General features: G+C 45.1%; 1 protein-coding gene, 1 long non-coding RNA gene and 1 pseudogene across 2 annotated transcripts; 2 read left to right on the plus strand and 1 right to left on the minus strand.

Annotated features, from left to right (window-relative positions):
- Positions 1-22,828: 22,828 nt before the first annotated feature.
- LOC129678593 (uncharacterized) lies at positions 22,829-32,996 on the plus strand. Its single transcript, XR_008720409.1, has 2 exons — positions 22,829-23,124; positions 32,712-32,996. It is a non-coding gene; the product is annotated as an uncharacterized LOC129678593 (long non-coding RNA).
- Positions 32,997-33,062: 66 nt separating this feature from the next.
- Positions 33,063-40,425, minus strand: Degs1 (delta 4-desaturase, sphingolipid 1). The gene is made up of 3 exons (XM_055609460.1): positions 40,246-40,425; positions 35,884-36,626; positions 33,063-33,541 (listed from the first exon to the last, which is right to left on the minus strand). Exons 1-3 carry the CDS (start codon positions 40,325-40,327, stop codon positions 33,395-33,397), a joined length of 972 nt encoding a protein of 323 aa, XP_055465435.1. The 5' UTR covers positions 40,328-40,425; the 3' UTR covers positions 33,063-33,394.
- Positions 40,426-43,923: 3,498 nt separating this feature from the next.
- Positions 43,924-44,971, plus strand: LOC129678775 (RISC-loading complex subunit TARBP2-like; annotated as a pseudogene).
- The last annotated feature ends 26,604 nt before the right edge of the window (positions 44,972-71,575 follow it).

Genomic DNA, 71,575 nt, shown 5'->3' on the forward strand with positions numbered 1-71,575 from the left:
CATAATACATGTACGGAAAAGACACACAGAATGTCCTGCTTTACGAATTTCAAATAGTGCCTGGAGATTAAGACAGAGAATATTGCTTGTCAAGCTTAAGGAAGCTGGCAGTGGCATGAGTGGGGGCTGCCAGGGCCAGGGTATAGCTTGGAGTACTGGATGGCCCTGACTGGGACTTTGAAAACATTAGGATGGTAAGTTTTATGTTTTACTGTGGTGAAAGCAGAACCTTACCAGGTCCACAGATGCTGCCCTCTGCTCCATTATGCCCACTCACTCTTTACTCACTTCCATCTGGGTGACCGCTGTCCTCGTACAACAGGCACTTAGAAATTACTTTTGTGGCTGGGTGTGGTGGTTTATGTCTGTGGTCTCAATACTTCAGAGGCTGAGGCAGGTGGATGTCTATGAGTTCAAGGTCAACCTGGGGAAATGCTGTCCCTCCCCCCATCCAAAAAATAAAAACAAAAAAACCTTCAAAGAAATAAAGAGAAGAAAAAGGAAAAAGGGAGGAAAATAGATAAATGTTTTTTGCTAAAGTGGATCACTACCTTACTTGGCTCACAAGGAAAGCTGACCAGGACGAGCGTCTCCATCTCCTCCTCTGTTTTGCATCTGTCTCTTTTACTCTGGGTCATGAACTTTTTGTTCCCTCTGCATAGATGTGTTAGTCACTCGAAGGGCTACAGTCTAGAAATTGCTAATACCAAACCTATCTTATCCGCCTTCAAAGTTTGAAACCACAAAGGTGACTAAATGATGAAATTTCCTGTCAGCTTATTATAATTTATAACCCCCAAATGGTATCTTCAGGTTTTTATGGTGTCCTAACCTGAATTCACCTGGGATCCAGAAATAACAGTGTATCTTGAAAGACCAGACCCTACATACCCATGAAACTGAGCGTGGACCATGAAGCAAGAACAATCATCTCCTGAGAACAGCTTGTCCCCTTGGGAAATAAGGATGACTTCCAAACACTTAACAGAACCCCAGTTAAGACAGTGATTAACGACACCACACCTTGACTAGAGTGATTTGCACAAGGTGGCATCTTTTTATTTTTTTTTTTTGAAGTGGTTTTGTTTGTTTGTTTCAAGACAGGGTTTCTCTGTGTAGCCTTGGCTGTCCTGGAATTTACTCTGTAGACAAGGTTGGCCTCAAACTCAGAGATCCTCCTGTCTTTGCCTCTGTAGTGCTGCGGTGAGAGGCATGCACTGCCACCCCCCACCCCGGCCTACAAGTTAGCATCTTTAACCTGACATACCTAGCAGGCTACAGAATCCCATGTTGGCATCTTCCTTTGGTACTGACACTTCATACTAAGATAAACTTAATGATGTGTCTATTCATGTTGTGATGAGGCAAGACAGTGCAGAGGTTCCTCCATCTTGTCTCTTACCCTAAAGACTCAGTGCTGTACTTGGGTTGAAAATAAACTGCTGAGTGGTCATGTCTGGTTGGCTTCCCATGATAACATATGTGCATGATTCTTCTTAAATTAATTAATTAATAATAATTAAAACACAATATAGAATTAATTCATAATAATTAAGTTATACATGATACAAATGTAGTATATATGTAAATCATGAGTCAGGACAATAAGCCAACACTCTTGTAACTACCATTTTGTCCCTGTCATGCAGGCTTTAAGAATGTGCTTTGTGGAGGTGATACATATACTCAGTGTTTAAACTCTGATCTTGCCATTTTTAGCATCTGGTGTGATGAGCTGAGGGCGACTGGCTCCAAAGTCAAGGCTGAGTTTTAGCTGAAACATAAAGAAAATGACATTGGGCCTGGGGCTGGGGGCTTTCAGAGTGAGGCTTTCCTCTGGTTCTCAGCTCTGCTTTCTAGACAATTTTGCACCCATGCTGAGTGCTCCTTATGAATGTCTGGGTTCCAGCTGGTGTGGGAGTCAGTTTCACTTGAATTCAGCAGCCATTCCTCTTCATTAGGAATCTGTGATGTGGTTGGATATGGTGGTGCATGCTTTTAATCTCAGCCCTCAAGAGACAGAGGCAGATGGATTTTTGAATTCAAAGCCAATTGCTATATCTACATAGTGAGTTTCAGGAGAGTATTATGTAGGGAGAATGTTAGGGAGGAAGAGAAGAAGAAGAAGAAGAAGAAGAAGAAGAAGAGGAGGAGGAGGAGGAGGAGGAAGAAGAAACAGAAAAAGAAGAAGAGGAAGAAGAAGAGGAGGAGAAGGAGGAGGAAGAAGAAGAAGAAGAAAAAGAAGAGGAAGAAGAAGAGGAGGAGGAGGAAGAAGAAGAGGAGGAGGAGGAGGAGCCAGGCTTCGTGGCACACACCTGTAATCCCAGCACTTGGGGAGGCAGAGGCAGGCAGATCTCTGTGAGTTCAACGCCAGCCTGGTCTACAAAGCGAGTCCAAGACAGCCAAGGCTATACAGAGAAACCCTGTCTCAAAAGCACCAGGGGAAAGAAAAAAGAATCTGTGATATGGAGGTCGGGAGGTGCTCCAGAAGGTAAAGCACTTGCTTTGCAAGCTGGAGTACCTGGGTTTGAAATGCCAGAACCTCCAGAGAAGCCAGGCAGGATGAGTCTGTAACCCCAGCACTGGGGAGAAGAGACAGGTAGTTCTCAGGGCTTGTCAGCCAGTCAGCCTAGCTGAACCAGTACACACCAGGTTCACTGAAAGAGCTTGTCCCAAAAAATAAGGAGGAGGATTGGTGAGATGGCTCAGAGGGGAAAAGTTCTTACTGAGCAAACCTAAAAATGTAAGTTTAATTCCCTGAGCCCACATCAGGAAGCCAGATGTGATGGCATACATCTGCAATCTCATTACATCTATGGTAACTTGGGGGAGAAAGAGGCAGAACTGCCCGAAGTTCAAGTGCCAACTAGTTTGGAGGGCAGAGATCAAGAAACTCTGCCTTAGCAAGATGGGAGGAGAGAACCTACTCCTGAAAATTGCTCTCTGATCGACACATATATGTAGTGGCTCAGATGCAACCCATCAAGTATATGCTAACATTCACACACACACACACACACACACACACACACACACACACACACACACTGACAACAACACTAACAATAATTTCTAAAGTAATAAAAACAAGGTAGAGAAGCAATTGAAGAAAAATGCCCCGAGGTCAACTTCTAATCTCCACATGGCAAGTTCACTTGCACTAATAGGATAATGGGATAAAGAGTCAGGCCAAATGGTGTAGAGCTCTCCACAGCCAAGAAGCAAGTAGATCAGCATTTTCATCAACGGCTTCCAGGGCCTGCTGCCAACAATTCGGACTTAAATCTAGAACTAGGTCTTTGAGCAGTAGCACACACACCTGTTGTGGATATAAACATGTTTTTGTTTTAATCCCAGGTGTGGGATATGGGGCTGATTCAGATGGTCCCCAGCAGCAGACTATTTGCCTTGAGCGGGCTCTGAGAGAAGCTCTTTGCCAGCTGAAGACAGTTTAAATCTGAGGACTCTGGAGAGAGGAAAAAAAAAAGCCAGAGCCCAGAGAGTGTGAGGAGCTCTGAGAACAACAGGGCTGCTCCTGCTTCCCCCCTGTGGTGCCTGTTGCTGTTGATTCAGTGATATAAGAAGTTGGAGATCTCCTGAAATGAGGACTGGACTGGCTCCAAGGAACCCGATGACCCTAACCAGCAGGAAGCAGCGAAGAGAACTGTGTCCCTTCTCTCACTCACCCTTTCTCTCTCCTACCTGGTGTTGGGGTGTTGGAAGGAATTGGGGTGGAGTAGGGAGAAAGACATATAAGAAATGTAAATAAAAGAGGTTTTTTTTGTTTTTTGTTTTTTTTTAAAGCACACCAACACATACCCAGTTTGGGAACTGTCATAAGACTATATCTTATTATGGGATTTTTCACTTGCGACTATGATAAATAGCTTTTAAGAACTTGTGATCAGGATATAAAGTTAGATCTTTTTGTTTGAAGTGAATAGTGTTCTCTTCTACAAGTGTTCCTGAGGGACAGGCCACATATTGGCGGGAAATCCTGTCTCTGAGGGAAAGCTGGTGCTTCTCAGTGGGGGGAAATGGTTTACTGCCTCAGACTTAGCTACCCAGAGTCCCTGGGAAGACAGTGTGTAAACAACCCTGCTCCCTTTGAAAGACAGTGCATCTCACACCCTAGTTGAGAGTCACCCCATGCTAGTCCTTGATTAAATGATCTTCTTTAAGGGAAAACATTGTTTCTTAATTTTTATTTTATATGTATTGATGTTTTACCTACATATGTGTCGTGTAAGGGTTTGGGGACCCATGGACCTGGAGTTACGGACAGCTGTGAGCATCCATGTGGGTTCTGGGACATTGTCAGGGACCACCTGAGAGAACTCGCCAACTTCAGAGACCACCTGTGGAAGCTCACCAACTTGCCTCAACTTGCCCGTTCCCTTACCTGCAGTAAACATACTGCTTGGAGATGCCCGTTCCCTTACCTGCGGTAAACATACTGCTTGGCAACAGCAGAGATGTGCTCACAGAACCATGGCTTACCACAAGATGTTTCAGGCCCCTGGCCGAGAAGAATTTGTAATTTTTCACCCACCCTACTTCCTTATCCTGAACCCTTTATAAAAGCTGATTCTGCTCAGTAAAGTTAGTCCTTGACAAGCACCTGTTTGCTTGGGCTCATTCTTTTCTCTCAGCTCATCTTTTCACAGGTTTGGATTCTCTTCTATCCCCGAGAATAACAAGCTTCGCTGGCCTGGGGCAGGTGACACCCAGACGTGGGACTAGAAGAACGAATCCCTTCCGGACGGAGACTCCCGAGAACAGTGACCGGTCATTCTCCCTGAAGGCCGCCGCTTCTAGACCTGAGAGACGGTAAGGCCTGGTAAGTGTTGTTCTCCCTCATCATTCCGTCCCATCAAGATGGGCCATTCATTGTCAAAGGAAGCATGTTTCATTCGGGATCTCAAGGCTTCCCTCAGAGAGAGAGGAGTAAGAGTTAAGAAAAAGGACCTCATAACTTTCTTTTGTTTTATTGATGAAGCCTGTCCTTGGTTTATGATAGACGGGCCAACTATTCATCCTAAAAAATGGCAAAAGGTTGAAAGAGAATTAAATCAAAGAATGGAAACTGAAGGAGAATCTTCTGTTTCCCCGACTGTTTTCTCCTACTGGGGATTAATTAGAGATATCGTCGAAAATGCAGACGATGACCCTGGAAAGCGCAGACTCTTACCTGTTGCTGAATTCTGCCTCCACTCTGCCTCTCGTTCCGCCTCTCGAGCCGCTTCTCGACCTCCGTCTCAAGCCTCTGCTTCACTTTCCCTTTTAGAAGCCTCCTCTAATTCTAAGGATTGTTCTCCTCAGATCCTCCCTCAACTCTACCCTCCCCTGCCTTCCGAACACGCCCTCTCTTCCCGTTCTTCTCCTCAGTTTATAAATCCTGTTCTCCAAAAACCTACTCCACGCAAGCCTAAACCCCCTTCTGCCACCCCTGATGAGCTGCTTGACCCTGGTGACGCCGCTACTCTGGAGGACAAGGCTGCCCACTATCATAATCTAGATTGGCCCCCCCTGGCTACGTCCCCTCCTCTGTATGTTTCTCGGGTGCCTCTGTCCTCGGCTCCTCCTCCTCTGCCTGCACCTTCTCAAATTCTGTTCTCTCTCTCTGAGACTAAACTCTGCCTCTCCTCTCAAGTCCGAGACCTCACAGACATTATTCGCCTCCAGGAACAGATGTCTCGTCTGTCCACCCGCTGGACTGACCTCCAGACTGCCTGTGCCCCTTCTTGTGTCCCCCCCTGCCACTCCCCCCTCTAAAACTTCCTCCGCCTCTACGCCGCCTGTCCAAATGGCCTTTCTGGTGACCACCCGACCCCTCCTCTCCAAGAGGAGGCTAAGCTTTCTTTACAAATTGTTGAAAGGGCAATTCAAGATCAAAATATTAAATATTACTCTCCTGCTTCCCCCTTGTGGCTACTTATTTTCCCTACAACCTTTTTCCCTACTGGTCTCTTGTGGCAGAAAGGACCATTATTTTGGGTTCATTTACCTGCCTCCCCTTCTAAAGTTTTGCCTACATACCCGTCTTTAGTGGCACAAATTTTAAGATTGGGTTGAGAATATTCCTTTAAATTATTTGGAAAAGATCCTGACACTATTTGTGGCCCTTATACTGCCTCTGAAGTTCAGTGGCTTTTACAGCTTTCTGGTGAGTGGACCGTTAATTGTATTTCCTTTCAAGGAAAAATAGATAATCACTATCCTGCTGATAAGCTGGTCCAATTTTTGTATAAACAGCCCATTGTTTTCCCCAAGCGGACCAAGACATCCCCCATCCCTGGGGCTGTATTGGCCTTTACTGATGGCTCCTCTTCTGGGATTGCAGCCTTTAATATTAATAACAAAATCTTTCAGGCTCAGACTAAATTTACCTCAGCACAACTTGTTGAATTAGCCGCCGTTTTCCAGGTTTTTAAAGTTCTTGCTGATCAACCATTTAATCTTTACACCGATAGTGCCTATGTTGCCACGGCGGTTCCCCTTCTTGAGACCGTTCCTTATATTTGCCCTTCTACAAATGCTTCACCTCTTTTTGCCAAACTTCAACAATTAATACTAGCAAGACATGACCCCTTTTTTATAGGAGATATTCGGGCACATTCGGGACTCCCCGGACCATTAAGTAAAGGAAATGAACTTGTTGATCGGGCCACACAGAATATTGTTGTAACTGGCACAGTTGCCACCGTGGCCTTGCCCGATCCAGTAACTCAGGCACAAGAGGCTCATCGGTTACATCATTTAAATGCCCAGACCCTTCGACACATGTTCTCCATCACCCGAGAACAGGCTCGACAGATCGTTCGACAATGTCAAGGTTGTCTGACACTTCTGCCTGAGCCGCATTTGGGGGTCAATCCCCGCGGTCTCACCCCTGGAGAGCTATGGCAAATGGATGTGACCCACTATCTACCCTTTGGCAAGCTAAGATATATCCATGTTTCCATAGACACCTTTAGTGGATTCCTATGTGCCTCATTACAGACCGGGGAGGCCACAAAAAATGTTATTAGTCATGTCCTTGCCTGTTCTGCCTTTATGCCCTTACCTAAGATTATTAAAACAGATAATGGGCCTGGTTATACTAGCTCCAGCTTTAAGCAGTTTTGTGCTCAGCTTAATATTAAACACCTTACAGGCATCCCATACAACCCTCAAGGACAGGGCATCGGAGAAAGAGCACATCAAACCTTAAAAAACATGCTTAATAAATTACAACATTCTGGAGGAGTATTATACCCACTTAAAGGTAATTTTAAGACCTTGTTAAACCATGCTTTATTTGTTTTAAATTTTTTAACCTATGATAATTAATGGAAAATCTGCAGCTGATCGGTTTTGGCACCCTACCACGGCCGATTCCTATGCTCAGGTCTTATGGAAAGACCCTCTAACCTTTAAATGGTCTGGACCCAACCCAGTACTCATTTGGGGAAAAGGCCATGCTTGCATCTGTGACTCCAAAGCTCAGAGTGCTAGATGGCTTCCTGAAAGTCTAGTTAAATTGGTTAACCCTCCCAGGGAAATCCCTGAGAAAGATTCTCATTGTGCTTAATTACAGAACCATGAACATTCTACAGACCTCCCTTGTTATATGGTTGGCAACCCAGCTGGTGGTACATAATACCAGCCTACCCGAATACCAAGAGTGCTGGATTTGCTTTTCCCCCACACCTCCCTTTTAGGAGGGTATTGCCTCCTTTGCAAACCCCATCCCCACTAATGACGCCAATTCCCTTTCATGGGCCGCTGATACATCTGGAGGCCTCACACTTAGCATGGTATTAGGCTTAGGACATTGCTTACTAGGACCAAATATGCTTTCCCCCACTTCTTTATTACAAGTTTGCAATCAAACCTCTGTTGTAAATAATTCCTTTACCTATACTAAAGCTGCTGATAATACTTATCTGGCTTGCTCTCTTGGATTAACTACCTATATAGTTAATTCGGTCTTTCTTACAAAAAGGGATTTTTCTGTAGTTGTTTCCATTCTCCCTCGGCTTTTTATACATAATTCGGATAACTTTCTATACTTTTGGGAGAGAAAAACCTATTCATCTAGAACCAAGAGAGAGCCTCTCACAGCAGTTACACTTACTGTTATCCTTGGCCTGAGTGCCGCTGGGGCCGGAACAGACATTGTTTCTCTTGTTACTTCTCAACAGCATTATGCACAATTAACTGCTGCTGTTGATAAAGATATCTAAGAACTCCGCCAAGGAATGCAAAATCTTAAGGATTCTCTAGCCTCCTTATCAGAAGTGGTTCTCCAGAACCGGCGAGGCTTAGATTTGGTCTTCCTCAAAGAAGGGGGAGCTCTTTGTGTGTAGCTCTTTGTGTGTAGCTCTCAAGGAGGAATGTGGCTTTTATGCTGATAAGACCGGATTAGTACAAGACAGTCTTGATAGAGTCAAACGTAGTTTGGAAGAAAGGAAAAGAAAGAGAGAACAACAAGAATCCTGGTATCAAAATTGGTTCTCTACTTCTCCCTGGATTACTACCCTGCTCCTAAGCCTGTTGGGACCTTTTGTTGGCATTCTCTTACTCCTCTCCTTCGGCCCTTGGGCCTTTAATAGATTAACCAGCTTTATTAAGTCACAGGTAGACTCGGCAATGAAACCCGTTGCGGTCCATTATCATCGCCGGAACACCACGGAGGACCCCCCTGTGGACTCCACCATGGACAAGAGCGGCACAACACCTCAACGCCTTGACTTCTCTTCCCTCAAAACAACCGGGGGGAGGTCTTGGCTTCGCCTGTTAGTTAGGGACAAATAAGTGTGGAGTTTCCCTAATGGTTCCTGCAGCTTCCTAATTGGCTGTTATAATTGGCTAATATTCACTGTGGTAAAATGTGATAAAAAAATTGACCAAGATTGGCTTTTCAAATTCTCCATGGCCACTTTTGGGCGAGCTATCTTATATCTTGTGGGCAGGTGATCTAAAAAGCGTTACTTTCCACAAAGTGAGTGGTCTGGTAAGTCAGAGACGGAATGAACATATAAGCTGTAGTCCACCTAAGACAGTACGACCTCACCTGGAGGAGGCCGCTCCCATGACGGGCAAGGCCCGAGCTTTGTCATTCTAGCAGGCTCAGACCCCGTTTGTGCCCCATGTTTGGACTGATGACTGGTGGTTGCGGACTTGGGCCCTCAAAGCAGGACCTGGGTGCTAAAACCTCAAACCGTCACTCCTGGGGGACGCAATCTGCCTTGCCCACCGTTGCTGATGCTCAGCCCTTTGGCCTCACTACCACAGTTTCTATCCCCTATCATAAAATTAAAATTTTCATTTGGCAAATTAAAAACAATTAACCTCGATTTACAAAGTTCCCCATCTTACGAGCTGCAGCAAATCATCCCTTTCCTCCATTTTATTTAGACTAGAGAGGGGGAGATGTCAGGGACCACCTGAGAGAACTCACCAACTTCAGAGACCACCTGTGGAAGCTCACCAACTTGCCTCAACTTGCCCGTTCCCTTACCTGCAGTAAACATACTGCTTGGAGATGTCCGTTCCCTTACCTGCAGTAAACAACCTGCTTGGCAACAGCAGAGATGTGCTCACAGAACCATGGCTTATCACAAGATGTTTTAGGCCCCTGGCCGAGAAGAATTTGTAATTTTTCACCCACCCTACTTCCTTATCCTGAACCCTTTATAAAAGCTGATTCTGCTCAGTAAAGTTAGTCCTTGACAAGCACCTGTTTGCTTGGGCTCATTCTTTTCTCTCAGCTCATCTTTTCACAGGTTTGGATTCTCTTCTATCCCCGCTAATAACAAACTCCACTGACCGGGGCAGCTGACTGATTCAAACTGGCTTCTCTTAGCTTCTGACTGAATCGCTCTGCTTAGCCTCAAACTAACTCTAGCAATCTGTTTTAAAGTTCTGATTCTTTCTCATTCTCTGCCTCCTTGGTCTTTGCTGGTGTCTAGTTTATTCTCTCTTCAACCAGTCTCTGTAAAACTCTCCTGTTAAGACTGCCTGTGAATTCTACCATCTGAACTGCCACAAACTCTACTGCAATGCCTCTCAACTCACCGACTCAATGAAACTGCCTCAACAGAAGCCAGAGATCCAAATGCCTCTGTCCTGGGTGTTGGGATTAAAGACGTGTACCACCATACCTTTACCTAAGCTTTTCTTTACCAGAAAGTTGCTCTATACTAGGCTAGCCTTGAACTAATATTTCCTTGCCTCTGTCTCCTGGGATTAAAGGTGTGTCTGTATTCCAGCTGGATCACACAGACCTAGACGGTCTTTGGATGTGATCTCTTGCCAGAGGAGCCATGTTCTGAATTAAAATTCTTCTACATGAAAGTTATAAAAGTTCTATCTTTTATATCCTTTCCAAGCTGCAGTTGTCTTTCACATAGCTCTGGGCATGGGATCTCACAATTGCCAAAATCCAAGGATGCTCTCAGAAAGAAAAACTACTTATGTCCATTAGTCTTATGCGTTTTGTCAGTCTTATTGGAGTATTATTTGACCAGCTCCTCTGTTTTTGAAAAATGATGTATTATCTTCTTGGAGCTAGGCCATCTCCAGCCTGAGCTTAGAGACTTATCCCTACATGTCAGGGGAATAAAAATATCTCCACTAAGGTAGGAGAGACATTAAAACTCACCTTGACTTCTTAAGTTTAAATGCCAGGTTTTACACATTTCTTTCTTACATGTCCAGGTGTCTTTTAATACTCATCTAAAATAATTCTTGTCGAGCAAAACCAGGTTATTGTGGCACTTACAAATGTATCGCTAGGGAAATCCAAAGCCCCAGGATACATGTGACCTGGGCATTGTTCTGGTTGTTGTTCACTGAGGTATCCTACCGTTTCCAGAAGATCCTGCTTATTGATTACACTAAAATTTCCTTTAGGTCATTGGTTACCCATGTTCAGCAAGTCCTACTAAGATTACTGATCTGAAACAGTGGTGTGAACGGGGCGCTATCATTGCTCCACAGTCTGCGTGTTCTGTCACTTGTTTCTAACCTTTACTATATTGTACGTGTATGGGTGTTTTGCAACACATACATACAGTATCCTTGGGGGCCAGAAGAAGATGTTGAGACAGCAGTTACAGTGGCTGTGGACTACCATATGGATGGTGGGAATCGGACCCAGGTCTTCCACAAAAGCAGCCAACACCCTTAACCACAGAGTTTTCTTTCCAGGTCTGCTTTTTTTTTTTTTTAAATCTTTGTTATTGTTGGTGTTTTGTTTTCTTTTTCTAAGATAGGGTTTCTCTGTATCTCCCTGGCTGGCCTGGAACTCGCTCTGTAGAAAAGGCTGGTCAAGAACTCAAAGATCTGCCTGCTTCTGCCTTCCAAGTGCTGGGATTAAAGGAGTGTGCCACTGCCACCCTGCCTTTTTTTTTTTTTTAATCTTTTTAAATTAAAACAAATAGCCAGTCAAGCTGCATGCCTGTAATCCCAGCACTTGGGGAGGTAGAGGCAGGCGGATTTCTGTGAGTTCAAGGCTAGCCTTGCCTACAGAGCAAGTCCAGAACAGCCAAGTCTACATTGAGAAACCCTGTCTTGAAAAAAAACAAAAAAGAAAAAAAAAAGAGAAAGAAATAGCCAGTCAAGAGTGTGGGCTGTTGTGTTCTCTTGTGTGCATACAACTTTTCCAGCTACTGTAAAGGAGTCAGCCTCACCTGGGTGAGAGAAATAACAATCAACTTTAAATGCTCAGGTATTTTGCATCTTCTGGGAGATCAACTCTTTCTCACCAGTGCATGAACAGCGTCTTTAATTTTAATTAAAAACACTTTTAAATTTCATGTGTATGGGTATTTTGTCTACATGTGTATGTTGGGCACCACATGTATAAGGTTCCCAGGAAGGCCAGAAGAAGGTCTTGGGTTTTCTGGATGTGTAATGTGAGAGCTAAGAACCAAACCTAGGTCCCCTGCCAGAGCAATCAGTGCTCGTGCCTGCTGAGCCAACCCCTCCATCCCCCGCTGTCTTTAATTTTAGCCGCCCTACTGGATGTGACATAAGTCTAGGATCTTATGGCAATTTAACTTTGCATATCTCTATATAGGGTGACTACTGCCATGATGAAACACTATGACCAAAAGCAGCTTGGAGAGGAAAGGGTTTATTTCGCTCACAGTTCTGTATAGCAGTTGATCATCCAAAGCAGAAAGGACAGGAACTCAGACAGAGCAGGAACCTGGAGGCAGGAGCTGACGCAGAGGCCGTGCAGGGGTGCTGCTTATTGGCTTGCTCTCCATGGCTTGCTCAGCCTGTTTTCTTATAGAACCAGGACCTCCAGCTCAGGGGTGGACCTATCCACAATGAGCTGGGCCCTCTCCCATCAATCACTAATTAAGGCTTGCCTATAGCGTGACCTTATGGAAGCATTTTCTCAACTGAGGTTCCTGGATCCTCAGTTGACCCTAGACTGTGTCAAGTTGGCATAAAACTGGCCAGCACAATGTAGTGTGTGGTTTTATTTGCTTATGGTCATCTGAATGTTTTGGTTTTCATGCTTTGCTCTTAAAAATTCAGACCTGTTTTCTTTCCTTACTGAGTTGAAGTACAAGTTTTTAGTCTGCCCTGGACTGATGTCTTTCATCAGCTCTTCATAGTGAGGCTATTTCTCCTAATCTGGAGTTCATAATTTTGTATACTTTAAAGGCTCCTTTCAAAGAACAAGAGCTTCTTTTTTAGATAAAGATCCATTTACTCTTTATTTCTTGTGCTTTCATCATAAGAAACCTTGCCTGTTCCCAGGACAGTGAGACAGCTTACTAGGCAAAAGAGCTTACCACACAGGCCTGAGTTCCATCCCTAGAAACTGTGCAAAAGTGCAAGGAAAGAACCCACAAAGCTGTCTTGTGATATCATCACAGGTACATTGTGCGACACCCCATTTCCACACTAGTAATAAATAAATTAATATATTCTTTAAAATATGTTTTAAAAGAAACGTGTGTGTGTGTGTGTGTTTCTGTAGACATGTGATAGTTTGAACTTTTAGATTTAAATCTATGATTTATTTCAAACTATAGTCACCCCTCATAGTTTGGGGAATTTGTTCCAGAGCATCACAGATAATATCCATGGATGCTGAAGTCCCATAACACCACATTTGCAACAACTCATGAAACACTCCGACCTGTGTTCAAACAGCTCTAGTTTTTCTATAGTATCTAAGATACTATGCACATCCATATAACAGAACATTTTTGTTGTTGTTTATTGAGACGGGTATTTGGAAAACACACCTTTTCTGTTCTGAGTGGCACATTTGTTCTTTCTCTGTCTCTTCCTCGGTCTCATTGACGATAGAAAAGAGCGTCCTGCAGTAGCTGGCTTCTTACAGCAAGCATACATTCCTCATGGCTCTAGAGACAGAGAAGGTGAGGGTTTGGTTTCTGGGGTCCATCTTGCTGCTTCATGTGGTAGGAAGGGCTGAGATTCTTTCTCAGGCTTCTGCTCTAAGGGTTGTAATCCTATCACTCAGGGCTCCAACTTCTATTGCTATGAACAGACTCTAGGTGCAGGAGCAAGGTGGGATCTGGGTCCAGCAGTCAGGGCTGGACCTTAAACAACAGATTGTGTTTTCTCATGTTCGGGGCCAGACAGCTAAGGTCAAGATGTTTTCTTGTCAGAGTTCTTAGGTCTCCATCACTGAAGGTTTCCTCTCTATCCTGTCTCCACACGTCCTTCCGTTTGTGCATTCTGTGTCCAAACTTCGTCTTGCACAATAACCCTACTCCTTTGGACTGAGGCCCACCCTCCCCTCTCACCTCTGCAGAAGCCCTGCCTCCAAGGACGAGCGCACTCTGAGGTCCCAGGGCTTGGGCTTCAGTGCAGGAGCTTGCAGGTTACGCCTCCCATGCCAGAACTGATGGTCAGCGCAATGTGGTGTTTTCTATCCTCACAGGATCAAATGATGTATGAAGCTCTGCAGAGGTCCCTCCGCCAGTGACATTTGCAGTACTTGGCATGGAGGTGTCTACTGCATGGAACTCGCCAAGAACCACACTCTGGAGGGTCTACTTTCAGCTTGACGCAGATGACCTCGCTGTAAGCATTTCCGAATTAATGAGGCCAAACTGGAGCCAAAGACTCTTCCTCTCTAGCCAGCCCTGTGGGAAAACTCCCCACTTCTTCTTTAAGAAAAATAAAATATTTAAACTATTTTTAAAATGTTTTAAAATTAAAAATATTTAAAAGAACACTTTGCTCAAGTACAGTTTTGTCTTGAAAAACTTATCATATACAAAAGTTACAAAGAAGGTTTATTCCTAGAACCCTTTGAGAACTACCTGAAGTAATGCCGTCAACCAAAACACCTTCATATGGACTCCAAGTGCAACAGGATATTTTCCTGTCTAGCCAACCACCAAAACCACTGACACACGCTGCTATGTAACTGCCAGGACCCAGTCAAGCTGCTCCAGTTGTCCCCATAATATCCTTTGCAGCCAAACGATACACTTTAGATTTAGCCATTCAGATAAGTTCCTGAGTCGCTTTAGTTTCTGTACAGCGATCAGAGTTTTGTTGACTTGATTCTGGGACCTTTTGAAGTTTACACGTCTGTACTTGTAGAGTGTGTCTATATCATGGGTTTTAGGAAGGGCTCAATAGAGAAACAGAACAGGTTTGTGTCATATTTAACCTCAATTTTTTTTTTTATTTATGGCATTGTTTGCAATATATTTTGGTTGTATACAAAAGGGTCTGGTTGCCTTTTTTTGTTATTGTTGTTGGTTTTTGTTTTCTAAATTGTTGCTCCACTCCATTCTACAAAACTTTTAGGGTTCTTTTTTGCAATTAATCCAATAGGGGAAATATAAATATAAGAGAACCAGGCCTGCAAAGGTCAACAAAAATTTAGTTCCTCTTCCCGAGAACTTCACAGAATCTTAGAGACAATTAAATGAACAGTAGTCAACAAAGGGCACAAAGAGGGGGTGCATTAGGACCCCAGACGGTGAGGTAGGTCAGCCTAGGACATCCCACCCCCGGAAACCAGCACCAGTAGGCACAAATGTTCAAGTAACTGCCAGGGGGCTTGCTTTCTTTCTCTTCTTTCTTTCTTTCCCTTTTAAAAATAATTTTGAATCTTTAGTACTAAGCTGCATTTGAATTCTGCTGATAGCAAGCACAAAAAGAAAGAAAGAAAGAAAGAAAGAAAGAAAGAAAGAAAGAAAGAAGGAAGGAAGGAAGGAAGGAAGGAAGGAAGGAAGGAAGAGAAAGAGAGAAAGAAAGACCAAGGTCTTTCTTACAACAGAATGTTGGGCCTAATCCAAGCTCTCTGGCAGTTCAGCTTATCATACATTGTGTAAGCAGTGCTCAGCTCTCTCTGCCCACTCTGATTGTGGCAGAAGTTGAACAGCTACTGAGCAGAACACTGGTCAGCTAATGTCACAGGGGATGCTGCCAGCACTTCTGCAGGTAAAAAGGAAGATGGATATTTTAAAGTATTCCCTGTGTATTACGAGATACCCATCTGTTCTCTTGTGTAATGTTCCCAACTCATAGTATGACCGATGGCATTATTTATATTTTATCAACAAGAACAAGATTGAGCTTGCTCGAGGTGATTTCTCCTACTCTGACTTCTGATCCATGGCTGTGGCTGGTGAAAAAGATCCACTCCTGTGTTCAGAAATCTCTGGAATTGCACTCACGGTACTAGCATGGTGATCAAAGTCTCCGGTTTTCAGTTGTACTTTTTGTGCTAAACATTGCTCATGTGCTGGTGAGTGAATGCTGTGCCTTCTGCCCAGTTTGGTGTAGGGGGCAGACATCACTGACTTAACCATGACATCTGTGTCCCTTTTGCCGAAGAAAGGCTCTTGCCGCTAGGGCAATGAGTGTCGCCTCGCTGGTGTGACGTGCGCAGGACAGATGGCAGCAGCTTTGGCCGATTCGCTACCTTGAGCTATTTGTCTTACATTCAAACATCGTAGTCTGTGGAGGAGGGCTCCTCCCCCAATTTATTTTCTTTCCTTTTTTTTTTTTTTTTTTAATGAACAACTTATAATTCTTTGTCTGATTTTGAAAATGATACTTTAAACATTAGAGACAAAAAAAAGCTGGGATGGATTTCAGTGGTAAGGTGCTTGTTCAATCTGTATAAGGCTCTGGGCTAAATTCTGAGTATTGGGGTGTGGGAGAGATTAAAAAACAGCTCTACACATGTTGAAATTTTAGGCTACTTGAAAGTAAAGCGTACTGCTTACGTTGCCAGCCTCTCTTCTGTTTTTTTACCCCCCTTCAGAGCACCAGGCACAACATTCATTCTGTCCTGGGGAGACTTGGGCAAAGGAGGTGGTGGCTGGACATGGCCAATTAGATCTGCCACTGAAGACACCTGTCTCTCTCTCTCTTGGGAGCTCTTCATTCTTCAATATAATCCTCAGAGATAAAGACAGTAAGAATATCCGGGTCCATATCTTTTTCTGGATGCTTCCTGGACAGTGTGGGGCAGTGCTCGCGAGCCCCTCCTCTCAGGTTGCCCTTAAGTGGTGGAGTCCAGGACAAGGTCGAAGGCTGTCAGGGAGTAGATGCTGAAAGAAGATTCAGCATGCGTCACAGCCATTCAGCCTTTGAAGACCGCAGTGATTATCAAAACGGACAGCCATCCGGCCTTCGAGAACCTCCCTTCTACTCTGCCTACCCAGAGGTGCCTCTTCCCTCTCATCACCAGGGTAGAAGTCTTCCGTGCTTCCGGCTGGCTGCCCACTCATTACCCAGAAATCCTCCAGATATCAGTCCCCTCCGTTCCCACAAGCTCTGCTCTGATTTAGCGACTGGCCGTCACACTGCTATGGGAGCCTCCCTGTGAAGCTGCTCCGATGTCCCATGTGCTGAACCCAGGGGTTGCTTCTCTCAACACGGACTGGCCTCCTCAGCCTCCGGAACACGTCTCAGTGGCCTGACTTCCTGAGCCAGATAGTGTGCGGACTTTGCAGCCTGACACCAACCCAGCTTTAGCGCCCATCCCATCTCTTGTCTCAGCCAGATTTATTGCCATTCCATTAAAACACTGTGTTCTTCACAGCTAAGCGTTTTCCTAGACTACGCCCTCCCTTCCGCCTACGGTGCCAGCTTTTGTTTAAGTCTTTCTGGTTAAGTCTTTCATAAGAAGCTTTGCTCAATCCTGCTCAAACTGAATCTCGCGCTGGCCTCAGCTGACACCAGTTCAAGACCAAGATGGACGAGGTCTTGGGAACAGGGCCCCTGCTCATTCTCTACACAAATAGGACTCTCCATATAATGTGATAGAAGTGCTTTTGTATGTATGATGTGTGTTGCATGTTACATGTGTTTGCAGGAGTGCTTACCTGTGATCACACATACCAAGGCCACCTTGTTTTCTGAGGCAAGATCTCTCACTGAACCCGGAGCTTGCCATTTTGGAACCAGTGGTAGACCAGAAGGCCCTCGGAATCTGTTGGCCTTTGACACCGCCCCTGCAGCCCTGGGATTACAGGTGTATGCCTCCGTGCCTGGCTTTTATGTGGGTGCTGGAGAGCCTACTTTCCAGGTTCACATCCTCTTGCTTGCTCAGCAAGTTCTTTCCCAGCTGGGCTGTCTCCCGAGCCCAGAAGGGACCTTTTAATTGGACAACACAGTCCATGCATGCTATGCCGCAAAGCATGGTTAGTTTTGCAGTAGCTTGGCCAGCTTTGGAGGTAGATCTTCCTCTGATGTTCTGTCTGGCTATGAGCGGCCTTCCCTTAGGCTGAGCCCCTGTGCCCTAGGATGCTCAAGGCATTTGAAAGCAACTGTTTCCGTAGGTCTGTCTCCCACGGGCATTCTGTAAAACAGAATTCTTGACATTGGAGAGTAAAGCTCTTTATCACATCTACAATTCTAATTAACTTTTTCTGTTGTGCAGACAGCTCTCCCGCTCCTGCTGAAGGAGCCTGGTGGTGCACCACTGAATCTTCCCTCAGGCTCCACGAGTTTGCTAGCTGAACTCTCAAAAGTAATACTGCAGAAAACAAAATGAGTTTCATGGTTACTAGGGGCTTTAGCAGCGGAGATGCTGAATGATCAACAGAGTTCAGGGAGTCATCAAAAAAGCAGTCCCTCAAACTAAAAGGGTTGCTTTGTGAAAGGGATCAAATGCAAATTAATTTGATGCTTTTTTGAGTAGATACCTCAATACATCTTAGTATGTTTTCACTGCCCCCATTATTCCCAGCTCAGATTCTTAAATCTCTTATTTCTCTCTGCCTCTGTCTAGCTTAGATTTGTGTGTGTAAGTGAAGGCAGTTGTGTCTACTTTGATCTGGAGAGTCTATGGTTTCAGGCTGCCAAGATCTTGCTATTGTCTGGTAGCAAGGGGAAAGCAGAGATGGATTTGTGCATTCTAGCTTACTGATACACCAAAATCAAGCAGTTGATTTAGCTATTTCTTATTTAAAAAAAAAAAAAAAACATAAAAACAAAAACTGAAGCCAGTCAGTGGTGGTGCACACTTTTAATCTCAGCATTCAGGAGGCAGAGGCAGGTGGACCTCTAAGTTCGAGGCCAGCCTGCTCTACAGAGCGAGTTCCACGACAGCCAGGGCTACACAGAAAAACCCTGCCATCGAAAAACCAAAAACCAACCAACCAACCAACCAACCAAACAAACAAACAAGCAAATAAAGCCCCCGCCATTCCATGGAAGTTTACAGGGTTGGGGATCAGAAAAGCCACACAGTGAGGCTGCTGCCTGAAAGCAGACCCAGAGTTGCATATTTGTCTGTCTGGGTTGTCATCTGCCTCCCACTCTCACCCCCAACAGCTCACCCCCGGTCTTGTTCCCTCTCTTCCTTCCCTCACTCGTCCCCACCTTGAACTGTTTTCAAGCAAACACAGAAGCTGTGTCACTTAGTCTATGTGGCCCTCTCTTTCATTTAAAAAAAAATATTCTTAATTTTATTTTACCTGTGTGGGTGTTTTGCTTGCACATATTTCTGTGTGCCACATGCCAGAAGGGTCCCAGCACTGAGGAGGAGATGTGGGTATGCGTTTCCACCCCCAACCAAGAAGCTAGCTGTTGCCCACCGGCAAAGGAAAACTCGCTTTTCTCAAATGGAGTCTCACGGGGATTATCAACCGCCCCTCAAGGGAGGCCCAGCGTCGGAGAGTACTTGTCTGACACAAAACAAACTCACTGGTATTTTTGTAGAAGTTTTGTCTCATTTTGCTTTATATGTTTTTTTTGTTTTGTTTGTTTTTTTTTTTTGTTTTTGTCTTATTGGTCTTTTGCTTGTTTATTTTAATTTCCATTTTTCCTGTTTGTGTGTGTTTCATGTTTTTGTCTTTTTTTTAAGAGAGAAAGTTTAAGAGAGAGAGCATAAAGTGTGATGGATAGTGAGGTGGAGAGGATCTGGGAGGAATTGGGGGAGGGGAAATATGATTAAAATATACAGTAAAAACTGTTTTTTTTTCAATTAAAGAAGAAGAAGAAGAAGAAGAAGAAGAAGAAGAAGAAGAAGAAAGACTGTGTTCACTGGCACCGCTGCAGCCTGCACTGTGTTGCCTGCAGTTGGCTTGTCTTCCTGTGGGAGCTGTTGGATGAAAATGCTACAAAAGTCCTAAAATCATCCATGTGTCAGAGTTTCTTTGCTGTGTGACCCAGGAGTCAGCTGAGGGTTCACTTGGACCTCATAGCTGACCCTTTACGTAAGAGTCCCCAGGTTAGGGGCCAATCAGATGGCTCGTTGGGTAAAGGTGCTTACTGCAGAGTCTTATCACCTGAGCTTTGATCCTCAGGCCCTCCCGTGAGAGAACCATTCTTGCAAGTTGTTCTGTGACCTTTACAAGTACACACTCTTGCGAGTGCACGAGCACGCACATACACACAAATAAATACATGTCAGGATGAAAAGCCTCCCGGGCTCCTCAGACATCTTAGTTGATGTCTCACGACAGTACAGAATTCCTAAGACCCCACTCTCACAGTTTAAAGATAGACCCCAGGACCCAGACAGGACCCCGTTTCCCGTTGCTTCTGTTCTGCTGTCTCCCTGCTCTACGGGATATTTTCCCGGTCTGCACTGTGCAGAGCCAAAGGAAGGTAGGACCAGACACAGAGGGTGTGGCTCCTGATGCCTGTCTCCTACAGAGCAGCTCAGAGTGCTGTATTAGACAGTGAGCAGACGGGCGGGGACTGATGGCTGCGGGCAGGAGCATAGAGGGGGGCTGCTGGGATCCCCAGCCTCCTCGGTGTTCAAGGATCCTGCATGTTGTTGTCAGGGAGTGCGGAGGCCTAGGAATAGAACCTGATTCTTGGCTGGGTCACTTTTGTGATCAGCACTGCACAGGAACTTTTCATCTTGGCCTGTACTGCTTGAAACACACAGGCTTTCCGTTACACCCACTGGCCAGCCAGGGCTGACATCAATTACTCCAGCCTCCGTTCCTGACCGTCCTCACTTTCTGAGACTCTGTCCACTCTGATGGTTTCCTCTAGTCCCGAGAGAGGAAAGGCCAGTCTGGAGCAGCAGGATCCCAGCCGATGCCTCCTGGCTGCTGTGCTTATCTTTATCCCTCCATCTCTTCTCAAGAAAACGCTGGAGGGTATGTGCCATCTAAATGAGGACGTGAACTGAGGGCACAGGCAGAGAGCCTTGCAGAGGGCTGGAGGAGCTCACGGAGGGGGGCGGGGCGCACAGCTGTGCTCCCTACAAATAAAAATGGGAGCCAGTGCATCAGGCCCTGAGTCACAGCCCGGGTTGTTTAAGGTTATAGCCACCAGGCAACTGTCTGTCTTGATGTATGGATGCAAAGTATTTGGGTGTGTCTGGGATACATGCACTCCCTGCTTCTAGGAGCGTCTGAGGACACCGATGCTCCTTTCTAGCAGCTGTTCCAATGTCTCGGTGTTGAGTAAGAAAACCCAAGGTAGTTTCTGTCTTTGACTAAGTCTTTCCTGGAAAAGCAGCACTTCCTGCTGCCTGAGCCATTGGAGAGCCTCAAAGGCTAGAGGACTCGGAAATCTGGCAGCCTTCTGCTCAGCCATTCTCCTGGTTCCTTGATCTCAGTGGGGGTTCGTCACCTTTTCCTCACCGAGTCAGGCCTGTGCCTCTTGCTCAGCTTTTCAAAGCTCAATGGCATTTTCTAGAGATTCCCACAAAGGCCCAGAATTCAAGAAGAAATTGTAGGGAGTCGTGAGCAGCCAAGTCAAGAGAAGGTGGTCCTCTGGGTGTCTACTCGGAGGATGTGACAGGGTGCCTGCTCTGTTTTCTGCACTCCGTGGGCATTAGGCTTCACTTTAATGTCACGCTCCTGTGCACACGTGCGCACGCACACACACACACACGTACACACACACACCTGGGATGTTCTCTCTGTGCTTACAGTTTACAATAAAAGCATCTTAGGGTTGAGGATCACTTCTGGAAAATAATATGACAACTTCCTCCTGAAGAAAGTGCTTAGCACAGAAGCGAGCGTGCCCTATATTATCAGGGTCACTTTGTGCCGCTGGCTGAAGTCTCAGCCTACAGAAGGAGAACATCCGGCTTCTGAATGTTGGGCTGCCTGCCAACCTCAAGTCACTGAACAAACACATTCGCCTTCAAGAACAAGTGCGATGCAGATGCCCGCTGCACCTACCTTGGCACAAAATACAGTCGGTGGATTGTTTGAGGTACAGAACAAAACACAGAACATGTGGGGGTGTGCCCACATTGTCCATCTTTCTGTCTTGGCTTTCCTTCCCTTGCAGCCACTGTGGGGGGGGGGCAGTCTGCACAGCTGGCTGGTTGGTGAGTCGACACATTACACTGAAATGTTTTCTGTGTGATCCTCACAGGTGTTTTTGCTGTTGTTTTCCTGCAGAGGGGATACACAGACCTTTAAACACTGGGAGTTAGCCAGGTGTGGTGGCCCATTCCTTTAACATCTGCACCTGGGAGGCAGAGGCAGGAGGTTCTCCAGAGTCCAAAGCCACCCTGCATACGGTCTGCATAGCAAGTTCCAGGAGAGCCAGGGTTACATTCTTTTCTGAGATGGACACTCAACCAAAGACCATAAGAGGATAAAACCTAGAACCTATGCTCGGATGTGACCCGTGATAGCTCAGTAATCAATTGGTTTCCCATAGTAAGGGGAACAAGGACTATTTCTAACAGGAACTCAATGACTGGCTCTTTGACCTCCCCACCTCCCAAGGAAGGAGCAGTACTGTTAGGCCACAGAGGAGGACTTTGCAGCCAGCCCTGAAGATACCTGATAAAACGGAGCCATATGAAAGGGGAGGAGCTCCTCCCCTATCAGTGGACTTGGAAAGGGGCAGGGAGGAGTTGAGGGAGGGAGGGTGGGACTGGGGAGGGAATGAGGGATACAGCTGGGATACAGAATTAACAAAATGTAACTAATGAGAAAAATAAAACTTAAAAAAAAAAAAGCTGATTGAAGAGAACTGATAGACTAAGATCAGAAAGAAGAGGAGAACCTCCCCTATCAGTGGACTTGGGGAGTGGCATGCATGCAGAAAGGGGAGGGAGGGTGGGATAGGGAGGGGAGGAGGGAGGGGCTTATGGGGGGATACAAAATGAATAAAGTGTAATTAATAAAAAAAAAAAAGTGTTCAGAGTAGTCCTGGCAGAAAGCATGTGCCAGTGAGAGGCAGGAATACAAGGGGCAAATCCAGGAACCCTCTGTGCTTCTGCTTAGCACATGACACAACTGCAGAAACTGGAGTGACTTTTGCTCCCTTGAAGAATTGTATCCCCTCCCCCAACACATGCGCACAAGAATCCAGAGCATTCAGGCAGGCGGCAGGTTCAAAAGAAGCCACCTCCATTTCAGGTGATTCTAATTTTTTTTCTTTTAATTATCACCAGGGTCTAATGTGATTTTGAGTTCAGAATCCACCTATAAATTGAAAGTGGAAGCTGAACAGTCTTGTAAGAAGGAGGAGAGAATCCATTAGTTTGTTCAACAAATATTTATCAACTGGCAGCTGAGCTACTTCTCGGCAATAGAGGGAGGCACGAAGCCAAGTGCCTCTCTTATGGGCCGTTCTCACCCAGGGAGTGGGGAGAGATAGATTAGAGTGAGTGTGTGTATAGCTATGGACAGATATGGGGTGTGCTGTGAAGAAGGCATGGAGAAGCCGAGAGTGCTGGAGGTAAGGGTGAAGACGCCGAGAGTGCTGGAGGTGAGGGTGGTCATTACACAGAGATGGGTCAGGACGGAAAAAAGTGGTGCAGAAAGCGAGCAATGACGCTACTTCCCGGGGGAAGAGCGTTGGGAGTTAGCCTGGGCTATGTAGTGAGATCTTTTCTTGGCAAAATAGAAAGGCGTGGTGGGAAATGCTTGTGTGTTGGCGGTCTGCATATTTGCAATTAAACTTCACAGCTCATTCCTGTAATGTACATATAGAAAAGGGCAGTGTTATTGTATTCCAGGGGTGTAGATTTTTGTTGTGATGTCAGAAGCTGACCTTCCACGCACTTGTGTAGCCTAAAGTTAAGGGTAGGTGGTTTTTACCAGTTTGAACTACCGCCAAGTTCTTGGGGGAAACAAAACAAAACTTAAGTAACTATGACCTTGAGGCCCACATCAGAGGTGTTCGTCACAGCTTAACAATGTAGCTTTGAAAGCTAGCAGCTAAAAATGAATTAAAAGCCAGTAAAGGGGCTGGAGAGATGGCTCTGTGGTTAAGAGCACTGGCTGCTCTTCCTGAAGGTCCTGAGTTCAATTCCCAGCAACCACATGGTGGCTCACAACCATCTGTAATGGGATCTTCTAGTGTGGATGAAGACAGATCACACATATACATAAAATAAATAAATGTATTTTTTTTTTAAATCCAGTGAAATCAGAGGGTACGATCATGATTTGAGGCAACTGCTTCTTATCACTCTTTCTTATGATCACAGGCACCAGAACATGAATGCCCATCACTGAAAGGCACTGTGCTGCCTGGAGTCACCTCCTGGAGAGGGAGAGGGCAGAGCTCCATCCCTCTGTCTTCATTAGGTCCCACGGCGCAGCTCTAGGAAGGGGGAAGCAACTCCCAGCACTCAGGATCCAGCCAGAGGTTTCCACCTGAGTCCCTTCTCATGTCCTGAGGGTTGGGACATGAGATGGGTGACTGAGAAGAACGGGACAGGGGCACAGGTGGACTTGTTTCATCCTCCTATTAATAACAGACAAAAATCACCCCATCTCACTAGAGAAATCCTCGGGGCCAGACGCCACAAGGTGGATTTTGAGTAACTTGTTGTTACCTGCTGCCTTTGTGTGACTTTCCTGTGAGTCAGCCACAGAGAATTGACCTGCTCTCCACGAGCGCTCTGAGTGGCTCTCTAGAGGGCACACCGGCCATCCGTCCTACCCCCGGCACCCCACACTAAGCCAAGCCCTGGAGCTAGCACCAGCAAGAACACGCCAGGTCCTTTCACAGATGCTCCTCTTTCGTCAGTCTGCCAGGGTGATAGTTATACCTTAAGCCTTTTTCATGACTGTGGGTTTTTTTTTTAAGGTGGACTTTGGGGTTGGGTATGGACATCTGCTTTAGCGTGGGAAAATCCATGCTACTGCCTGCATGGCACTTTTTTTTTTTTTTTTTTTTTTTTTAATCTGCAACCTGAGGGGATGTTAGGACCACCTCCACCCCGGGGCCTCTGAGACTTGGTTAGAGGATGAGGTGGGAGAGGTCATGTGACACCACTGGAACAGCACAGCAGTTCTGGTCAGACCCACCCAGTGACCCTTGGTGCAGACTATTTCCTGGATTTTTTTGCCTCAGGGCTTTCTCTGTTCTTGTCCATAGCACACCAGAAGTATCCCCAGGGAGAACCCTCCACAGGGAGGGGCAGGGCTTGGTGAGCGTGTCTCCTTCCACGTTCCTCGGATGATCTTTTTAAAGATCTTGTCACGCAGGCGGGGGTGTGGCTTGGTTGGTAGTGAGCACAGCTAGCATGTACGAAGCCCTGAGCTGGCTCCCCAGCACTGCATAAAACAGGCATGTGTGGTGGTACATGCTGTAATCCTAGCTCTCTGGAGGTAGAGGCGGGCGGGAACTGAAGTTGAAGGTTATCTTTGACAACATCGCTAGTTTAAAGCCAGCTTGGCCTATACAAGCTCTGTCTTCAGTCAGTCTGAGGAAAACACTCAGTGAAAATGTGTAACTCAGTGGAAAACACAAAGCCTGCATAATCATCAGTGATGCTGTTCTCACGGGGACCTGAGAATTTCGTTGGCTTGAGCCCCCATTGCCCACAGCTTTGGTTGAACATTCCTGGTTAATCCACAGCCTGGCTGCTGTGGGTGAAAGCGAAAGTCAGACAGTTGCCCAGGGAAAGCTTCCTCCAAAAGTTGGCCTCTGAGCTGGGAGCTGGGTGTAGGGACTGACTCAGTCCAGGGTCCATGCATGAGCTGAGGAGGCCCTGCCCTGAGGCAGTCTTGGGTGTGTGGAACGATAGAAACTTCTGGGGCCATACAGGGTGAGGGAGGCAGTGGCAAGAGAGGATGTGGGAAAGGGAGGAGCCAGGGGCCGCAGGGCTTCCTCTCCCTGAATAAGAGGCTGTTCTAGCCCTCAGAACATCACTGCTTCTTGAGATCTCACTCTCTCTCACTGCAGGCTAGGCGCTGAAACCCAATTTGCTCAGTGTCTGAGTCCTAGGATAAGTATCTATGCAAATAATGCAATTAAACGAGCAAATCAAACAAAGCCAGGCATGGTAGTACATGCCTAGAATCACAGCCCTCCAGAGGTGGAGGCAGGAAGACCAGTTTAAGGTTAGTCTGGGGTACGTGAAACTCTTAGAATAGAAACAAAAACAGCCCTAAGCAACTAACTACATAAACAAACAAATCATGGGACCATGAGCTACAGCAAAGGCATAAACTTAAGTCAGGATCTAGCTTTAATGTCTTTTAATATTGACCTTAAGTATGGAAGCCTGGCGTCTAACTCCACAGCTCAGCCCTGAGCTCAGAAGAGGGTACAGGATCCCAAGGCCACTGAGCATTTCCCCATGTCCCTTTCTACAGTCAGAGCTGCCAGCCCACACACAGGCTTCAGCACCCATGGAGCAAAATGCTCTGGGGTGTGGACAGAGACCGCGGCCTATGGCTGAAGGAGCGAGGGGCGGGACTCTACCCTGACTGCCACTTCTCTTTCTTACTGTGTATGTGAAACAGGCTCTGTCTCTTATAGACACAGAGACAAAGTTAAGAGTTGGCCATCAAAAACAAACAAACAAACACCAAAAACCTTAAGTCAAAGTCATAGAAACAAGCGATACAAGTCAGACAGTTGCCGGGGGCCGCAGAAAGGGAATGGAAAGCTGTTTAATGGCTATCAAATTAGATATTTGCTATGAACATGCAAGGTGTGTGTGTGTGTGCGTGTGTGTGTGTGTGTGTGTGTGTGTGTGTGTGTGTGTGTGTGTGTACATGTACCACCTGTGCAGATGCCCAGAATGCCCTGCCCCTGGAGTTACAGGTGGCTGTGAGCCACTCAAAGTGGGTCCTGGGAACTGAACACGGGTCCTTTGGAATGGCAGCAATCACTCTTGACCACTGAGACATCTCTCCAGCCCCCGAACTTTGCATTGTAAAATAACAGCAACTGTGCATTTATCACCACTTTTAAAGCCAAGGTGTCCAGCAACAGTGTGGCAGCGGTGCTACCTGCTTTGCCTGGTACAGCTGTGGCTGACCTTGCTGCCGGTCCAGTTTGTAGACCTAAAACTCTGATGTTCCCATAGGAGCCTGCACCTCAGAGGCGCCCAGAAGTGACAAAGACCCATGACTTTCTCTGATCTCCAAGCAGTAGCTTGGAGCTGACAGATGAGCTCAGAGAAAGTATCTGCCACAGGCATCCGCGCCACCTGAACTTGTTTTTCTTTCCTACGGCTCTGCTGACAAGCCAAGGACTGCACTCAAGCACTCTTGCTGGGCTGGGCTGGGCAGTTGAGGCTTCTTTTCCCGGCCTGAAGAGAATGCCCTGAACTGAGTCGTTAATTCAATGACTACCTCTCTCTCTCCTTGGCAAACTGGGCTCTCTGTTACACCAGTTTGGCCTCTTTTCCCAACATGGTAATTAGACCAGCTAAACTGAGCTGTGTGGAGTTATGCTTATAAAAGCGTGTGTCTGACCCAGCTCTGAAAAAAAAAAAAAAGTTTCTTTAAACCTGAACTCTAAGGCTGGAGAGAATGCTCAGGGGTTGGCAGCACCGAATGCTCTTCCAGAGGACCCGGGTTCAAGTCCCAGCACCCACATGGCAGCTCACAACTGTCTGTACCTGCAATTTCAGGGGATCTGAAACCCTCACATGCACATACATGCAAGCAAAAATCATACCAATGCATATTTGAAAACAAAGCAAAACACCTGAACTCTAGACCACAAGCTTGTTTTCTGACTTTTAAGTCAGCAGTATTTCCTGACCAAAAGAGTGCAGAAAAATATTATGTAGCTCAAAAGCTACAAACCCAACCCATTGCTAGTCTATGCTTGTTTTACCAGTGAGTGGCTGAACTGATATAAAAAAAAAAAATCATACATCAGGCTAATTTGGAGGATGTGACTGAATTTGAGGATGATATTTTATTTTTTCTAAATTTTTTTCTACAAAGTTGTAGACTTTGAATTTAGGCACTGGATTTGAACTCAGGCCCTCTGATTTTATACAAGTTATTTGTTCTTTCCCACTAGATTTCCACAGTGGCTACTGGGCTCAGGACAGAAACACCGACCACACTGTCTGTCAGTCATTCTCTTAACTACTGGGCTATCTCTCCAGCCCGTCAGTCATTCTCTAGAGATAAGCTTTGTGTGGTCCTGTCCTTTGGTTTTCATCAAGTTTGCTTCCTAACATATTATTCTGTGCACCAGGTTAAAGTTCTCCCTACGCTCTGCGAGAGCCAAAGTTGATGTTTTTAGTCTTAATTACTGTGCCTAAGAGATCCATGAAACAAAAATGCCTCTAGCCTGTAAGCCCCTTGCCCAAGGACAGAAACTTCCTGAAATGTTAGAGGCTGTTGTTTATGGGAGACAATAAGCCACAGGTTTTCACTTCCCTAAACATGTTTGCTTGACTCAGCTGTACCGGATGTGCTTGGTCACAGGGAGGTGGGAGGTGCACATGGGCAGGAACTAGATCAGGTGTATGCATGCTTGTCCCTGGTTGGACAATGGGAAATGATGGGAAATATGGAGGCCTTATGGTTTAGCCTTTTTAAGCTTCTGCAAAACATGACTCATGCCCGTTTCCTGGGGACTGTGGGATGGTTCTGGCCACAGCCCATCATCCTGGCTAGCATTTAATTAAAGCTTGCTTTAAATTTGGCGCAAAAATTGTGGAACTGGTCTTTCTCTCACAATTTTTCAGGTTTAACTTATGCTATTAATTTATAAGACAAACCTTTCCAGGGCTGAGGTAAGTTGAGAACAGCCAGGCCCTGACAGGTCTGCCGTAATGCCACCATTTCATTGGCAGTGCAGTTATAAGACTGACCTGATGGCAGAGATCACCGTAGCAATCCCCTCCCTCCACTCTGGAATGGGGCGGGGAAGACAGAAGGCGGAGACAGCTAGCTCCCACCATGGATGTGTATCTCTGCAATGACCATGTCTCTGCTTGGTGTTGAGTCCTGACAGGACTTACCATTGCTCAATTCCTTATTCACCAATCAACAAGCAGGTTACAGGTAACTGAAGGGTTGTGTCACAGGGTGGAGGCAAGGGCTTTGACTTAGAATAATGGTTCAAATTACCAGAGGTAGCTGGTTGTACCACCACTCTGAGGACAAGCTAACCGACTTAAGAGAAGTTACCTCATATACTAGGGCCCCATTTAAAGGAGGACCAGACAATCTACTTTCTAATGTGTGTGTTCAATGGAGATGATCTTGCTAACTGGAAAGATGCCGTTTTCTTAAGACATGATTGCACTAGTCTTGGATTTTTAAAAAGGAGAAACTAAAAGAACAAAGAGAAGGCAGATGTGGTGTCCATACAAGAAAACTCAGGAACTCTTCTGTGCTCTCAGGCACGGTGGCCCATGTATGACTACCACACAGAATCAGAACTTCAGGTTACTTTTCAAAAGACCAGGGCTGTGTGTGTAGGGGGAGGGTTTTTTTTTTTTATAAACTTCCTTTATCTCCCTTTCCACTCCAATGGAAACAAATGTCTAGAAAACTTTAATGCAGCCAAAGACTTGTGTGATGGACTGTAACTGGGCCAGGGCTGTGTGAGAATGAGGGGCTTTGAGGGAAGATGGACAGATGCTATGCAAGAGGGACACAAAACTTGATGCCTTTGGGACTGGCTGCAAATGCCTTTTGACCTTGGTGTTTGGTGAGTTCTATTGTTTTTATCTGTTTTTGAGAAGGTGACACATGATGAAGAATTGTATTTGTGCAACTGGAGGATGGTAACATTGAACTAGAACCTGCGGTGATTTTCAATTTGAGTCTTTAAAGTTGGGTGAGGACGTAGCAGAATGATCTCTTGTACTGGTTCCTGATCAAATCTCCATGAAGAAATCCCAAAGATGATGAATGGCTTTCTCAGCAGTCCACGATCCCTGTGGGCTGAGGAGACTGGACAGCAGTCCAGAAGTCTATTCTGGGCATTGAAACTGGGACCCACCCTAGAAGGCAGTGATGGGTGTAGGGTAAAGGGGTGTGTGTGTGTGTGTGTGTGTGTGTGTGTGTGTGTGTGTCTCCATTCGTCCATGTTCATTCTCAGCAGGTCTGTGAACCGTGGTTGCATGGAAGGAGGGAGCCAGAACAGAACCTTCTGGAAAGACAGGTGGGATTCAGAAATGTAAGTTGCTTTTGTGGTCAAAGATTAATGGTGACCGGGCACGCGTCACTGTATACACCATCCTCTGCCTTTTGTGAAGGAATAAATGGATGCTTTGTGCCCAAGGCCTGCAAAAATGGGCATTTTGGGAAGGTAGCCATTTACAGTTCTTCAGCTGGCTACAGAAACACACTATTTCCTAATCGCAGACTTTGAAAGGCCCCATGGGCTTTAGCATCCTCATGGTGTTGAAGCAGGTATGTGTTCAAAAGCCAGAAAGCTGACAAGAAGTACTTTCTCTGAAGACAACAGGAAATGAACTGGCTTCCTGGCTTAGTGGTCACTCAGTCTGTAAAGGAAATGCAGATTCTGCCTATGTGCTTATGGCCACCAACCAGCAAGATTGCTGTTCAGTGTTGAAGATACACCCGCTGTTGCCAGAAGAAATCCAGCTGCTCATTTTTATGGGAATGAGAGGCTCAAGCCACAAACTGGACAAAGGAAGTATCTCACTTGAGGTCTCATTGAACCCTCCCTGGTGGCCAGCAAGAGCAGCCTTTGAGAATTACCTAACGAGGAGAGGTGTTAAGGGAACTTTCCTTGGATTAGAAAGCGCTGAGCAGATCTGAAGCCTCACAAAGAAAGCATGCTGACCTTTGCAGGCCTTGGGCACAAAGCATCCATTTATTTCTTCTCAGAGGTTTGTGTGTACAGTGATGCGTGCCCGGTCACCATTAATCTTTGACTACAAAAACAACTTACATTTCTGAGTCCCACCTGTCTATCCAGAAGGTTCTGTTCCGGCTCCCTCCTTCCATGCAAGCATGGTTTACAGCCCTGCTAGGACACGGACGGACGAGCAGGACAGGGACACGCACACACTGTGATTGGTATCGCCACCTTTTGACCCACAGCGGTGCTCAGACTTGTCAGCACCTGAAACCTTCCCTCGAGGTGTTACTGGCTTCCTGAGCCAGCTGCCAGATCACACTGATTTTGGCAAAAGCTAAGACAAAGCTAAGCCTCTGGATGAGGCTCCCCATTGTTTCCTCTACTGTGTCACTGACTTTCCAAAGAACTTGCTGATCTGACCAGTAGAGCTACTTACCAGTTCCTGTCCCTTCCAACCATGGCAAGACCTCCCCAGCTTGGCTGTGCCCCTGGCAGCTGATTAGCCCCAGCCCTCTCACGTCAGGTGCTGTGTCCTCTGTGGGCTTAGGCACCTTTGCCAGATGCCTCAGCTGTGTCCCTCTAAGCATGCTGGGGACGTTTCATGGGTTTGTCACACTCTTGGGTTCTCCCTGGGCTGTCCTTAGCCCTAGGTTCTAAGGCTGTTCTTTCATGCCAAATGACAATGGCTCAATGGGTGTTCCCTGACAAGAAACAAAACTAACCCAACAATACCTTTCTAATCAGCAGCAGGTGGAATAGCAAGAACACAGGCTCCGACAGCTGGTACAAGCACTCACTGTTACCATGTGGCCTCAGGCTGCACCTCTGGACAGTTGAACAGAGATAAGGTACCCACCAGGCTGACCTGTGCTAGCATGTCTGCACTAAGGTCTATGGAAGGAGCAAGTGAGCGGATACAGTCTGCTGTGGATTTGAACAATGTTTCGTCTTTAAATCTTACACTACTGAACATCATCCTAGTCTTATTTCTGTTACTGTCCTGACCAAAAACAACACTGAAGAGCAAAGAGGTTTAGTAAGACAACTGTGACCATGCATGGACTGGACCTAGAACCCCCTACAAAATATAGCCAATAGCAGCTTAGGCTTCATGTGGGTCCTCAAGTAAGGAAATCGGGGACTGCATCTGACATGGACTCTTGCCAGCTGTTTGATCACTTCCCCCCAGTGGGACTGCCTTGCCAGGCCACATGGAGAGGACAAGCTCAGTCCTGGTGCAGATTGATGAGCTGTGGTGGATATGAAAACGGGTTCCCCTTTTCTGAGAAAGAGGGGAGTGGATGGAGGGAGGGTGGACCTGGGAGGGGAGGAGGAATGGGGCTACAATTAGGATATAAAGTGAATAAAAAACAATTAATTTAAAAAAAGACTACAGGTTACAGTCCTTTATTGTATGGGAAGACATCATGGACCCATAATTCATCTCTTTAAGCTTCAGTGTTTATCTACAAAATGAATTGGTACTCTGTATATATACAGAGAGACAAAGATGCTGAGATGTTAACGAGACAGCACTGGAGTTGGAGGAGTATCTCAGTGGTTCTTGGTTAGTATGCATGGAGCCTTGGGTTCCAACCCCAGAGCTGCAAACAAAAATAGTAATAGCTGGACAGCACACAATGAAAAAGGGTTCTCAATAAACGTTCCTTGTTTTAAAGGACACACAAACACACCTTCTTTGGCTTTAAGCTAAAGCTCAGTAAGACTCCAGGACTCTAGTTTCATCCCATTAACCAAGACTCCATCCAGTCTAGCCCTGGGCTCGTTCAGTGTGGAGAACACAGACGCCGGTCACCGTTCTCCTAAGGCGTTACCACCTCAGAGGAAGCTGTTCACACTGTCAGCACCATGAGGACAGTGAGCACTAGGCAAGTGGCTCCTGGCCTGCCGTGGGGTAGGGCTGGAGCAGGGAAGGTGGGCATTGAGACCTCGGAGAGGAACAGGGTTGAGATGGGAGCACTGTGGTGCAGCCGCTAAACCATCTCTCAGCCTTTGAATGTTCCGGGGCCCACCCAGCCTTCCTCCTGCCCCGGTTAGTGATCTCTTGAACAGAGTTAACAAGAGCTTTAGTTACCCCTGGGGAAGAGCAGAAAAGGAGAAACAAAACAAAACACTTTTCCACTTATACAACTTTTCCGGGGAAGACATAACCAAATGTCTGTTGATAATCAGTTGGGGTACCAGAGACAAACCAAAGAGATGATTCCACCTAAGGCTGGCTTAGTAACCAATGCGTTTACCTGGTTACTTTACAGGACCATCAGCAACTCAAAGGCAGCTGCATCTGCCCAGCCCAGCCCAGCCCAGCGTGAGCGGCAATCACAAACTGGCATCTGCATTCTTGGGGCTCCTGCTGGACTCACTAAAGTGCTCACTGCCTCACTATGTTTGGAGCCCAGGGAGCCTTGAGGAGGGACTCTGTGATGCAGAACTAGCTCTATCAGCTTTCTGAACCTTCTATCTCCCCCAGAAGTAAATGCTTGAATCCAGAAGGATTTACACAATACAAGCCTTTAACAAAATAAAATTTCTGAATAAAATTTTAAAGTTCCCCCTAGTACCCTGGTAACTATAGCATATAGTTAGTGAAATAAAATACAATAATATTCTGTGATTAACACTTCAGTTTATTAGGTGTTTTAATAAAGTAAAACTTTATAATGACAAATAACATAAGCTGTTTATGATATGCTTACAGTATGACAGGCATGAGTGAAGACACCCTCAGTAACAGTAATACAACGTGTGAGTACAGGTGAGCGGGCGCAAGAGTCGGGCTGTCTGAAGGCTGGGCAGCCCGTCACCACGGAGACCCTAGCTGGAAATTATGCCAGCTCAGCTTCTTAGCATCACTGACCTTAAGCTTAACAAGATAAAAAGTCCACTGTATCAGCTATTATGAAGCTTTGGAGAGGATTTCCTCTGGCTCTGATGGTATTTACTCCAGAACCTCATTCCCTTTTGGAGGCCTCTTTATCCTTGAGTAGGGACTAATTGTGTCATCCATCACAAAATCATACAGCACTTTGAACCACGAGTTGTAGTGGGGGAGGTTATCATAGTATTCAGCTGCTATTTTCCTCACCTGGAAGTGAAAAAACACAGCGAGTGTTACAGAGTCCTCAAGATGACAGACAGAGGGACAACATACGAAAGCAGCCAAAGGACAATGCCTTTGCTCAGGGTCCTTCAGACCCCTGCAGTTCTTCATGAATAAGGACGGCCTTCAGACCACATGCACATACACAGCTCTGTCGTACTCTACTCTGAACTTACAGCAAAGCCAGCAGCTTAACAGCTGGAACAGAAAGATGCTAGCATTCCAAATTTTACAATGATAGAGTCAGTTCAAAGCCTGGGACTGGAAATGCACTAATAAATATCATTAACACAAGGAGCTGATGAACTGTAGACATTATAAAGACATAAAGTTTTAAAAAATCAAATCTTTAATACTAAGAATTCGAGAACCTAGGGAATTTGTCATGTGTACACATCCCATACTGACATATGATGTCTGTGACTATTACAAAGTTGCGAACGAACTGAAAAATGCTTAAAAAACTTTCTGTGCTGGGGCTGGAGAGACGGCTCAGTGGCTAAGAGCACCCGCTGCTCTTCCAGAGGACCAGGGTTTGGTTCCCAGCACCCACATGGCACCTCACAACCACCTATAATTCCAGTTCTAGAGGCTCCAACACTCCCTTGGCCTTTAAGGGCACCAGGCATGCACATGGTATACATGTATATTTGCAACACACTCCTAAAACAAAAATGAAAATAAAAAAGGCCTGTGAGCAGCAAAATTACCCAAAGTATATAATAACCTTTTAAAAGTTAAAGAGAGTAAAACTACATAGGGACTGTGTAATAAACATCAATCAGGTAGTTAATAAACAAAATTCCTCACAGGCATACATCTTAGAAAGAACAGGAAAGGCAGGGCTTTCCAACTCTAGGACTGTTTACAGTTTATTAACAAAGGGGTAAAAAGATACCATGGAAGAGTGGGAAATGGGTAGACACTGACGTGTTGACTCTTCTCCTTAAATCATGATCCTTCCTGAAAAATAACAAAAACTTGGTTTCCTAGTCACAGAAGAGGGAAACATGGGCTGCCAGCCTGCTTGCTGGCGCAGCAGCAGGAAGACACCGAGGGGCCGGGACCAACATCACCTTGCACCACAGTTCAAAGCTGTCTCCAGATGCTTGGGTGCTGCTTTCTCCCTAACTGAAAAGCCAAGAGGGTAACAGAGTAGCCCTCAAGCTTCCCAATTAGCCCTCTGACACACTTATTTGACATGTGTTCTGTAAGTGCAGCACACCCACGCTGGCTTTCTTCCGGACGATGTGCCAACTTAAGCCTGCATTTCAACTCCAAATACTGCAACACATATTTCCAGAGGACACTTTTCCCACAAAACTCTATCCGCATTACTCCAGGGAAATCTAGCCTTGACATATTCTTGTAATATGGATTACCCGTTCATTCAGTACAGTTTAGTCTTTCCCTAACCAGACCCAAAGCAATGACCACATGCTGCAATTCGTTATCACGTTGTACCTGACTTTTCAACAGTGTTTAAAAATTTGAGTATGTCAGCATAAAATATCTGTTAGGGTTCCCTTATATACACTTAAAAAAAGTAAAGAAAAACTATTATTTTTTTTATCTGTTTTAACATTTTTTTTTTAAGAATTCCTTTTTCTTTTTTTCTAACAGAACAGGCTACTCACTTTGTTTTTCCTTGTTTCTTTTTGTTTTTTTGAGACAGGGTTTTTCTGGGTAATGCTGGCTGTCCTAGAACTCACTCTGCAGACCAGACTGGCCTTTAACTGCAGAAATCTGCCTGTCTCTGCCTCCAGAGTGCTGGGATTAAAGGCCTACTCCACAGGCCACGCTACTCACTCTGAAGAGGAAAAGGCTAGTGAGACGCTTCAGCAGAAAAACTGAAGTTAATAGAGTGGAAAAGAAGAAAAGAACGAAGGTCAAACTGTCTACTGTCCCGACAGAGTTCCTGCCAGGGAGGGTACAACGTTAGACACTGGCGCTGTCATGCTGCAGGCCACCTCACCTGTGTCACAGAGCAGCTTAACCAGCTGCCACAGTTCAACAGTGACAGAATGCTCTATCAACTGATGCTCCCTGCATGGAGGAACTGTCTTCTACTTCTGAGGTGGGTTACCAGTTAAGAGATTTTGTACATCCTCCAATACTTCTGAACTCTAAGCATAACCACTAAGCCTAAGGACCCAGAATGGAAGATGAGGAATCCTTAGTAAAGGAAAGCTGGAGACAAAGGATATATATTCTCCTGTTTTGAATCTCACAAAACATATTAGACTCCGTTTACAAAAAGCAAGCCAAACCATGACTAGTTTTGATTACAACATTGTCAGAAACAAAACATCAAGTCCTTTACTTACCAGGGGCAGGTTTTTTCCAGGAACGTTGGGGAAGTCATGGTGCTCGTTATGATAGCCCACATTGAAGGTGAGTAAGTTCAGAGGCCCATAATATGAGTATGTTTCATGTCCCTTTAAGAACATGTAATGTTCTGCTATAAAATGTCCAGAAATTGGGTGTAAACCCAGGCCAAGCAGGGTGGCGGCCAGCATGTAGACTAAAGATTTAATTCCAAAAACATAGTAAACTATAATGTTAAAAACGATCTGAACTGCAGTATTGATGATTTCTAGATAAGTAACTGGTTTGGGATTGATGAACAGGGGTCTAAAAGCATAAAAGAGAGGCTGAAGAATAACCCAGACAAGCTTCCTGAAGGTGGTGCAGAAGAACCAGCCCTCAAAATCAGTAGGAATATCTACGTCGATGCCGTCAGCTCCGAGGAATCGATGGTGATCCATGTGGTATCTCTTAAAGGAAATCGAATATGGAACCCCGAGAGGGAGGTTAGCAAATATTCCAAACCAGCGGTTCCACAGAGCCTTGTGGTGGCCGAAGGGGAAATTGTGAGAAACCTCGTGGATGGCCAGAGTCATTGAGTGGTTAAGGCAGCTGCCAAAGGCATAGCACCAAAACAGGAGCCATTTCCAGTCCAAGTCTTTTACTAAGTAAAAGGAAGCCAACTGGATGAGAATCATCCCAGTTATGATCCAGATTAGGTTGGGGTCAGGTTTCATCAAGGCTTTTATCTCTGGATATTTTGCTGCAAGAAAAACAAATACTGAAAATCAGAAAGAAAGAGGGAACGAAAGAAAGAAAAGCACAAGAGTTCGGCAACTATAATTAATGCAATTGGGTTTTTCTCTTTTCTAAATCATAATACTCTCCCCTTACAGACTTTACAAAATATTCCATTTCCTAAAGGGAAGGAATATATTCTGGTTATAAAGTCACAAAATAGCATGACATAACAATTTATGCAAGAAAAATTAAACAATCTAGACATTCTATATTCTTTTATATTAAAAGAACTACATCTGTGTTTGGACAAAGCCTGCATATAGTTTCTTTTAAGATTTATGTACTTTTTACTTTATTTATTGTTTGAGTGTTTTGCCTGCATATATGTTTGTAAGCTATGTGGGTGCCTGGTGCCTGAAGAGGTCAGAAGAGGGTATCAAACCTCCCTAGGAAGGTATATGTAGCTACTGGCAACCATGTACCTTTGGAAACCAAGCATGTGTCTTTGCCACTGAGCTATCTCTCTAACCCTAGCTGAGGCATATTTCTCTTATATAAACCATTACATTACAGCTGACATAAGAAAGAACATTTGTTTTTAAAGGATCTCCAAATCATAAAACTCATTTTCATGGTTCTCTCAGACCAATCAACTTCCTTCAAGTAGTTCTATGTTGAACTTTCACAAAACTTTAAAACCAAATGGGCATAGTGGCACCAATATCCTCACCATGCAGGAGGCTGAGGTGGTTAATAAATTCTAGGCCAGTCTGGATGACAAAGTAAGATCCTGTCTCAACAAAGGAAACAAAGCAAAACTAACTCCCCAAACCCAATAGTATAAGGGCCTCCTAACCAGCAGGAAAGGATCGTGCTAAAACAAGTGCTTCCCAACACGACAATGATCAAGTTGGACCTCTTCCCTACACCAAAAAAACTAACCCAAAATGATCATAGGTCTAACAAAAGTATAGAACTCAAGAAAAAGGAAAAGATAAATTGAAGTGCATTAAAAATAACAATAGCATCAAAAAGAATATGTGACAGGACTGGAGGGTTGGCTCAGAGGTCCTCAGTTCAATTCCCAGCAACCACATAAACAGCCATCTACAACGAGATCCAGTGCCCTCTTCTAGCCTGTGGGCACACATGCAGACAGAACACTGTATACAAAAAAAAAAAAAAAAAAAAAGCAGGTGACAATCTAACCAGCAGGCAGACACATTTACAAATCACCTATTTCATAACAAAATCATATCTAGACTATGTAATGCATGTTTAAAACTTTTACAAGTAACAGCCCAATTTTTCTAAAGGCAAAAAAAATCTAACAACCATATATATGTAGAAATATACATATATACACACATAAATAAACAGAGCCCTCCTCAAAACACATGAAAGACACTTGATATCATTAGTCACACCCACACCCACAACCCCACTAAAACCTTTGCAATTTAAAGACAGCTATAGCTCAACGGTAGAGAACTTGACTAGCATGTGGGAGATGCTAGATTCAAACTCCAGAAGAGAGGTGGGGTCAGGAGGAGAGTTTTGAGGGCCAAAGCACCTACTGCACGAGTCTGACCACCTGAGATGAATCCCACAAACCCACATCAAAAGCATGATGTAATCCTATGAGCCCAGTAAAAAGCAAGGCGGGATGGTGCATACCGAAGGTGCTAACGGTATTGTGGCAAGGGAAGGTGTTGAGACAGCAGACCACTCCAGAAGCTAGGAGGCTTCCGGGCCCACTAGCTCGGACTGCCCAGCAAAGGCTGAAACGGTAGACATCCTGCTTCAAAACCAGGTGGAAGGAGACAGTCTACTCCTGAAAGCTGTCACAGCCACAGTGCACACTGTGGTGTGTGTGTGTGTGTGTGTGTGTACATACACAAATGTCAGCACACCCACATGTGCACACCAGAGACGGGCAGCAAGCAGGTTGTCGAGAAAGCATAATCTTCACACACTGTCCATGGAAATGTAAAATGGTTTAGACAGTCTGACAGTTAAAAAAATGCTAAACAAAGAACCGCCAAAGATCCTGAAGGCTCTAAACTTATCAACAGATTAATCTCTTAAAGGCTTCACAAAGTACTGGGAGGTGAGCAGGTAACTGGAGGCATGCCACAGAGTCACGTTTGTGCCTGCTCTTTCTGCTTCTTGAATGACCTGAGGGGGATCTCTTTTTCTTTCCCCTTCAGATTCCTTCCACCATGATTTTACACCCCTGCCCTAATTGCATACCATCAGTCAAATTCAGACTCTTATCACGGCAATGAGGCAATAACTAACCAAACCCAGGAGCCCAAAGCAACTGACGGCACAGCTGGTGATGACTGTGAAAGTGTCCCTTTCCAACCTCCTCACTCAATTCAAGTTCTGGGTCAGAAGGCAGGGGTGCAGCTCAGGATTTTAGAGGGCTTACTAGCTCCAGGAATCCTTAAGTGGGAATTCCACGACTACGAAAAAAAAAAAATCACTTGAACGGCATCTATTCGGCTCTTATTTGTGAAACAAGAAAGGCCTAAGTCTAGCTACCACTGAAGAAATCAGGACCCCCCCCCCAACCCAACGAGGCAAAAAATTTCAAGAGTGTGAAAACGGTGGGTATGAGACAACTCCTCATATTCAATGGCTTTTCATTGATTCATTTAATTTTTTTTTTGTTTTGTTTTTCCGAGACAGGGTTTCTCTATGTAGCCTTGGCTGTCCTGGTCTCGCTTTGTAGACCAGGCTGGCCCCAAACTCACTGAGATCTGCCTGCCTCTGCCACCCCACGTGCTGGGATTACAGGAGTGTGCCACCTTACTTTATTTATGTATTTTTTTACAAAACCGAAAGTTTAAAAAACCCAAACAAACCAAAACCTTTCTATATCTACCACGAGGAAGGAAAAAAGGCATATTCTTTGGCTGCAATCTAATATTACCTCATCTTTTAAAATGCTGGCCCAGGCAAATTACTGGAAACGGAAAATTGAATTGAGAAATATATGCAAAGTCCTCGACCTAACAATTTGTCATCCCTCGTAAGAGCAGCCTGCGAGGGATAAGAGACTTCTCTATTGCACGGGGAAACCCGTAATATTCTCCAGACTAAGTCAGGCCTAGCCTGTCCTAAGTCCTGGAGGCTGGGCTGAGCCTTTTCCATCCGGCCAGCCCCGCAGATGCCTGGGATAAGGACTCACCGGAGCCGTCCAGTCTGGGAAAACTCGGGTCAATGGGAGCTGGTCTCCGCTAGGCCAGCGGCTGCCTGGACCACGTGATCGAGGCTCCCGGGGGCCGGGGGGGGGGGGGAAGCCCGGGATGCCCCTGGACCACGCCCTGAGCCAAGCGGGCTGCCGGGCCGGAGCCCGCCCCTCCCCACGGAGAGGGGTAGGGCTAACACGACCGACCGTCGGGGCGAGTCCCGGTCGCCCTACCGGGGGACCCTCGGCTCACAGGCCCGCGGGGGCGGCCGGCACCTGACCGTCGAAGGGCCTGCGGCGCGAGGGGTGGGGGAGGAGAGGCGCAGGCCCCCATCGCCGCCCCGCGGCCCGCTGCCGCCGCCCCTCCCGCCCCGGCGGCCGAGCAGCCGAGCGGACGGAAGGGGCCGCGGAGGCCGCGCGCACATAACGGGGCGCTGGTCCTCACCCAGAATCTCCTGGCGCCGGTTGGCGTGCGGCTGGTCCGTGTAGACCCACTCGAACTCCTCCCGGGACACGCGGCTCCCCATGGCTGCGGCGCGCAGGCCCGCTCTGCCTCTCGCCGGCGACTGGGCTCCTCTTAAGAGCCGGCCGCAGCTGGCTCCCCCGCTCGTGTCGGTCAGCGGCGGGGACGCGGCGGGGGCGGGGCCTCACGCCACGCCACGCCCCGGCAGCCTCGGGGCGATGGGCGGGGCCTGGATTCGGCAGCCGGGAACCTTGCTGGCTCCCGGAGCCTGGGAAAAGGTGAAGAGGGAAGGAAAAGGTCTGTAGCCGGATAAGGATCCCGCTTTAGCGCCTCGGTGGGTGGAGTACTTCGGGGTGGCTACCTCTCCACGAGTCCAGAAGATCACTGGCTTGATTAAATGGCAACAGGCCCAAGTTTCGTTTAATTTTTAATAGCAAATTATCCTTTGAGTCATGTTTGATTGCCTTCTAGAATTAAAACCTCCGGAGAGTTGGAGTGTGTGGCAACTAAAATCTAATAAAATATTTTTTTTTTCCCTCATTGTTCTTCTCTCCCCTCTCTTGACCTTCGACCCCCTCCCCCTCATATGTTTGCTGTTTAATTTGCTTTTCTTTATTGAAGTAGGGTCTCACTACCTAGCCTTGGCTCTCCTGCCATGGCCACCCAGTGGAATTTCAGGCTTGTCTCACCACACAGAAAAGGGAAGGGGAGATAGAGTGGAGTTTGTGGTTCGAATGTTTCTCCTATACTAACGGTTGCTCAACCATCATTTTCTCATGTGCCACGGAATGATCATTCACAGCTTCCTGTGGGAGGTAGAGGACAGATTTGATTTCAAAATGCCTTCCTGCTTCTTCACTTAGGAACTTTAGAGAATGGACGTGTGTTGTAGTACTGGGGCACTGGCCAGGCAGGTAGATGGGCCAGAGGCCTGGCTTCAGGCCCGGAGCCTGGGAGTGAAAGGAGCTGCTAGTTAAGACTCCAGGGATTAACAGACGGGATGACTTTCCTTAAAAAGCCAAGTGAACATAAAGCAGAAAATAAACCAGACAGGCATACACCACCGCACGCGCACAGCAGCCGGGGAGAGGTAGGGAGACAGAGAGGCAGACACCCAAGTCTGATGGGTCAGTAGATACAACTGCTAATGTGCAGAGGGCTATGAGCAATGGAAGAGTCTGCCTAACTACCCCCGGGACACAATCAGCCAGATCTCACTGTGGGAAACTAGAGGGCAGCTGTGTTCTCTAATAAGCAAAGGGAAAACCAACAAGTTAGCAGGGACTTAAAAGATGAACTAACCAGCTGTGAGGCATTGCTCCTATTTCTTCCGAAGGATTAAGGACGATGCGGTATTATGTAAAGATCTATGTATGTGTGAGAGTGAAGTTACCTTCAGAGGCCAGGAAAGAATGTTACTCCCTTGGCGCTGGAGTTTCACGCAATTGTGAGACACCCTGTCCCCACATGGGTGCTGGACACTGAACAGTAGGCACTCTTATCAAACCGTCTCTTTAGGCCCTGACGTGACATTATTTAATTCGTGCATTTGCATAGGTGAAGGTATTAAGAAACTGAGCATGGTGGCCCAGTTGTGTGTGATCCCTGCTGGCAGAAGCCTCAGGCAAATAGATCACAAGTTCCAGGGTTGCCTGTGTTACAGAGCAAGTTTCACCCTGTGAAAAATCAGTTAGACCCAGTCTCCCCCCTCCCAAATAGATGGAAGATTGGACATGGAGTTCAGTAGTGGAGCGCACAGTAAGGTACTAGGTTCACTATACAGCACCACCACCAAAAACAAACCAATAAACCAAACAACAACAAACCCAACCCTTTTACATTTCTTGTAATAGTGCTTCTTTCCCCAGAGGTTCATACTAAGGAAAAAACTAAAACAGCTGAAGTACAGTACATATTTCAAGGTGTTTTGTGCTGTGCTGGGTGGTACCGCCTAAAAATGTACAGGAACGGGGCGGGAGTGGGTTTCCTGGCGGAACCTCTAACTGCCGTGCACACACCTAGGGCTGTAAAAGAACTTGAAACAGTGGTGGTGCAGCCCCATGGCAACAACGTTCAGGAAGGTGAGGCGGGAAGATACTGAGTTCGAGGCCAGCCTGTGCTTCATGTGGAGGGAGAGCCTGTTTCAAAACTTTTAAATAAATAGTAAAATGAGATTAAAAGATTCTGAGCTACAGAATAATTATGGGTACTACCTTAGTTACAACTAAATGTATTTCTTTGGTACAATTTAATTTTAATTTTTTTGTTTATTTTGTTTTTTGAGACAGGGTTTCTCTGTGTAGCCTTGGCTGTCCTGGAACTAGCTCAGTAGACCGGTCTGGCCTTGAACTCACAGAGATCTGCCTGGCTCTGCCACCTGAGTGCTGAGACTAAAGGTGTGCACCACCATTGCCAGGCTTATTTTAATTTTTAATGTTTATTACTTTATGTGGGCTGATGTTTTGCCTGCATGCATGTATGTTTGTGTACCATGTTGTGGTGTCCTTGGCGGTCAGAAGAGTACATTGGATGCCCTGGAACTGGAGTCTACAGATGGTTGTGAGCCTCTGTGTGTATACTGGGAACTGAACCCAGATCCTCTGCAAGAGCAGCAAGTGCTCTTTACCTTGGCCCCAGCCTCGTACACAGTTTTTAAAGTTTCAGTGTGTATACACACAAAAGCTAACAGAAGCATAAATGTTAAAGCAAAAGCATAAATAAAGTTGTTAGTGCACGAAGCTAGGTAGAATTATTTGTGGCTGTTGTTGCCTCTCTATCTGGGGTAAACAGAAACAGTTTTCCCAGCCATACACTGAACTTGACACATTCTTCCATGTAATTTAAATGTTTCCCTTATTTGTTTAATTTTGTGAGTAGGCAGTTTCCTTCCTTCCTTCCTTCTTTCCTTCCTTCCTTCCTTCCTTTCTTGTTTTTTCTTTTTCTTTTCTTTTTTTTTTTCTTTTTCTTTTTTTTTTTTTTTTTAGGCAGGGTTTTTCTGTGTAGCCCTGGCAATCTTTGGAACACCTTGAACTCAAAGATCTGTCTGCCTCTGCCCTACCAGTGCTTGGATTAAAGGCATGTGTAACCACCATCTGGCAGGGTTTTTGTTTGTTTGTTTTTAAATTTACTTTTAAAATGTTAGTAATTTATTTGCTTTACATCCCTATTGTAACCTCCTCCCTCATCTCATCACAACCCCCCTCCCTCCCTCTTCCCCCCCTCCCCGCTTTCTTAGTCCTCAGAAAGGGGGAGCCCTCCTCCCCTACCATTTCATTAGGACTGCCAGCATCCTCTTCTTCTGTGCTCCCCCCCCCCCCCCCCGCCGCCCCACCAAGTGGAAGTGATCAAAGAGTCCATGTCAGAGACAGCCCCTGCTCTCCTTACTAGGGAAACTGCATGGAGACTGAGCTGCCCATGGTCTACATCAGAGCAGGGGGTCTAGGTCCTCTCCATGCATGGTCCTTGGTGTATCAGTCTCTGCAGCCCCCCTGGGCCCAGATTTGTTGGCTCTGTTGATCTTCTTATAGAGCTTTTGTCCCCTCTGGGACCTTCTGTTCCCCCACTCTTTCCTCTGACTCCCTGAGCTCTGCCCCAAGTTTGGCTGCGAGTCTTAGCATCTGCTTCGATCCCCTGCTGTGTGGAGTCTTTTAGAGGACATCTATGGTGGCCACCAGCCAGACCCTGATCAGCCTTCTTCGAGAGTATGGGACCAGAATAGGAAGGATGCCTGGTTACGATCTTCTCAAAGCCGCCGGCTGAGCCTATCAGCCTAATTTCACGTTCCGAGTCACCCTTGGTGAATCCAGCTGCACTGGTCAGGACCCCAGCAAGAAGGCAGCCAAACACAAGGCAGCTGAGGTGGCCGTCAAACACCTCAAAGTGGGGAGCATGCTGGAAACTGCACCAGAGGACAGCAGGCCTTTTTGTCTCCTAGACTCGTGACTGCCGGAGGACGCTCCTGTCATTGCTGCAGAAGTTGCTGTCCCTGTTCCATCTGCTATACTAGCCAGGAGCGCCTCCCACCCCCCATGGATGCCCCCCTGTCTCCCCTCAGCAGTCTGAGTGCAGACAGCCCTGTTGGTGCTCTGCAGGAGCTGGTGATGCAAAAAGGTTGGTGTTTGCGGGAGTACACAGTGACCCGGGAGTGTGGGCCTATTCACCGCAAAGAGTTCACCATGACCTGCCTCGTCTTCAGATTTCATTGAGGTTGGCAGTGGCACTTCTGAAAAGCTGGCAAGGGGGAATACAGCCACTAAAATGCTGCTCTGAGTGCACAGTACCTCTGCACGCCCAGCCGGCAACCAGGCAGAGTCTGACAGCGACCATTTCTCCATTGGTGTGAGCTCCCGCCTAGATGGACTTTGGAACCAGGGGCCAGGAGGTACCTGGGATTCCCTGGGCAATTCTTGGGGAGAAAAGATCCCGTCCCTTCGCAGTTGCTCCACAGGCTCTGGGCTTTGCCTGCTGCAGCATTCTCAGTGAGCTCTCTGAGGAGCAGGCTTTCCATGTCAGCTACCTGGATATTGAGGAACTGAGCCTCCATGGGCTGTGACAGTGCTTGGTGGAACTGTCCACCCAGCCAGCAACTGTGTGTCACGGTTCTGCAACTACCGGAAAGGCAACCCAAGGTGAGGCTGCTCTCCTCGCCTTACCGTACCTTAGGATGGTGGTGGGTAGCAAGCAGCATCCCGGCTGCAGTCGTGGATGAGCATCTCTCACTTCTTGCTCCTTCTGCCCCTGGGCCTATGCATTGTGTTAGCTCTGGAGCCCTCCAGAGGTGTGGTCTCTACCTCTGACACAGCCTGCCTGCCTTGAGACTGAGGAAGGCGCCGGCAAGCCAGGAGCCATGAACCACAGGGCCCCGGCCAGCACAGGGTTGCCCTCATTTTATGAATGACGAATGGAAAGGAAGTTGGAATTCTATTGGAGTCCAGGATAAATGCTGTTTCCTAAATCCTGCTCTCCCTGGTCTTGGGTCATGAGAGTGACAGAGGAATAAATACAGTGTGTTTACTCTTTAAAAAAAAAAAAGTGCTTCTGAATTAGAAGATTTTAGCATGTTTGGATTTGCAGTTAAAACATTCATACAATTCTCCCCATGTAGTGAGAATTTTGGAATTTTGGTTTCTTAAAAAACAAAACAAAACAAAACAGAAATATAATAAGAATGTGTTGTTTTAATCCCAGGTGTGAGGATATGGGGCTACTTTGGACTGTCTACAGCAGCTGACTATGTTTTTCCTCGTGCTCTAGCAGAGGCATGGTTTTGCCAGCTGCAGATAGATTCTGCGATTGTATGATGTTTGGAATTCAGGGAACTTTTCAAAGGGTATATAAGTGCTAGAGCCACAATTAGGGAGGGGGTGGTCCTTTAGAGAGGTTGGTTGTAGCTTGTTAGCAGTCACGGTCAAAGAAGAAACGAAAGGAAAGAAATCAGATTCACGGATTTTCCTAATTCCTCCCTCCCTTCTATCCTTGTTTCTCTCTTATCTTATCAGGGGTGAAATGGGAGTGGGTGGGTGAAAGGGTGGGGAAAAAAAAGAACCCACAAAGGAACAAAGACCGGCTATATCCCCCTCTAGATCAGATTTGGTGTTGAAGGACAAACACTTCTCTGTCCTTGTGGCCTACCTCACAGGCTTCAGCCTCCTGCTGGCATTCTTTGTCCCACACATTCTCCAGTCTACACACTGGGCCTATCTCCCCTACATTCTTTTCTCCTTGCAGGGGTCTGGGCTCTGGGGCACACCTTCCCTTGGCTGAATTACTTTCCCATGAGGAGTTCTACAGCCTTCTGTGAATTTGTCTTCAGGCTTGTGGGTTTAGACACTTTACTTACCAATTGCTAATCTAACTGCTTGATCTACATACTGTAGCAGGGCCACTCGTGAGGCTTCAAGCCTCTTGTTTTCCCAAGAAAGCTAGTCAGTTTCTCATGTTTCTGTCTCCCAACTCTGTTTCAATTTAAGAAAAACAAGCAAACAAAAAAAGTAGATTGAAGAAAATAAATTATATAATGGCCTCAAAAGGGGCAGAAAAGGGGTTTGATAAAAATTAAATGTCTTTGGCATCATCTATTTAGGAAATCTAACAATTGAATTGTCACAACAACAACAAAAGAATTTTGCAAGAGAAGTTGGTGGAATAGTTTTCATGTACAAAACTATTTTGCAGGCCAAGAATGACGGCACACACTTGTAATCCCAGCATGTGGGAGGTACTGAAAGGTCAGGGGTTCAGGAACTTCAGCTGCTTATCTTTGGTGCCAGTCTACGGTACAGGAAACCTTGTCTCAAAAAAGGAATTTATTTGCTTTTTGTCTTATTTTGTTTTTGAGACAGGGTCTCATGTAGCACAGGCTGGACTTGAAGTCACTACGAAGCAGAGGCTATGCAAGGTGACAATGGTAACCGTCTCTTATAAGGGGACTGATGGTGTTGTGGTTGTTCAGGTCTGCCAGGAAAGACGAAAGGCTTAGACTCAATTCAGATTCAGATTAAATGACTTTATTCTTATTGCTAGCAGAAGGATGGTAGCCTTAAAGCCATACAACATGCCGCGTGGAAGGGAGCTAAAGAAAGGCTTATGAAGGTGCGTATCACATTACAGTTATCTATGTAATCCATAGCTGGGCAAAAAAATTATTTTGCTCCCCTCAGTTCCTCTTTGCCCTTGACCACTCCATCCCAGGGCAAGTGGTTACATCCCTCACAGTAGGAACACCATTGTCTTATTCTTATCTCACCTGTAGGTCACTAGGATGTCACAGGCAGTCAGGGCAAAGATGCCTGGCACGTTGGTAAGCTTCTTTAGACATCCCAGAGAGTTGTCTGGGGCCCTCTGGGGAAGTGTCATTAATCACCTGGGATAGACAGGCAATAACACAGTGCCATTAGGTTAGGGCCAGCTGTCACATCCCACAGGGGCATTCTCCAGTGCCCCGAGTCTTGTGATTTATTTGATCTCAAAAGGGAGTCTCAAAGACTCCCCTTCAAAATGTTACCATACTGGGGGCTGGAGACAAGCTGCAATGAGTAAGAGCACTTGCTGCCCATGAAGATGGCTCAAGTTAGGTTCACAGAACACACACTGAGCTGTAGTGGAAGTCTGGGTGGGCATTTTTGATGGTTTGATGGGTTATGGATGTTTGTTGTCATCTAGGACATTGGTTGTAAATTGTTATTGGTTATGGCCATGGAGGAAACAAAGTAAAGGTTAGAATCAAGGATCTCTTTCTTTCTCCCCTCTGTTCTTTTTCTTTTGACTTTCTCTCTCATCTAGTGATATGGAAAAGGGAATTGTGGAGAGCTGCTTGTCTGTCAGACTGCTTTGTTACTGAGTTTTCAGCGAGACGCATGTTTTCACCCTGGCCTTCACCTGGAGACAGAGATAAACAGGATGTTTTGCCAAGTTCTACTTTTTTGTGTGACGATCACACAAACAGGTGGTGGGGGTAAACAAGTTTGACTTCTGGATGAGCTTCATTGTATTGAAGTGCTGTGCTCTGACTAAAAAGCAGGTATTGTGGAATAAACCAGGTGCCACAGTTTCTACTGGCAGCCCTCTCGTGTGCAGTGTGGGTTTTGTTTGTTTGCTTGTTTGTTTGTTTTTAATTTTCTTTCAGTCCTTACTCCCCACTCAGGAACTGTTCGACTCTGCTGGCAGGCTCCAACAGGGAATTAAAAAAAATGATAGGATTAGTAGATTCTACCTTTCATCCTATCATTTTTTACATTGCTATAGATTACTGTATATTGATAGAAATTTATGGTTATTTTGTTTAACTCTTGCTTTAATGTATTGTACATATGCAACTCACTTATATATTGATAGAAATTTAAGGTGTTTTTTTTTGCCTACCTATTGTAGTGTACATAAGCAGCTCATTTAAAACTGTGATGTAAAAATTCTAGTCCTACTACAAAGCTTAGTTGTTTTAGAACTAAGACAATGTTTTAGATCTAAAAACATAGTTTTTATGTTAATAAATGTAAGTTATAATAAGAAAGTGACTTAGGTACAGAACTTTAGACACTCACTGGAATAGGATAAATAGTGAAATGCTTTCTCCAAGATTATCAAATACAAATGGACTAGAAATTGTAAATGTAATTTTAACCTGATAAGTCTCATAGTTATTCTTATTGTATACAGTTTATTAATGTTAAAGAAAAGCCATTTTCTTTTAAACAGAAAGGGGGCCATGTAGCGGAAGTTTGGGTTTCTTTAAAAGCTAAATTATGCTGGGTAAATATGCTTTTGTTGTAATCCCAAGTGTGGGTTGTGGGAGTGCATTTATTGTATCCACAGCTGATGACAGCCTCACGAGAGGACACATGATCTCTGTCAGCTGGAAACTACCTCGTGCAGGGGGTGTGGTTTTTGCCAGCTGAAAAGATCCTTCTGTGTACTCTGAGAAGGTATAAATAGGAGGGGGGGAGAGAGAGAGAGAATGAGAGAATGAGAGAGAATGAAAGAATGAGAGAATGAAAGAATGAAAGAATGAGAGAATGCTTTGAGAAGCTTCTAGAGACAAATGCTCCAGAGAACACTTCAAGGAGGCTGCTGCGGGTCTCCTTCCTCTCCTCTTTCCTTCTCCCCCTCTACCTCCCTGTTTCTCTCTCTCTCCTTTTTCTCTTTCCCCCCTCTCCCCTTTCCTCCACCCTTTCCTTTACCCCTACTAGAAGTAGCCTTTTGTGTCATGTCCCCACCCCCAATAAATCTCTTGTGAAAGGCCTGTTGCATGGTATGATTATTGCAACATTGCTTGGCCCTGATTGCCAAGGTACTCTTTTGACACAAAACCCTTTCAAGACTCTTGCAGAAGGCTGAGTTCAGTTCCAGTTCTCACACTGGGCAGCTCACAGCTGCCTGTCCAAAACGCCAGCTTAGGGGACCTAGTGCTGTCTCCTGGATTCCACCTGCGTGTATACTATGCACACACAGACAAGCAGGCACAAACACACATAAAAATAAATTTAAAAAATTTAAATTTAATGATCACAATAATAGAACAGAGTGGAGGGTCTAGAAATAAACTTTATAAATATGCAGAAGTACACGAACAGTGAAAAAAAAGAAAAGAAATCAAAACAAACTGTCACACCGTATGTAAAATTACTATGGTTTAAATGTAGAAGGTCAACCTGTTAAGCTTTTATGGAAAAGAATGTGTCATTTAGGAAGTTTGGGGGATTCTTTCTGAGGACATATTGCAAAAACCACAAACCATCTGGAAAATGTATTTTAATAGTAAATTACTACATCAAATTGCAGAAGTGTTCACCAAAATGCACGATTAAAAACTGAGTAGAAAACATGTAAAAGTCACACATGATGGTACTGCATGTCTGTCACGCCGGCCCTGATCAGGAGTTCAAGTCCATCCTCAGCTCTATAGCAAGCCTACATGAGACCATTACTTAAAAAGAAAGTAGAGACAAGCCATAAAGTGCAGGGGACTATTTCCCACACTGTGGTCAAGAAAGGACTGGTATTATGAAGGTCCAGTAGAGCAACTCAGCTGCTAAAGGTGCTCCACCCTTACAGAGAAATTCTGAGTGACTGTCCAGGCAGCCAGCGGGCTATCAGTTCTTGGTGTTGGAAGATGCTTTTCTGCACTTCCTACATACTAAGGTAACTTTTTTTTTTCTTTCTCAAGACTGGTGGGGTTAAAGTTATAGGCCTACAATTAAGTTTAGTTGTTTAAGAGTTAAGAAGATGTTTTAGGTTGGTAATGCTAGTTAGTACTGAAATTGGGTTGGGTACAGAACTTTGAACACACCAAGATAGGACTGATAATAGAATAATTCTCCAAAGTTGCCAAATATATATGAACTGGACATTTTGAATGTAAATCTCACCTGTGTTTCCCATTAGCCAAACATTAGCCAGCGGAGGTGGGAGCCTGAAAAAGTTACTGGAGGGCCTGCCCTTCTGCAGAACAAGGCAGGAAAAACATCAGAGGAATGCATGGGCTAGCGCAAATGGCCCTGGGGTGATGTGGAAATGTACCTTCATTAGTTATCAAGGGCGCCGTGTTGGTCAACTTCTTGTTGTAACAGATGCCGGAGAAGAGCTGGGTTCTAAGTGGAAAAGTTTGTTTCAGCTCATGGTTCCATCTGTTTTCATTCATTCTTCCCTGGTCTGTTCAGGGTGGGAGCACATAGCAGGTGAGACCCAGGTCATGTTGGCCAGCAAGCAGAGGTGGGGGAGGGTGGATTCTAATAAGCCCTTCCAGGATTTGCCTGAGACCCCAGTCTTCTAACTAGGCTCTGACTCCTAAGGAGCTGAGCACCAAGCTTTCAACAACTAATAGGGATGTGTAGATGTACCACAATTTTTGTGTCCATTCCTCCATTGAGGGACATCTGGGTTGTTTCCAGCTTCTGGCTATTACAAATAAAGCTGCTACAAACATGGTTAAACAAATGTCCTTATTGTATACTTGAGCATCTTTTGGATATATGCCTAGGAATGGTATAGCTGGATCTTGAGAAAATACTATTCCTGATTGTCTGAGAAAGCACCAGATTGATTTCCATAGTGGTTGTACAAGTTTGCATTCCCACCAGCAATGGAGGAGGGTTCCCCTTTCTCCACAACCTCTCCAGCATGTACTGTCACTTGAGTTTTTGATCTTAGCCATTTTGATGGGTGTAAGGTAAAATCTCAGGGTCAGGGTCGTTTTGATTTTCATTTCCCTGATGACTAATGATGTTGAGCATTTCTTTAAGTGTTTCTCTGCCATTTAATATTCTTCTATCGAAAATTCTCTGTTTAGCTCTGTACCCCATTTTTTGATTGGATTACTTGATTTGTTGCTGTTTAACTTCTTGAGTTCTTTATATATTCTGGATGTTAGCCCTCTGTCAGATATAGGATTGGTGAAGATCCTTTCCCAATCTGTAGGCAGTCGTTTTGTTCTGATGACAGAGTCCTTTGCTTTCCAGAAGCTTTTCTGTTTCATGAGGTCCCATTTATTGATTGTTGCTCTTAGAGCCTGTGCTGTTGGTATTCTGTTCAGGAAGTTGTCTCCTGTGCCAATGAGTTCAAGGCTCTTCCCCACTTTTTCTTCTAACATATTTAGTGTGTCTGGTTTTATATTGAGGTCTTTGATCCACTTGGACTTTAGTTTTGTGCAGGGTGATAAGTATAGTTCAATTTGAATTTTTCTACATGTAGACATTTAGCGCAGCACCATTTGTTGAAGATGCTGTTTTTTTTTTTTTCCATTGTATGGTTTTGGCATCTTTGTCAAATATCAAGTGTTCATAAGTGTGAGGATTATTTCAGGGTCTTCTATTCAATTCCATTGATCCACAATTCTGTTTCTATGCCAGCACCATGCAGTTTTTAGTATTGTTGCTCTATAGTACAGCCTGAGATCAGGGATGGAGATACCTCCAGAAGATCTTTTATTGTAGAGGATTATTTTGGCAGTTCTGGGTTTCTTGTTATTCCATATGAAGTTGAGAATTTTTCTTTCAAAGTCTGTAAAGAATTGTATTGGTATTTTGATGGGAATTGCATTGAATCTGTAGATTGCTTTTGGTAAGATGGCCATTTTTACTATGTTAATCTTGCCAAGCCATGAACATGGGAGATCTTTCCAATTTATGATATCTTCTAATTCTTTCTTTAGAGACTGGAAATTTTTGGGTATTGTCACTGAATGGCTGGTGGTTCTCAGAAATTGCCACTGCTCACCTCAGGTGTGTAGACCTGAGTGGTAATTGTGGTCTTTGTTAGGCAGGGGGCTCTCCTCTCACTGTAGAAGTCCTGGAGACAGCTGCCCTGCTGCTGGTTTCTTGCTCTGAATTTAGTGAGCTGCTGCTGTCGTTACACTGTTTCCCAGGCACAGCCCTCTTGAAGAACCTGCTGATTCCCTAGCTGTGGGGTCCCCCCCCAACAGGGAAACTCAGTCTCTTGTGCCCTGGGGCCCACAGTTCTATCTGGGAAGGTGAGTTGGATGCGCAGCAGGTCTCTGGGCTGGCAGCTGTGTGCTCTGCTCTGGGCCAGCGGCTGAAGGACCCACTCTGGGCAGGAGGCTGAGTGCTGCGTTCTGGACCAGCGGCTGAAGGTCCCGCTCTGGGCTGGCAGTTGTGTGCCCCATTCTGGGCCAGAGCCTGTGCGCTCCTCTCTGAGCTGGCAACTGAGGGCTCCACTCTAGGTTGGAGGCTGGGGACTGAGCGCCTCCCTCTGGGCTGTAGGCTGTGTGCCCCGGTCTGGGATGGCAGCTGGGGGTGCTGCTCTGGGCCTGAGGCTGTGCGCCCCAATCTGGGCTGGCAACTGTGAGCTCCTCTCTAGGCTGGCAACTGAGGGCTTTGCTCTGGGTCGGAGGCTGTGCACCTGCCAGTCCCCAGGACCTTTTCCAGGGATTGACTGGGTGACCTGACGTCGGTTCCGATTGATTTCCACAGGGTGGGATTTCCTCTCACCTGGGAGTCACAATCGCTGGTGTTTTAGGTCCCAGAGTTCAGTCTCCTGGCCGCTGTGCCAACACTGCTGTCTTGCTCCTCACAATGGCCTCCCAGTGCCGCCATCTTGGATTTCTCCTGGATCTCTTTTAAGTTGACTTGCAAACAAGCCATTTGGAACCCACAGTGCTGTGAGACCCAGGAAAAAACTAGGATCAAATCCAACCACCTTTAGGTTTGACCAAACAGGCCTGGGATGTTGGAGGCTGTGTCTTCGACTCCTACAAATTGCAGCTTGTAATTGATCTTGCAGCCCTTAAGATGGCAGCGCCAGTGGAAGGTTTTTAGATTGAGAGTATAGTGTGCCAGTGGAGAATTCTGGGAACTCTCCGTTCCAGTCACTCAGGTCTCTCAGCCAGTGGGGATTCCTGTGAACTCCCCAGATCTAACCATGGTGCCTCCAAGTTCATCCCTATGAGATTTCTTTGTCCCAGCATTTTTTGGCATGTTGCATGTGTGTTTTGGTCTAATGTAGGGTGGCTAGAGTGTGTCAGGGCAGGCAGACAGTAAAAGAAAAGGGTGCCTGAGAGAAATGGTTAGCCATGCCAGGTCTCCAGGTCCTAGAGAAAAGGCTTGGAGCTGCCTGCTAGGGGCAGGGGCTCCAGATGCCATCTAGGATGCTGGACACTATTGTTATATTTCGGCTTAAAGGAGAGACAGAAAGGCAGAGAGGCGAGTCTGACTTAGGCAGAGTTGAGTTTATTGGCAGACACCTGGCAAGGGGGTACGTGAATGGTTGCGCCATATGTCCATGTTCTGCGGGCCAATGAGAAAATCCCCCAGGAAGAAGGCTTAAAACGTTTACAGAGGCGGAAAAGGCCACCCCAAAGATACCATGTCGCCTCCTGCGTTTGCTCAGACGTCCCCCTGCCTAGCAGAACAGAAAGATGGGAGGTGTAGTCTTTCAGCAGGAAATTATCACTAACTGTCGGGGGAATTGGGGGAGCAATCAGTATTGGCAGTTGCTTTGCTACAATTCAGGCGTGTCCAATCTTATTTATTTGTTTTGTTTGTTTATTTATTTACGTATTTATTTACGTATTTATTTACGTATCTATCTATCTATCTATCTATCTATCTATCTATCTATCTATCTATCTAATGTGGCAGGGTCTCACTATGTAGCCCTGGTGTTCTGGAACTCACTATGTAGCCCAGGCTGGCCTTGAACTCAAAGATATACACCTGCCTCTGCCTCGTAAATTCTGGGATTTAAGGTGTGCAACACTACTCCCAACTTCAATCTTTTTTGAAATCGCAGTAGAAGAACATCCTCACCTGCAGAGTTCACATTCCAAAACTGTGCAATCACGCCACAAAAGAAAACCACAGAGAAATCTCCTAATATCTTAAGAAAAGTTATCATTTGTGTTGGTTTGCCCTCATAGCCATCCTGGGATGCGTGTGGCCACAGGTTGGATCCACCTGAAACTGACTGTTAGAAAAGTGAAGACATTCAGAGAAAAAGGGAAAGAAGAAAGTAAAAGATGGACAGGGATGTAGCTAATGAGAGAGACTGCAAGTGAAAGAAAGGGCTTCTCTTCTTGTTGGACTTCAGAAAGTGTTTCCACAACAACCAGTTCAAAGACTCTGAAGAACCCTGAGAGACGAAGGCACACTGACAATGCCGATTCAGAGGCTATTAATAAAGGGATAAAATTATCAAAGATCTAGAGGGAATGTCTAGAGTTGAGAAGCTAATAGCAGAAATGCAGAACTCATTAGGGAGGCTCCATGGTGGATCTGGGGTGATGGAAGAAAACATTATCAAAGATAGTTTAGCAGAGGTGATGCAATTAAAAGTCGAGAAAAAATTTAAACACATAGATAGATAGTTAGATAGACACAGGTGGAATTGTATACAGATGGAAGACAGCCATGCACAGTCAACAAGAAAGGTCTGGAGCATTAGTCTTTCATAACCACCAATTTCTGCTAACCCCTCAATTTCTCAGCTCCAACTGGAAGACAGTACACATTTTAACAGGCTCCAGACCTTAGCACAACTGACTCCATGATGGGAAGCAAAACTCAGCATGTAGACAGCACCACCTAACAAAACTAAAACAAAGACCTTATCCATCAAAGTCCATAGTTCTAGGAAAGTCTCAAAATGTACTAACCTTGCTTCTTGGCTTCTTTAATTGTGTTTTGGATAACTGTTCTTGCTGACTGGAGTCTGTTAACCCAGGACATAGTTTTCATGCTTAAAATTTCACTCTGAGAAAGGCTTGGGCTTCACTGGGGTTCTGAACACCCAGTGTCATCACCAGCCACTTAACCAAGACTTTCTATTGGCTGTGGCTCACCCTCATTCCTGGAGTCATTGGCCACCAATCCTTAGGAACAGAGGAGCAGAACGGCAAACTGTGAATTTGGTGGTCTGTGAGCATGAACAGAAATGATTTGTTTTTTGGGGAGATTAGCTTCAGGGAGGCAGATCAATTTATTCCAAGTAAACAAGGGTTATATGGAACTTTTGGGGGCGGGTATGGTAGGGATATCCAGGGTGAAAAGCCTTTGGCTGAGGGCTAAGGTACTGTGATGCTTCATTTACATGGGGAAAGCATTCCAGGAATCCCAGGTACTTGCTGAACTGGCTCTTATCAGGAAAAAGGGAGTTGAACCTGTAAGGACTATGTGACATTCTTCAGGTAAAGGGTGTGTGGGTCCAGGATCCTGGGGCAGAGAACAGTGCATTTTGCACTAAGCTCAGAGCTTTCTGGTCACGGTGGAATTGGACCTTATCAGTAGGGTTTCCTGATAACTCAGTAAACATGGCTTTTCAAATGAGAAAAAGATGTAGCCAAGTCAGGAGTCTTAGGATTTCTATTGCTGTGATGAAACACCATGATCATTGGGGAGGAAAGGGTTTATCTGGCTTAAACTTCCACATCTCTGTACATCATCAAAGGAAGTCAGAAACTCAAACACAGCAGGAACCTGGAGGCAGGAGCTGATGCAGAAGCCATGGAGGGGTGCTGCTCACCAGATTGTTCCTCAGAGCTTTCTCAGCCTGCTTTCTTATAGAACCCAGGACCACCAGCTTAGGGATGGCGCCACCCACAATGACATGGGCCCTTCCCCATGGATCACTAATTGAGCAAACGCCTTTCAGCCAGATCTTACAGATCTTCCTTTCTCTATGATGACTCTAGCTTGTGTCAAGTTGACACACAAAACCAGCCAGTACATCAGGTGAGTCTTTAAGTGATGTCATAGTGAACAAGAAATGCTTCTCAGGGTGGGTTCATGAAGGAGATATGTAACCCATTTCTGAGCATCCTTTCCCACCTATCTCTATCTGGAAAACAAATGTTAGGTATTTTTTAAGCAAAAGAAAGTATTTGTGTGGGAAATTACTGAGAAAGCAGAGTATAGAAAAGGACCATTGTATTTTCCACATGCATTCCTTTCTGTCACTCCTAAAGGAGTGGGACACACACACACACACACACACACACACACACACGCGCGTGCACACACACACACACGCACACACCATGTGTTTCAGAGGACTCTTCTAAGAAGGTTCTAGAGGTATTTTTGCCTCCTACTCTAGTAGACAAGGAGACCATGCCTGGCCACTTCCTTTTTCTGAGAATATCCAGATTCCTTTTCCTGTTCTGCTCTTACACAAAACCCTCCCATGCATTTTTAGCATAGGCATGAAACAGCATTTGTGTTGACACTATGTTCTCATTTGCATACGGGCTAGTGGAGAAGAGGAATTCAGGTGTGCTGTATAACACATGACAGAGTCTGTGAGAACATTGCTAGGCCACAAGTATATACTTGAAAGCCTAAATATATTGTATGATTGGATAGAACTTTGAGCTTTTTTTTCTTTCTTTCTTTCTTTCTTTTTTTTTTTTTTAATCACAGGCTTCCCAAATTATGAACATCAAGAACTACACAGTAAAGCATTCTAGGTATCTTAGTCCGTTTGGGTGGTATAGCAAAATATTGTGACTGAAATGGTTCATAGACAGTCAACATTTATTTCTCATGATTCTGGAAGGTGGAAAGAGTAGCTTGCTGTCAGAGCCTGATGAAGGCCTGCTTTCCATGATCCCTGGAGTCCATTTTTTCCTTTGTCTTTTTGTGTGCTTGGGGTTTGTTATTGTTAAAAAGAAAGAAAATCCCAAAAGTTTGATTTTTACCAATAAAGACTCAGGAGCCAGATGCTGGGGTGAAAGTCTACTAACTCAGAGAGGCAGAGAAAGCACCCAGCTGACTTTCTGTAATGAGCCTGTAAGACGGCAAAGCTGTCAGGAGCAAAGTTAAGAGACATTTTTCGTGACAGTGACTGGGCAACACCCCTAAGACATTGAGAGCTTGTGAGACAGCAGAGCTGTCAAGGATAGATAAGAAGATATTCATAATAATAGTAACTAAGAACGATCTTAAGGCAGCTGACGTGTGTGCGTGCTTGTGAAAGGATGATAAGTTAAAGCTATGCCCTGAAAAATGTATAAAAACTGGAGCCAGAGCCCACTCAGGTGCGGCAGGCCAGACTCTTTGGTGAGTAGGCTGAGAGACCGCCACTAACCAGCCAATTCCCGAACGGCTGCTTGAAAAGCCCAGACCACCTTAACAAACCGGTTCTGAAAGGACCACCTTATCAGACCGACCCTGGAAGGCGGCTCCCGAGAAACCGCATTTTCCTTTGCATCTGAGGCCTGTCAAGTCATCAGAAGATGCATCTGAGGTCCGGCTGGAACTTCGAAGTTCCGGGACCTAGAAGACAGCCGAAGCCGGAGGCAAAGTGTCCGACCCTGTACCTGTGGCCAGGTTGTGTTCCCCATAGGATGTATAATGAGCTAGGCAACTTTTAGATATCTGTGTGATTTGTGTGATTAAAGCAGCCTTCAAAAATCATTCTGGCATTGGCTTTTATCAATACCTTGCCACCCTTTGTGGCGTCTCGGTTAAAGTCCTCCGGCATAATTAAGCGCTCGTGACACTTTCCTACTCAGCTGATGTTCCAGAAGGAAAAAGCCCTTCCTAGTCGGCTCACTTCCCAGAAGGAAAAAGCCCCTCCTGCTTCTTCATGCTGTCTTAAATACTCTTCAACTCAATCTCCCACCTTCTTGTGTTTTCTGACATCAGCTGGCTGCTTGCTCCGCCTCTTGACCTAGGGTTAATTTTACTTAATCCTGTTTCCCGAAAGCTATTGGATATAAGGGCTGAGCCACACTGAAACCACCTGTTTACAGTAAACAGAACATTCCAGGATAAAAGACTGAGCCATACCACAATTAGAAACAAGTTTTAACAGTTCATACTCTCAGGGTTCACCATGTGTCAAATATCCTGCAACAGTTTGCTGTTGCTTTTGTTTGTTTTTGAGAAGGCCTACTACTGTACAGCCACTGACTGGCCTTCCAGCAATGCCTTAGCCTCTCAAGTACAGGATTGCAGGCATTAATCTGTTTAATAAGAATGGGAGAATGGCTGTACAGTTGATGAGAAGCAGTCCTTATCACCTCCAACGACTTCCTCTCTTTTTCTGTCTTCTAAACAGAAACAGTTTATTTTCTCAAACTTAGATGATTTTAACTCAAAGAACTCTTTATTTTGGCCTGTAAAAAAAAAAAAAAAAAAAAAGTATATTAGCTATATTTGGAGATAGAAAAAGTAAAAGAAAATAATTGTAACTAATGAGAAGCTGTGTTTTTCTGAGGGGTGGGGTGGGGAAGGGGTTTTGTTTTAATAAGTACAGAGTTTCTGTTCAGAATGATAAAATTTTTCTGGAAATAAATAGTGGTGGTTGGTACACAAGGTTGTGAATACCCTTAGTAGCACCAAATTATAGTCATTTTTTTTTTCCTGTTTTATTTTGAGACAGGATTTCTCTTTGTAACCATGCCTGTACTGGAACTCATTATGTAGATCAGACTAACTTTGAACTCACAGAGATCTGCTTTCCTCTGCCTCCTGAGTGCTGGCATGAAAGGTGTGTGCCATTATGCTGAACTGTATGTAATTGTAAAAATAATTAAAATGGCAAAATAGGCAATTTCCCAAAATGGGCAAAAGGTATAGGTAGTTCCCTGAAGAAGATCTTCAGATGCCTCACAGCTTGTTCAAGGCTATCCTACATTTATTCAATGTTTTAGCTAGGGTTTCTACTGCCATGATGAAAACAGCTTGACCTAATGCAACCTGCAGAGAAAAGGGTTTATTTGGCTCACACTTCCCCTTTGCTGTTCTTCATGGAAGGAAGTCAAGACAGGAACTCAAGCAGGGCAGGAACCTGGAGGCAGGAGCTGATGCAGAGGCTGGGGAGGAGTGCTGCTTACTGGCTTGCTCCTCGTGACCTGTTCAGCCCTGCTTTCTGATGAACCCAGGACCACCCGGGGATAGCACCACCTACAATGAGCTGGGCCCTCCATCTTCAATTGTTAATTAAGAAAATTATCTGCGGCCAGATCAAATGGAGGCATTTTCTCAATCACGGTAGCTAACTCTAGCTTGTGTCAGGTTGACATAAAATTTCACAGCTATCTGAGAATTGCAAATTTCAAGTAAAGTGGAATACCTCACATAGCTGGATAAAGCTATGTGTGCAAAGCTGGGCAGTGGTGCACACCTTTAATCCCAACACTCAGAAGGCAGAGGCAGGTGGATCTCTATGATTTTGAGGCTAGCTGCTCTACAGAGCAAGTTCCAGGACAGCCAAAGCTACACAGAGAAACCCTGTCTTGAAAACCAAACCAAAACAAGCCAAAACCAAAACAAACAAATAAACAAACAAACAAAAAACCCAAAACCCAACAACCTCACAAGTCTAAGAACCTGTGGTGGGTAGACACGGTCAGAAACCTGCAGCCTGTGATAAGGACTGCTTCTCATCAAGCGCTCCTCCACAGCACAGCACCTGTATTTGGGGCCACACTTGCTTTGGTTCCATGACATATGAGGGAGGTCGGAGAAACCATCACACATCATTCCCAGCAGATTCATACCCAGCCTCGTACATAGCCGAAGGGAGAGCCATGTGCTGTCTGCCTGGCAGCAGGTGGCAGAATGGAGACAACCTGCTACTGTATAGGTAGGCTGTGCTGTCAAGTTCTACCTGCCAACAAGCCGTGCCCACGTCAGAATCTCCCAGATTACCCTGGACAGAGGAGCTGTGCCAGCTGGATTTTTGTTGTTGTTGTTGTTGTTGTTTTGTTTTGTTTTTCAATTTAACACAAGCCAGGGTCATCTGGGAGAAGGGTGCTGTTAACCCTGAAGATTCAAGGAGAAAGACCACTGGCCCAAAACATCATGGCCAAATTAATTAAAGCAAGATTTTTTATTCGTGTGCATGGGCTATCTCCCTCTAAGGTAGGATTCAAGAGGTCAGCATTAGACACGAGGAAGACAAGATTTTTATAGCTCCGGGATAGGTGTTTCCAAATGGGGGATTCGGTGGGCAAAATAAACAGTTACGGGAGAAGAACAAAAGCATAATAAATTAGTCATAATGATCTCCCGAAACAAAGACATGGTTGCAAGGTGGGCAAGGGTTATTATGCCTGTTGAAACAAAGACATAGTTGCTGTTTCCTGAAACACGCAGTCCAGAACCATTTGTGGTTTAGGTTATAGAAACAGAGGTTTAATCATAAACCAGAATGTGCCTAGTTTGTCCTCAGGAGAAGAGGGCTTTTAAGCCTTTGGTGTAGGCAGGCTGGCTCATCACGCCCGTCAATTGAGAGCAAGCCTCCATCAGATTGGCCTGTAGGCAAGTCTGTGGGGCATTGTCTTGAAGAGTCATTATGCTGTGCTGGCTAATTTTTAATATCAGCTCGACACAGGCTAGAATCATTTTGGAAGAGGGAATTGAGAAAATTCACCCACCAGATTGGCCTGTTTGATGTGTTTTCTTGATTGATGTTTGGTGTGGGAAGGCCCAGCTCACTGTGAGTGGTGCCACCCACTGAGTTGGTGGTCCTAGATAATATAAGAGAGTAGACTGAGCAAGCTTTGGGGAGCAAGCCAGTAACCAGCACTCCTCCATGGCCTCTGCATCAGCTCCTGCCTCCTGGTTCCTGCACTAACTTCTCTGGATGATAGACTATAAGCTGCAAGATGAAACAAATTCTCCCCTCCCAAGTTGCTTTGGTCATGGTGTTTTAGCACAGCAAGAGAAACACTAAGACAATGATTGATGTGGGAGAGCCCTGGATTGTATAAGAAAGCAGGCTGAGCAGGACATGGAAGGTAAGTCGGCAGCCGTGTTCCTCCAGGTTCTTGCCTTGAATTCCTGTCTTGGCTTCTCTCCATGATGGAGTATGACCTGAAGGCCAGTAAGCCCTTTCCTCCCCAAGGTGCTTCTGGTCTTTGTGTTAATCACAACAACAGAAATCTGAGGAGGTCAGGAGCCTTACTTGGAGCAATACAGGCTCTCCGCCCCCTTTGCTTGTGAAAACACTGAAAGACAAGGTCAATCCATAAGGCACAGAAGGTCAGTGATCATCTGAGGCTGAGGTGGGTCTGGGAAGCAATGTGAATGTGATGATGGGAATTAGGGGAGGTTTTAAAGAAACAGAAGAAAGAAAGTCACACATGGAGACACTTTTAGAATCTGTCATTGGTGGGGACATTGGGTAGGCGGATGACAGGTAAATGGGGAAATTCCGCTGGAGGCCTCAGCTGCTACCTGGTGCCTTTCTTAGCTTTCAGGATGGTGTAAGCTGGGGATCTGTTAGTACACTCCAAAAGAGCCTCCCTAACAATTACAGGGTGTTAGATCATAGACAGAGGCAGGCAATAAATGGCTCCTGGGGCCTAATTACTGCCCAAGATAAATTGTCATCAGGCTCCTAATTGTAATTAGGACTTGAAACATTTTACCTCTTCACAATCATTGACATTCTAATCTATTAATCAGCCTTTATATAGGCCTCAATATAGGGTAATTTTGTTTTGGGAACTTTTGTTTACAGGGCATAAAGAACTTTCTCATTTTAAGCTGCATAGTCTTTTGTTATAAAGCTATGTCACAGTTTATTTAACTAACTGCGCATCGATGGACAAAGTGATTTTTTTTTTTACAGTTTCTCAATGTTTGCTTTTAGATTTATTTATTTTATGTATATTAGTGTTTTCCCTGTGTGTATCTGTGCTCTACATGCATGACTAGTGCCCTTAGGGCCAGAAGAGGACATCAGATCACTGAGACTCAGCTACAGATGCTTATGAGCCATCATGTGCGTGCTGGGAGTTGAACCTGGGTCCTCTGGAAGAGCAGTAAGTCCTCTTACCCACTGAGCCATCTCTCCAGCTCCTGATGGTAGAAAATTTTAATAGGAATTTCTTCTTATGACATGGAAGGTGATGAAATGCTTTCTTGTTTGGTTGGCTGATGGCTCTGAGTAATGTTGTCTCTGGCCCATGCTTAATTTTTGTTTGTTTGTTGCTACAGTGATAGGGAAGAAAGTTTGGGACCTTGGCTTTCAGAGTCACTGTGCTGGCTGGTTTTGTCAACTTGACACAAGGTGGACTCACTGAAATAGGAGGGAGCCTTAACTGAGACAATGCCTTGGTAGGATCAGGCTGTAGGCAAGCTTATAGGGCAGTGTCTTATTTAGTGATTGGGGTGGGGGACAGCTCATTGTGGTGGAGTCATCTCTGGGCTGGTGGTCCTGAGTTCTATAATAAAGCAGGCTGAGCAAGCCATGAGGAGCAAGGCAATAAGCATCTTCCTTCTCCCCACCCTACCCCCCACAGCCTCTGCACCAGCTCCTGCCTCTAAGTTCCTGCCCTGTTTGAGTTCCTATCCCAACTTCCCTCGGTTTTGAACAGTGATGTGGAAGCAAAAAATACACCCTTTCTTCCTCAAGTTACATTTGATCATGGTTTCCTCGGAGCTATGGCAACCCTAACTCAGACAGTCACAAAGGTGTCCTTTGCCACTGCATTTAGCCAATGTTAGAAGGAAGATTTCCGCCCAGCATGTGGTGCCAGAGTGTAGCTTTGGGAGGCAATCCTCAGTAAGCTAAGGCTGCCGCTGTGAAAGCATGACTTGCAGAGGATTTGTGTGGGTTTTCTCAAGAAAGAGGCATGCACGTGACTCACCAAGCTGCTTTGTGCAAGTTGACATCTGTTGTCACGGTCCTTGATGAGAACAGCTTGTTAGAACATTTTTTTGTTGTTGTTAAAAAAAAAAAAAAAAAAAAAGCGAAGTTGGTAAACCAGTTTATTAGCCCACTGAGTTAGTCATCTGTGTTGGTGACTTTATCCTCTGTCCCTGACTCAAAACTGGAGAAACTAATTTGCTTAATAACCTCACAGTGTCTATCAGTCGGTAAAGTCAAGATTCTCCTCTGAAAGTGACATGGAGGGGTCAAAACCTGCACTACAGGTGTTTTTGTTTTGTTTTTGTTTTTGTTTTTTTTAATTTGTTTTATTATGTTTTTCTTGAAGATGTCTCCAGGGCTTGTAATGAACGGGGACTCCTCCCATTGTCTGGATGTCTTTTTCCTATCCCTCAAAGCCACTGCTGCAGGGTGGCAGGGGTCTCAAGCTGGGCCAGTGATTGGTTGGTCATTCCTTCAGTTTCTACTCCATCTTTATCCCTGCACAGCTTGTAGGCAGGAACAATTGTGAGTTGAAAGTTTTGTGGGGGGGTGGATGGGGGGTGGGTGTCCCAATCCCTTCATTGGAAGTCCTGCCTGGTTGCAGAAGGTGGCTATTTCTGGTTCCATATCCACCATTGCTAGGAGTCTTGGTTAGGGTCACCCTCCTAGATTCCTGGAAGTTTCCATTGTTTCCATCTTCTTCCAGAGATGCCCCTCCCCCACACCAATTCCAGCTCTCTCTCATGGTACCCTCTTCTTCCATCCTCCCCCAATTTGGTCCCTCCTTCTCTTCTTCCCAACCCCACTCTTCCTCTCCATCCATCCTCAATGTCTATTCTATTTCTCCTTCTCAAGAGTTCCCCCTGGGGCCCTTCTTGTTACTTAGTTTCGTTGGGTCTGTGGATTGTAGCATGTTACCCTATAATTTATGGCTAATCTCCACTTATAAGTGAGTACATACTATGCTTTTGTCCTTCTGAGTCTGGGTTTCCTCACTTAGGTTCCATCCATTTGTCTGCACATTTCATGATGTCATTGTTTGTAATAGCTGAGTAGTATTCCATTGTGTAAATGTACCTCATTTTCTTTATCCATTCTGCCCAATTGAGGGACATCTATATTGTTTCCAGTTTCTGGCTACTACAAATAAAGCTGCTATGAACATAGCTGAGCAAGTGTCCTTGTGGTATGAGAGAGAATCTTTTGGGTATATGCCCAGGAGTGGTATAGGTGGGTATCGCAGTCCAACTAATCCCAGTTTTCTGATAAAGTGCCGGATTGACTTACAAAGCAGTTGGACAAGTTTACATTCTCACCAGCAATGGAGGAGAGTTTTTCTTGCTTCACATCCTTGCCAGCATGCGCTGTCACTTGAGTTTTTGATCTTAGCCATTCTAACAGGTGTAAGATAAAATCTCAGAGTAGTTTTGATTTGCATTTTTCTGATGACTATAAACATTTCTTTAGTGCTCCTTGGCTATTAGAGATTCCTCTGTCAAAAATTCTTTTTAGAGCTGTACCCCATTTTTAATTGGGTGATTTGGTTTGTTGATGTCTAGTTTCTTGAGTTCTTTATATGTTTTGAGTATCAGCCCTCAGGTAGATGTAGGGCTGGTGAAGATCTTTTCCCATTTGTAGACTGCCATTTTGTCCTATTGATGGTGTCCTTTCCTTACAGAAGCTTTTCAGTTTCACGAGGCCCCATTTATTGATTGTTGATCTTAGAGCCTGAGCTGTTGGTGCTCTTTTCAGGAAGTTGTCTCCTGTGCCAATGAGTCCAAGGCTCTTCCCACTTTCTCTTCTATCAGATTCAGTGTATCCGGTTTTATGTTGAACTCTTTGATCCATTTGGACTTGAGTTTTGTGCAGGGTGATAGGTATGGATCTATTTGCATTGTTCTACATGCAGACATCCAATTAGACCAGCACCATTTGTTGAAGATACTTTGGCTTCTTTGTCTTGAGAAAATTTTATTTTTATTTATTTATTCTTTGACAATTTCATACACGTATACAATGCATCTTGGCCACACTGTTGTCTTTTAATTTTTATTTATTTATTTTTCTGTGTACAGGTGTTTTGCTTCAATGGATGTCTATATACGATGTGCTTACATGCCTGGTACCCACAGAGTCAAGAAAATCCCCTAAGACTGGAGTCACAGATGGTAATGAGTGGCCATGAGAATTGAACCCTGGTCCCCTAGAAGAGCAACCAGCACTCTTCACCACTAAGCCATCTCTCTAGCCCCTTGGGTTGTCTTTTACAAATCACGATACTGAACCTCAGAGATTAAGTTACCTCGAGGGCAACAGCATTCTCAGGTGTGTGTGTCCCTGCGCACAACACATACATTAGGAATGAAAAAAGGTGTGGAAGTAATCTGAATCATTTCCAACGTCTTTTGTGGTTCTAGGATTCTGAGAGATAACAAAACTAAGACGAAATGAAAATAAAATTCTCAGGAGTCTGAAACATCTGTAAGAGTAGTTAGTTGTGTATGTGTGTTTAAACACACTTAGAAAGCGACTAGAGTAGACCCATGCAGCATTTGGAGACCATTATCAGATGCCAGCTCCTGCTCCTGAAGTCACTATGGGCCTGTGTTGCTGTGTAACCTATGACATCTACATTTCTGGGTGTGTGCATCTTGCCCAGCATCCACCCCTTCATTGTCCAATGGCAAAAGCTAGGTAAGCTGTGTTTTCCAGCTACTTTGAGAATAAGGAGCAGATGTGATTACAGTGTCTAGGGTCATAGAAACAGCCCTTTAAAGAGTAAGTCCTTCTCTGTTCTCCAGGCTAATTCTCGGGGTCATCCCTAGCACTACAGCAGACCATCTCCCCCTGGCCTTCCCTTCCCCCAGCCTCCAACACCAGCAGCCATTTCCTGGGAACACATCAGTGGAGCAGGCCAGGAAGACAGTCAACATACGCTCTGAAAATCCAGAGAGGAGACAGAAAACAAGGAACAAAACACCTACACAACAAAGACAAACAGATATTAACACCTACACCTATAATCACCCCAAACCCAAATGCCTAAACACCAGCATCAATGCAATCAATATTGCCAGGAAAATATGTCTGCACCAGAGCCCAGCTATCCTACCATAGCTGGCCTTAAATATTCTAACATAGCTGAAGCACAAGAACAAGACCTCAAAACCAACTATAAAAAGATTAGATAGGCCCTTAAGGAGGGAGTTCATAAAGCCCTTAAAGAAATCCAAGAAAACACAAACAGTTGGAGGAAATTAATACATCCCTCAAAGAAAGCCAAGACAGAAACAAGCAGTTGAAGGACACAAATAAAACTGTTCAAGACCTGAAAATGGAAAGGGAAGCAGTAAAACAAAACAAAACAAAATGCCCCACAAACTTAGGAAATGGAAATTTTAGGAATGCAAATAGGAAGTATAGAGGCAAGCTTCCCCAACATAGTACAAGAGATGGAAGGGAGAATCTCAGGTACTGAAGATACAATTGAAGAAATGGACACATTGGTCAAAGAAAATGTTAAATCTAAAAAAACCTGCTGACACAAAACATCCAGGAAATCTGGGACCCTATGAAAAGACCAAGCTTAAGAATAATAGGAATAGAGGAAAAAGAAGAATCCTAGTTCAATGGCCCCCCAAAAAAGTATTTTCAAAAAAATTATAGAAGAAAAATTTCTTAACCAAAAAAGGAGATGCCTATAAATATAGCTACAAGAAACATACAGAACACCAAATAGATTGGATCAGATAAGAAAATCCCATTACCACATAATAATCAAGACACTAAACATACAGAAGAAAGAAAGAATATTACGAGCTGCAAGGAAAAAAGACCAAGTGACACATAAATTCAGACTTACTATAATTACGCTTTACTTCTCAGTGGAGACTCTAAAAGCCAGAAGGGCTTGTACAGATGTGCTGCAGACTCCAAGAGACCACAGATTACCATGCCCAGCAAAGCTTTCAGTCATCGTAGATGGAGAAAATAAGATTTTCCAAGATAAAGTCAAATTTAAACAATATCTGTCTACACACCCATTCCTACAGAAGGTGCTAGGAAAAAAAATTCCAACCCAAGGAGGTTAATTACACTCATGAAAACACAGGAAATAATCTCACAGCAGCAAAACTGAAAGAAGGGAGGTGTGTGAGTGTGCACAGACTCGTGTGCCACTACTACCAATAACAAAATAACAGAAATTAGTGATCATTGGTCACAGATATCTCTCAGTATCAGCGGTCTTAATTCCCAATAAAAAGACATAGACCAACAGAATGGATGTGAAAACAGGACCTATCTTTCTGCTGCATATAAGAAACACATTCCAACATCAAGGATAGACATTACCTCAGGGTGAAAAGTTAGAAAAAGATATTCCAAGCAAATGGACCTAAGAAGCAAGCTGGAAGAGCCATTTTAATATCTGACACAATATCTGGTACAATATCACCAATGTGAGGCCCGAGATCCAGATTAAACACGTGATCCAAATTTAGGCATGAGCTTCAGATTGTCCACAAGTACCAGACACAGGAACCCGATGAGAGGATCTAGCAACAAGGCCCCAGCTACACAAGCGTGGAGTAGAGTGGCAGAGTCAGAGAAGCTGAAATTCCAGGCCTCAAAGCCATTAATGCATGCTCAGAGAGGGCATCCCCCAGAGGATAGAGTATAGAGAAGCTTAAATACAGAAACAAATGTTAAGTTTGGAAGTGGTAAAAAAGAGAAATGCGTAGAAATGTTTTGTAAATGACCATAATAAATTAGGCTCTGAAGGAAGGAGAGTTAGCAAGATTAAAAAGAAAATATATTCCAAGTTAAAAAATGGAAAACACCATAGAAGAGAGCACTTTGAGCCCATATAGTTTGGTTTTAGTTGTTTTCATGTAACTAATTACAATATGTTCAGTAATGATTACAGGTTTTTGTGCCCTCTCTAAAAAAGATCAGAATGCAGACTTGGAGAAGGAAAAATGAGAAATGGAACGCTAGATTACAAGCAGTAGAACAGAAACGGATCTTTTAAATCAGAATAAAGAATTTTCTCAAGCTAGCCCAGAGGAATTTGATCTAAATCCTATGGTGACACCTAGTGACGAGATTGCAGAATGGCACTTCAGGCCTGTTAGAAAACCTACGCTAATGATGATTTTGGATGGCAGCCCATAGAAATGTCAGAGCTAAAAAGACGTAAAGCAGCAATGATAGCCTGTGGCATGGGCCACCTTATGTGAAACAGGTACTTAATAACTCGGCCGTGCAAAATTGCATAATTCCAAAAGACTGTAAAGATTTAATACCGGCTATATTAGAAGCTGGCCCTCAACTACAGTGGTCGACATGATGAAGAAAAAAGGCTTCGGTTATGGAGAAATGTAATAGGACTAGAGGCATTAATATCGTCAAGGACCAGTTGCTAGGTGCTCCGTATGCTGATCTATGAGTACATATTAAGTTTGAGGGTACTACCTTAGAGCAATGTGCCTGGGACAAGGTGAACAAGAGGGAAGAACTCTAAATCATTTGCCAAGATAACCAAGGGCTTAGATGAATCTTTTATTGATTTTTAAAAATATTATTTATACAGCATCTGCCTGTGCACCAGAAGAGGGCACTAGATTTCACTATAGATGGTGGTGAGCCACCGTGTGGTTGGGAGTTGAACTCAGGACCTTTGGAAGAACACCCAATGTTCTTAACCTCTGAGCCATCTCTCCAGCCCTTATTGATTTTTTTTTTTTAACAAAGATTAGCTTCAGCTCTAAATAGAGCAATATCAGATCCAAAGACAAGAGTTTTAATTGAATCTTTAGCTTTCAAGAATGCTAATGCTGAATGCAAAAATGTTACTAGATCTTTTTTTTTAAGATTTATTTTTTTATTATTTATACATATTCTGCCTGCATGTATGCCTGCATGAGGGCACCAGGTCTCACTATAGATGGTTGTGAGCCACCATGTGTCTGCCAGGAATTGAACTCAGGACCTTTGGAAGAATAGCCAGTGCTCTTAACCTCTGAGCCGTCTCTCCAGCCTCCAGGTTACTAGATCTTTAAAGATCCACACTTATTTATGAATGGATAAAACTACTGCAGATATTGGATCTAATGCTTACATTCCCATTATGATTGGACAGGCAATTGCTACAAATATGAGAGCTCCAAATGTCTGATGCTAGCTATGGAAGACCAGGCCGCTTCCTAAAGGACTGTAGACAAGCAGCTCCTAAGCATAATATTTTCTCTAATGATAATCCAGGGAGAAACCTTCCTGGGATATATAGATTTAGAAAGGGTGGACACAGAGTTTATGATATACAAGGTAATTTCTTAATTGTAAGAAATTTCTTAATTGTAAGAAATTGCTTAGAGACTTTGCTTGGGCCCCACCAAAAAAAAAAAAAAAAAAAAACAGTATGAGCCATACATTCCCTGTCCAAGGAGAGACTGTTATAGAGAGCAACTAGAAAAATTAGTGCCTGCTATGGTAGACAGCACTGCTCTAAGCTTACCACAAGAGATCTGAAAGATACCAGGAAGCAAATATTTTGGCAGACTGCTATAAATGATTAGAGGCCAAAGTTGAAGTCACAATTAGATGGAGTTGAGATTGAAGGCCTAGTGAATACCGAGGTAGATGTAACTATAATTTTATACGATTCTTGGAATCCAACTTGGCCACTTCGAAATACAGCTACACGGCTACAGATAGATGCCTGCTTCTGCTTCCTGAGTGTGGAGATTAAATGCGTGTGCCACCATGCCCAGCTTAAATATTTTAATTTTTAATTCTGTTTGGTGTGTGTGGGTGGGGTTACATTTGTTGAGTTGTTGGTTGAGGCGTTCCTATGGAGATCCTTAAATATTCCAGGCTGATGTTAGGAGAGGGTTGCTCTCTGCAAACTCATAGCGGGGGCCACTACTGCTGAAGACAACATCCACACAGCTCACTACCCACATACAGCCTTCACCCCTACATATTGGTCTCTTTGGTACAGGAAGGTACTCTGTTGGCTCTGGAAAGAGAAACCTGCGTATCAACCCAGCCACAACCTTCCACCTACAATCTGCCCTTCCTGCAAGATGTGCCAGGGCAGTGATGGCACAGAACTTGTAGGAGTGGCCAATTAATGTCCAGCCTGACTTGAGGCACACTCCACGAGAGGGGCCCAGGCCCACACTACCAGGACCTGGAGACTAGGTAGTCTGTAGTCCAGAGACCTAGGATAGAACCAAACCAAATGACTCCTAATGACAGTCTGCTGTGCTCATAGATCGGTGCCTTGACCAGTCATCACCAGAGAGGCTTCCTCCAGCAGTAGATGGGAGCAGGGGCCGAGATCCACAGCCAGACATTACTCAGAGTCTAAGTTGAAATATCCATGAGGTCCCTCCTCTCGGGAGCTCACGGAACCTCACAGAAGAGATGGAGGCCAACAGGAGAACATGGTCCTTTGTGTCAACGGAGAAGGGTGCTCACAGAGACTGACATGGCAAGTATGGGACCTGAAAGGGTCTACACCAGGTCCTCCGCAGATATGTTAGGGCTGCTTGTTTGATGTTTTTATGAGACTCCTAACAGTGGCAGTGGTTGTATCTCTGTCTCTTATCTGTGCTTGAGACTCTTTTCCTCCTATTGGGTTGCCTTGTCTAGCTTCGGTATGAGGGCTTTTGCTTTGCCTTAGTGTACCTTGTTTTGTCACGTCTGGTCATTATCTCTTGGAGACCTTCTCTTTTCTGAAAGGAGATGGAGGGGGACTGGATCTGAGGAAAAGGGGAAGTGGGGGAAACTGTGAGAAGTAGAGGGAGGGGAAATTGTCGTTGGGATGTATTGTATGAGAAGAGAATCCATTTTCCATCAAAAATAGAAGAGCAAGGGCTTCTGAGCTTGCTCCAATCCAGTAGAGGATGAGCTAACCCACTTTGCCCTTTCTTGGTGTGAAGAAAGCAGGGGTGTTGATTTTCTCTTAAACATAGGGGGTGCCTAGGTTCCCATTCCCAGGGCCAATTTACCATTTACATTGCTGCTTCACAGACTTCAACAGGAAATTAAAAACAGAAGACGGGTCAATGAGATGGCTCAGCGTGTAAAGGCGCTTGATGTACAAAGTTGAAAGCCGAAGTTAAATCCCTGGAACCCATGTAAAGGCAGAGAGATGACTACTCCCTAAACTTGTCCTCTGCCCTCCGTGAACACAGTATACCCCATTATGCACTGGCTCCATCAATCTCAGCCGGTCAAGGCACTTGCTGTTTATACCTGATGACCTGAGTTAAATCCCCAGGACCAATTGAAGCTGGAGACCTGACTCCAGCTGTCTATCACCACACCTTGGCTAAATGTTGAGTTTGAAGCCAGGATGGAATACATGAGAACTTGTCTCAGAAACAACAAACACCAGAAATCTATTCGCTTTGTTTATATGAAGTTTCTAGAAGTGTACTGTTTTGGAGTTCTGGGGCTTGAACGAGGGCCTTGGGCTTGCGTGTGCTATCACTGAGCTGTGTCTCCAGCACTTAAGGAGAGACAGTGTCACTTAACTGGCTCAGGGCAGTCTGGGACTCAGTCTGTAGCTGAGAGAGACTTTGACCTTATGACCAATCCTCTTTGTATCAGTCAGCTGAGGAGCTGGGATCAAAGAACTGTTTAACCAGGCCTGGCTTGAAGCTCATCCTTGATTTGTATTTCCCTCCTAATGTAATTTGGACTTCTACCTCTGATGTACACAACTTCGGTTTTGCTTCCTTAAACTTTA

The sequence above is a fragment of the Psammomys obesus genome, unplaced genomic scaffold (assembly GCF_907164565.1).
Source record: "Psammomys obesus unplaced genomic scaffold, mPsaObe1.curated_primary_1811, whole genome shotgun sequence".
NCBI classification, from domain to species: Eukaryota; Metazoa; Chordata; class Mammalia; order Rodentia; family Muridae; genus Psammomys; species Psammomys obesus.

Coding starts and splice junctions, on each gene's coding strand:
- Degs1 (XM_055609460.1), bottom strand. CDS start 40,327: ATGGGGAGCCGCGTGTCCCGGGAGGAGTTCGAGTGGGTCTACACGGAC. Junction 36,627..40,245: donor CCGGCGCCAGGAGATTCTGG/GTGAGGACCAGC, acceptor TTTTTCTTGCAG/CAAAATATCCAGAGATAAAA. Junction 33,542..35,883: donor CTGGAAAAAACCTGCCCCTG/GTAAGTAAAGGA, acceptor TTTCACTTCCAG/GTGAGGAAAATAGCAGCTGA.